General features: G+C 41.9%; 2 protein-coding genes across 3 annotated transcripts; one reads left to right on the forward strand and one right to left on the reverse strand.

Annotated features, from left to right (window-relative positions):
- Positions 1-5456: 5456 nt before the first annotated feature.
- SRSF5 (serine and arginine rich splicing factor 5) lies at positions 5457-9404 on the forward strand. Of its 2 annotated transcripts, XM_020788501.3 has the most exons (8): positions 5457-5715; positions 6390-6537; positions 6824-6894; positions 7008-7106; positions 7195-7264; positions 8382-8455; positions 8583-8693; positions 8788-9404. In XM_020788501.3, the coding sequence occupies exons 2-8, from the start codon at positions 6412-6414 to the stop codon at positions 9029-9031; spliced, it is 795 nt and encodes a 264-aa protein (XP_020644160.1). In that variant the 5' UTR covers positions 5457-5715; positions 6390-6411; the 3' UTR covers positions 9032-9404. The 2 variants fall into 2 exon arrangements, with proteins under 2 accessions (XP_020644160.1, XP_072842264.1); XM_072986163.2 differs by lacking the exons at positions 8382-8455; positions 8583-8693; positions 8788-9404 and adding an exon at positions 7491-8199.
- A 1677-nt stretch (positions 9405-11081) lies between these two features.
- On the reverse strand, positions 11082-21892 carry SLC10A1 (solute carrier family 10 member 1). Its single transcript, XM_020788517.3, has 4 exons — positions 19480-21892; positions 17757-17967; positions 14970-15151; positions 11082-11281 (listed from the first exon to the last, which is right to left on the reverse strand). Exons 1-4 carry the CDS (start codon positions 19899-19901, stop codon positions 11098-11100), a joined length of 999 nt encoding a protein of 332 aa, XP_020644176.3. The 5' UTR covers positions 19902-21892; the 3' UTR covers positions 11082-11097.
- Between the last annotated feature and the right edge of the window lie 50197 nt (positions 21893-72089).

A 72089-nucleotide genomic window follows, 5' to 3' on the forward strand; every position in this document is an offset into this window, starting at 1 on the left:
CTGAGTACAAAGGACATACAATTGGGAACAGTTATGGATGATGTAAGTACGTATTTAATTTTCGTGTGTGTGTGCAATATGCAGAGAAGCCAGGCTCCAATCCACAAGGTAGAGGGAATTTTATACAGGTATCTGTAAGTAAGTATAAACCTTTTTCTTACTTACCTGGGAGTATGTCCCATAGAGATCAATGGAACTTACTTCTGAATAAATATATACAGGAACATTTTACACACCAGCAACCTTTTAAAACTCCATACAAGCCGCAAAGCTGCATTTGATGCAACTAAATTACAATGCCACTAGATTGTTCAAAATGCTCTGTTTGTATTACAAATCTCTCTCTCTCACACACACAAACATTTGGATGTGCAGGCACTTATAATGATGATCCTACTTATGCAAGGAAAATTCCAAAAAAGGTAGTTGCATGGAGCTATATCTACATAAGTGTGTATGTTATAGGTACACAGAGACCTTCCTCCGAAGAGCAGCAATACCCAAAAAGAACAAAAACAAAAAACAACAAACAATTTTCTCATATCAACTTTGATGACAGCAATAAAACATTAAACTGGCAAAGTTTAGTGTAGTGATTAGTATCTTGAATTTTGGCTGGAGAGACCTGAGGCTGGATGAAAAAGTTAAGCCAGCGGTCCACAACCGTTTTGGGGCCATGGAGTGGCTGGGGGCGTGTTGCACCCACGGTGGGCATGTCATGCTCACGCGGGGGGGTGTCACACACACATACTGTGAGTGCGACACGCCTGCCATGTGTGCATACGGGGGGGGTGTGGAGATCCATATCTGCGGCCCCATTCCAGCAAACCCACGGACTGGGAGTTGACAACCCCTGAGTTAAGCAGAGGAATACATCACATTCCCAACAGCATAACAACTGCTGCTGAAGATTTTCCAAGAATTTTTCCAACATGAGGAGGAAACACTGTGTATATTCAAGGCAATAAACCAGTTCATTGTGGAGTAAGCTCCCACCTGACATCCACTGTGCTTAAATTCTGTCTCACAAATGCTCCCTCCCTATTTCCCTCCTAGCTCAGAGTGAGATCAGAGACTAAAAAGAAATGAGCAGGGGGTGGGTTTAAGAATAATCATTAAAGATTCAGGAGTGGGATAAGTGTTTAGCTCTCTCCCTCCTATTTTTGCCCCGCATGATTGATCCACTGTTGTAATCTAGCAGAAAAACATTCAAGAAATATTGGCGTTAAAGTGTATATAACCTAAACACATGTGAAATGCCCAAGTCATAAAACAACATGAAGACAGCAAAACAGGTAACACAATAGGAATGAAAAGTAAAGCTACACAGGTGCCGAGGGCTTATCTAGATAGGAAATGCAGAAATACAGCAACTGACAGTATCAACTCTGTCATAAAAACTGCATTAAACACCTAGACTTTGGAACTGATTTAAATCCTTCCAATACACACAGTATTTGTGCCACTCTGCATGGATCTGATCTTTTTCTTCGAAGATTACACTATCAATATTTCAGTATCCTTCATCTAATAAGATCAAAATATTTCATACAAATTAATACATTAAGAGCTACTTGTGGCACATTGCTAAAAAAACAATCACATATAGGGAAAGAAGCTCAGCATGCTTTCCCCCCAGCAATGAGATATTCTGTATAGCACGTAGATGTGACTATATACAGTAATCCACAGACTGCCATCAATCATTTAGAGAGTATTTTAGGATAGACCTTACTAGTTACGCCTGGAACACTACTGTGACTGCTCCTCAAGCTATACATTTATAGCTGGTTAAGGTTTATAATATTTTTTAAAGTTGCATACTCCATTCCATTTGGCATAAATACATATTAAAAATAAACTACACATTTTGTATTTCTTCTCTCTTTTTCATTTCTCTGAGACTGTTCCCTTCTGGCTTTTCTAATGCTGTGTTTGTATTGCTATGGACAGGTACCTTGTTTCCCTGAAAATAAGACCTACCCTAAAAATAAGCCCTAGTAGGATTTTTCAGGATACTCCTAATATAAGCCTTACCCCCCAAATAAGTGAAACCCCGCCCTCCACAATTGTGCAGCAAGAAGAAGATGACACAACTGTATTTTAATAAATATAGATTGTTGTACATGGAAAAAAAATATAAAACATCCCCTGAAAATAAACCCTAATGCGTTTTTGGAGTAAAAATTAATATAAGACCCTGTCTTGTTTTCGGGGAAACAGGGTATGTTGACTACAAAATGGAAAATGATTTTGGGGAAGAAAAGCAATAAATAGTAACTTCAGATGCGGATCAGAACTTGATTTTTCTTTTCTTCTTATACTTGCACAATGTAGGTTATACATTTACTGAGAAGGTCCACTGAAATCAATGAGATGTGCTTCTTAATAGACATGCATAGAACTGCACAATTCTTGCTGTTTTGTAACCAAGTTCAACAAGGTACAGTATCAAGTTGCTTATTTATTAGTTACATTTGTATCCTACCTTTCCTGCCAGAGCTTAAGTTCTGTTCATCCCATTCTGTCCATGTACATCAGCCATGTGAGAGAGGTCAGGCTAAAATGATGATACTCAGCTCTACATCTCCTTTTCACCTACCTCAGTGGATGCTGTTCTGTCCCTTCAGCACTGTCTGGAGGCTGTACTGCAATGGATGCAGGAGAATGGGTTGAGACTGAACCTGGACAAGATAGAGGTCCCGAGGGTCGGCAGTCCCTCCATCTGTGGTTTCGGAAACTCCCTCTCTTTTGGAGGGGGTGATTCTCACCGCGAAGAGTGAGGTCTGCAGCTTGGGAGTTCATCTGGATCCGGCGCTCACCATGGAAACCAAGGTGGTCCGTTCCACCTATTTCCATCTGTGGCGGATTGCCCAGCTGCATCCCTATCTTGCTGGCAGGGCTCTGACCACTCTTGTCCATGTGCTTGTAATCTCGAGATTAGATCACTGTAATGCACTCTACGTGGGGCTGCCTTTGAGACTGATGCAGAAGCTTCAGATGGTGCAGAATGCGGCGGACAGACTTCTTAATGGAATGAGAAGATATTAGCATATTTCTGCCACTCTGGCTGCCTTGCATTGGCCGCCCATTTGTTTCTGCATTGATTTCAAAGTGTTGACATATAAAGCCCTAAACGGTTTAGGACCTCGATACCTAGCGGAACGCCTTCTCCCACCTAGATCTACTCGAATCACTTGATACAGCCAGGAAAGGCAGCCGAGGGGCCTAACACCGAGGGAGGCCTGGAAAGAAAGAACAAGAAACCGGGCTTTCTCAGCAGTGGCCCCTTGACTTTGGAATATTCACCTGGCACCCTTGCTGGGTGTTTTTAAGAGCCAATTTAAGACCTGGCTCTTTAGGCAGGCCTTCCCTCCGGTCACTACTTGATTTTCTTTTCTATTTTAACTTCCATTTTGTTTTCTCATCTTTAATGCCACTAATATTATTGATTTGAATTGTCGTTTAATTGTTTACATGTTGTTTTCATGTTTTTACTGTAAGCCGCCCAGAGTAGAATTAGTCTAGATTGGCGGGATACAAATCTAATAAATAAATAAAAATAAATAAACTGACTGGTCCAAGGTGACTGTGTTTCATGATTCTGCAGGGAACAGAGCCTTCATCTCCCAAATGTCATTCAAATATTCATACCCAAGGGCCAGCAAAGTATAGCTCTCCAAATATGGTTCGACTGCAATCTCCAGTACTTCTCGCTATTGGCTGTTCTAATAAGGCCTCATACTAGTTGCAATCCAGCAACATCTGGCATGGTGCAATATGCCTGGTCTTGCTCTGACCATAACACCAAAATAGCATTCTATGTTTATATAAGGCAGCCAAACATCCAGGAGGCTGCTTCCTTGCTAACATGGAGTAGTGATTTAGAGCAAAGATGGGCACACAGCACCACTCCAAATGTTACTGATCTGCAGCTCTCATGAGCCATTACAGCATAACCAATAGTGAGAAATCCTGAGAGTTGCGATTCAGAACTATATCTGCCTTGCCCACCTTTGGGTTTGAATATTAATTACTGTATAAGATGCTGGCTGGTGTGAAACCTTATCTGCCTAGCAAAAAAATGTTCTTTACTGTAATTAGACATCAGATTTCAAGGTTCCCCACAGAAAGGGGACCTTGAAGACATCTATTCCTACTTCAAATTGCCTGGAGAATTTGTTGTTTTGTGAAGCATGTATGGTGAACCAAAGAGAGCTTCCTCAGCCAATCTGATTAAAAAGCTTCACAGAGCATTTCTGACATCGAGATTTGTGGTTGAAGAGATACAGAATCTAAAACGAAAGTGATGGATAATATCAAAATGTCACAAAATGTCGAAGCTTTCAAGTTCCTCAGAACTCCTCAAGCTTTGTGGAGTGGGGGGGAGAGGAGATGATGAGAAAAAAAAGACCAAAAACATTAGACTCAATGTTGTTGCCATGAAGTTTGCACAGTAAAACTCACATCTAAGATGGAGGCTGAAGAGCAGCCTGCATGAGTCACTGGTAGGCGTGTATACTGGGGTTAAAAAAAAACCCTGATTGCCCAGTTTCCCATTTTTAAAAATATAAACACTGCCAGCTCAAGAGATCTTGGAATATTCTAACAATACTTAAGAAAATATAAAAAACTATTTTTCATTTCACTGTGAAGAAGGAACTCACTACAAAATCTTCATTAAATTGAATTGTATAACCCTTACTTGTGTAATTCGTAATTGCATAACATCTCTAACTTTTCATTTATCCTTTTACTAGGTGGAAGTTGTTAGCCAGAAACACATGAAAATTCGGAAGAGGCTTGTAATGATTTGAATTATTAAATGTATACAATATATAATGTAATTTCGATGTTTTAATTTACTGTTTTTAATTTGGGATTCATAAATTTACTTAGCATCCTTTCGATTGTTAGAGACACTGTATAAAGGGAATTGTGTTGTGGAGTTTTTTCCAAAACAAGAAAAGCAGTGTTATTAGAGCAGAGCTACAGGCTCTTAAAGGAAGCAAGGTTTTCGGGATGAAGGCAGCTCCTCTACTGTGCAAATTTCTCAGGAACAACTCCCTCTGAACCGACATAGGTAAATTTTACTTCTGCATAAAACTGTGCCCGACGAATTTATCGACAGGGGCATCGAGTTTCTGTGACACGCGGCGAGGTGCTTCAAACCTGGGAGACGGTGTTGAGCCCTACCCCCATTATTTGCCACTTTTGCAACCTCACTCTCCCTTTACTGTGAATTCTCCAGTCTCTTATCAGGCCAGGGCTCTGCCAATGTCTCTCAAGGCAACTTAAAACACGTACGACGTCAGATTTTCGTACAGCCCACTTTAGATTTACAGGAAAATAATAAAAATAGCAAACCCGCTAAGGGGTAGAGGCGGACAGTTTGAACTGCGCACGCGCACAGGCTGGTTCGACCACTTTATTTCCCTCCCCACCCATGACTCAGCGAGCCGAGCGCCCTTCCCCCACGCCTGACCTATTTTTTCTATCTCCTTTCAACCAATCGTTGAGCTGAAATGGCATCACGTGCCTTCTCAGTCACATGGTGATAGTTTCCATTTTGTGGTGCTGTTAGCGAGGGACCTAGCCAGTCGCGAGTTGGACGTCGGCTGAGGCGGTTGGAGGTCTGTTGACCGGTCCTTTTTTTCCCTCTCTGTTGGTTTGCGTGCCACCGGCTTCGTTCAAAACGGACGATCGCAAGAGCAGGTTTGTGAAAATTTAAGATTTATTAGCCATGTGTGAGATCTCTCCATGTATGAGATCGCTTAGATGACCGAGAGCGGGAGGGGAGACGGCAGGGCAGTGAGAAATTAAAATCCGGAAGGGGGAACGCGTCAGAGTTTTGGATTTTTTTCGGGAGGGTACAAGGTTACTGTCTGCTTCGCAGTGAAGAATGGAAAGGCAGTTTATTAATCTCTTAAATGCAAGAGGGCGACTGGCAGCAATGCTGGCGAAACGGTGGGTACGGCCCTGCCGCCATTTTGTAGGAACGATGGCGTCGGTTTAATTTCACCATGGTCGATGTTTTCTAATGCGCATGCGCAACCCTACGGCGCTCTACCCCACCCTAACCCCCCCCCCGGCTCAAAAGGAGGCATAGAGGTGGCGTACTCTGATTGGGCGACCGTAAGCTGGCACTCGACGGCTGCGCGAATGAACAGGACATTTTAGGGCGGGGTTTACTTGGCGCTCTGCCGTGCTTGACGTCAGACTGCGGCAAGAGAAGGGCGGAGTTGGGACTGCGGCAGGGAGTTGAGCAGGGAGGGGGCGGGGGCTGGTGGCCGCTGACCTATTTTCGCGGCAGCCATCTTAGATTCCCAAGGACTTGGACAGAGCAGTTGAAGGGCGTCCTCTGTAAATACCCTTCTCTATCCTCACAGCTGGTCTATCTTGAGAGGCATCATGAGCGGTTGTCGCGTCTTCATAGGAAGGCTGAATCCAGCTGCCCGAGAGAAAGATGTGGAGAGATTTTTCAAGGGATATGGACGCATCAGAGATATTGATCTGAAAAGGGGTTTTGGATTTGTGGTAAGTGAGAGCGAACTGCTAACACTCAAGCAGCAGAGATGAAGGTTATTTTTAACTGCTCTGTGGTATTTTACTGGTATCAGTTCTCCAGAAAACACAGGAAAAAAGTTTTCCTAGAAATAAACAACTGAGCAGCGGTGGACACCTCTAAATTCTGTCATGCTGTTACGTTTGATCAGAAGTTCTGTTTGGGTATTTATATCATGGATTTGCAACCTAGATGCAATACTATGTTATGGATATAAGTTTGGTTTTCTCCTAATGTAGCAGTTCCTTGTTTTCACAGGAGTTTGAGGATCCAAGGGATGCTGATGATGCAGTCTATGAGTTGGATGGAAAAGAGCTTTGCAGTGAGAGGTAAATCTTTCTGAGCTTTTGATATTTTCTAAGAATTGTTAATGTGTTTGTGCAGAGTATTCTCTATCTTTAACGTTGAAGTAAACAGTGGTTTTATTTATTTTACTCTATAGAGTTACAATTGAACATGCAAGGGCTCGTTCAAGAGGTGGAAGAGGCAGAGGACGTTACTCTGACCGTTTTAGCAGCCGTCGCCCACGAAATGACAGAAGGTATGCATCTGGCTGAAATATTGCAAATGTGTTGGGTGATACTTGGTTGAGATGTAATTGCTTAATTAAATATTTTGTCTCCTATTAGAAATGCTCCACCTGTCAGAACAGAAAATCGTCTAATTGTAGAAAATCTATCATCCCGAGTCAGCTGGCAGGTTTGTTAAAACATGATTATCTGTTAGACTTCATTTAATGGGTATGTAATGTTAAATGCTTTATTACTAAATCTAATTTTTGTCTTAATTTTAAAACATTTTTGAAATTATTAATATTTAATATTTAAATATATTTTTCAAAAGTTGATTAATAGTATTTCAATGTAATTTTATCTTGTTTTCAAACTCCATTTTAACCACTTTAAAAATCCATTTTATTTGCCAGCCTATCTGTGTCGTTGGCCTTATGACGAGGAGTGCCTGTGGGTTATCCTAATCGTTCTGTCTTGGTCACTCTTGGTTGGGCCTGGTTGACTTATCCAGTCAGCTCCTCCAGTGTATCAGTTGGCCACCTCTAGATCTGTGTTTGCTGGTCTAGACGTAATCGGTGCACTTCCTTAGAGTGCCGGGTCGCAGCGATTCCCGACAGTTAACGAGATCTGATTCCTAAGTTGAGAACTGTACCTCCTCCTGTAAAGCTTCGAAATAAGAGATCGTGATCGAGAGAGTTGAAAGATACGCATTAGGTGGTCGTTGGAATCCTGATCGCAGTAACATGGTCCTTGGTGTAACTTCACAAGAGTAGAGAATGTCTGGATCCACCAGTAGTCTGCTAATAGGGAGGGCTGTGCGATTAAAGGCTTCCACCGACTGGGTAGTGTTCTTCAAATGGTTGGCGAAGAGCCAGTCGGGCATGTACCATGACGGTATCTTCGATCGCTTAATGCAGGTTGCTGCTTGGCTAGCCTAGGGAAATTTTAATGAAGGTAAAGTAAACTATATTTTTAATGACCTATGGGGCACAAAATAACTGGTGTTTTAAAGTAAATGTTATGTTTTTAATCATAAAACATTTTAGAATGTTTTTATACAAATAAGCTGAATGCAAGAAAGTTTAATAAAGTATATAGACAAATAAAGTAATTTTAAATTTAGCATTTTGCTTTTAAAGCAGTATGCTGTTTTCATTTATTTCGTGCCCTGGTGTATACTGTCAAACAGAATTTCATGTGTGGCATCTGCCACATTTTTCTTAACATCTTTCTTTGCAGTAGTAATTTTTTATATTCATAAATATTGTCTGCTGCTTTCTGTAACGTATTCAATCTTATGTTAGGATCTCAAAGACTTCATGAGACAAGCTGGAGAAGTGACTTTTGCAGATGCACACAGGCCCAAACTAAATGAAGGGTAAATATATTGAAATAATTACTGTATTAAGGGTGGGGTATAATGTGTCATAGAAGAAATAGAAATGTTTTGAATTGCTTAGAGTTACTAAGTTTGACTCCAGTTGTACACTTTATTTTATTATTAGGGTGGTTGAGTTTGCCTCTTACAGTGATCTAAAGAATGCTATTGAAAAGCTTTCTGGCAAAGAAATAAATGGACGGAAAATCAAACTAATTGAGGGCAGCAAAAGACATAGGTAAGGATTCCAATTAAAAAATCTGGGTATTCATATATAGTTTAATGCAAGTTATGCATTATTACAATCTAAACTGGGCATTTAACTTTATTAGTAGGTCCAGGAGCAGGTCTCGCTCCCGTAGCAGGAGCTCCTCAAGATCCCGCAGCCGTTCTCGCTCCAGGAGTCGCAAATCTTACACCAGGAGCAGGAGCCGTAGCAAGTCACGTTCAGTTAGTAGATCTCCTGCCCCTGAAAAGAGTCAGAAACGTGCTTCCTCAAGTAGATCCAAGTCTCCAGCTTCCGTTGATCGCCAGAGGTCGCGTTCAAGATCACGATCTGTTGACAGCGGCAACTGAATTGTAAATAGTTTGCCTTGGGGACTTTTAAAATCATACTTGCTAGTTGTGGTAAGTATGTGACTTCTGGGGGAAGGGACTGAATGGGGAGGGAGGGGGTTGAACAGCTTTGTACATGTGGACCACCAAGGAGTTATTGAACTAATTGTATTTGTCTTTTTGATAATCCTTTTCCTGCTCACTTCATTAAGACAGAAGTGCATAGCTTTATGTAAATTGCTAGAGCTCTTTGAAGAAATTTTTTTGTATTTAAAATATCTCTACTTTTGAGCACCTGTTCTCAGTATATTCTCATAATTGGCGTTTCAGGGTATTAAACATTTAAATTGGCTATGGAGCTCTGTACCAGCTGTGAATAAAGCTTTATTTCAGATTTTTAGTGTTTCTAAGTACTTATTTGTTTGGCTGCAATGTCTTAATCCTATAGGTCAAAATGGGTAATAAAACTATTCAGAAAATGATGTGTCTCTCAAGTTCTTAAATATGTGTCAGTAGCATTATTGCTTTTGAAAACTCATTCTTCTTCATTGTGGAAGGAGATTAAATTACTAAAATGTGTTTCTGGTTAACAATCCCCCTAATGTTTGTTGTATAATAATAATTGCATGCCAGCAAGTCAGTTCTGACATAGAACTGTTTCCAGGGTTTTTTAGGTAGAGAACACACAAGTGGTTTGCCAGTCCCTTGGGGAGTATCCTTGGACTGCAGTTTGCCAATGGCTACACAAGCTTGCTCTTCCCCTGGAAGACAGTAGGGACTCAAATTGACTGTAGCTACATATTATCCAGCCAGCTACAAGGATTTTTATCCAGTGGTTAATTCCTTGCTGGGTGAGCAAAGAATTTTATAAGGACAGTTGGACAGACTTTCCTGCCTGGTGTAGGTATCTTAAGACTGAAAAGTGCTCATATATTTGGCTTTCTTTAGCTTTTATTATATACTATTTGGTGCAGCAACTGGAAGACCAGCTAAGGCTAAGACACCCAGCCTCAAAACCTTTGCAAAGTGAACTCAAGCAGTTCAAGTGTTCTTTTGTTTCAGCTGCCATGATTTTCTGTTGTATCCACTAACGGACAGTCTCGGGAAGTGTGTGGGATAAAATCGGATACAAGGAAGAGGTTATGTAAACTAAATCTGCAGATGCAAGATCAGGAAACCACTTTCTGGAGGAAGGCAGACAGTTGTACAGAAAAAAACATTTTAGTTACTAAAAATGCATTGTGTATTATGCAAACCTAGTTAATTTCCTAAAGCAACTTCCATAAACCCAGTGTGTATTTTGGGCTATGGTTCCCATATTTCCTGGCTACCAGAAGGTGATTTAATACAATCAATATGGTCGCTGTAACAAGCTGGGCAGAGAATTTCATTCTAAACATGCTGGCCCTGTTTAGGCATTCAGCCTGAAACCATTGCATCCCCCTCTTGCCTGGAAGTTCTGTGGAAACATTTTCATGTTCTCAGAAAGTCCACATATACACTGCAAGTTACTCAACTGAAGTCCTTCCACTGTTGTGATTGCCAGCCCTGGTTTTAAAAGGGATGCCTATCATAGGACTGGTAAGAGTGTTCAGTTTGAATGCATTTACAGTGCTTACACAGCTCTAAAAGCATGAAGGTCTGCTTGACTCTGAGGAAGGGACGAGATGGAAGGGGAGATGTATATAACAGCCGTGCTTTGATCCCTCATAATTCTGCTCTTGATATTTCTAAAAATGGCGGCTGGAAGCATGCTTACTATAAGAAGAAAATAGATATTCAGCTGTCTAAATTGGATTGCTGACCTTTCTATTTAGCCACTATTTTGCTGTTAATCTATATACGCAGATGTAAGAATAACATTTGTTTATGAAAGTTTCCCCTTAATGGTTAATTACGATGTGGGAGCAGCCAGTCCTCTGGGTGTATGTTGTTCCTCTTCAGCTGGCAATTTTAATTTCAGTTGTTGCTCAGCTGTAACCATTTTCTAATTGAAGTTCACACAAATTAAGTTAGAAATCGCATGGGAATCTATAGAATACAAGGAAGAAAGGTGATTTTTTGAAGACACTTGCCTTTGGATTCTTTTATCTTTCACATATCCTGAAGAGCAGAACCAGGAGAAGGCCCTCACCCAACTGGAAGATCAGATACAGAAGTGGGAAGAGAAAAAGAGCCCCAACAACTTCAGGGGCAAAGGCCATCTGGAGGATGGTGGTACATAGCTGCACGTTCTGGCAACCTGTCTCAAAGCAAATAGTCCGCCTGCACCTATGAATGCAGAAAACGAGTTGCACAGAACTGTAATTAAATCCACACCATATCTCCTTAAGCCCACTTGAAGCAGAATTAAACTAAACAGGAGACCATATAGTCCCTGCCCCTCCCCTTTTCTTGAGCTTTTGTTACCTTTTACTCATCAAGAGAGCTTTCTGAGAAATAAATAGGCTCTGGTGGAGGCTGTCCACACAAATGGAAACCCACAAACCATCCTTTGCTAAGTTTATTTAACACAAGAATGTGAAGGGGAGAACTGTTCCCTATTGAAAACCTGGAGGGTCTGAAAAATGCTGAAGTACATTTTATCAGTGCTTGCATCAGAAGGAAATACTGGCCCAGGGAGTGCCACCCAGCAAATGATGTACTTCAGATAGCTTTTTGCAATAATTTTGGGTGTGTGTGTGTGTGTGTGTGTAAAAAACAGTTTGTTGCAACAACTCACATATTGTATTATCTTAAAGAATAGCCAGCATTATCCCTAGTACACACTGAGTGGGTTATCCATCTGGCTTGCAGTCTGCAAAGACTAATTGCAAATAAGCTCTCTTTGCCACCTTTCCAGAATTTAGAAAAATTACTGTTTTATAGTACAACTCCCAGAGTCTCCAAGTTAGCATGGCCACTACCAGAACTTAGAAAAGTTGTCCCCCAAAAGGAAATTTCCTAAGCTCATAGTTTCCCATCCCCCTCTAAACAAACAAGGCAGACCTTAGATTACCCCAGGCTCCAGCTATTTGACTTTAACTTAGACCCAGGGCAAAAGAACTAGGATCCCCCTAAATCAATTAAATTGCAGACTATATCTGTGACAAAATAGCCTTTCCACACTACTTACAGCAGGGGTCTCAAACTCAATTTACCTGGGGGCCGTTGGAGACAGAATTTGGGTAAGGCTGGGCCCCATCAGATTTTCCGCCAAGCGGAGCAAGAGCCCGAGGAAGTGGCCCAGGGGTTTCCTTAGCCCAGCTGGGGCTCCGAGGAGGAGGAGGAGGGGCGCGTGAGCCCTTTCGCCAGCCACAACCCCCTCCGGCTCCTTCCTCACTACCACCACCAGCAGCAACAGGATGGAGAAGCCGAGAAAAGAGGGAGTGCCGGCGACCGCCTAGTGGGGGAGAGGGCACAGCATAAAATAAAAAAAAAACCCTCAGAATCGCCTTGCCGAAGGAGAAAAGCCCCCATTGGTACCTGCAAAATTAAACAATGGGGTGGGCCCTCATAGGTGCACGCATGCATGTGCACACGCACGCACGCACACATGGAGGTCCGGCAACCTTCCTCTGAGGGCCCCCCTCAAAAAAAGGTGCACTCAGCAGCAGCAGCTACCCCCACCACGACAGAGGAGCAAACTTTGTGAGGCGAGCCCAGACAGCCTCCAGAGCCGAGACAGTTGAAACAGGACGAAGATGAGAAGGTGGAAGCACCGTCGGGTGCTGAGGCAGCTTCCTCAAGTATGTAGCACAGTTTCATGAAAAAAAAATCCCCTGAAAGCAGGGCTTTTTGCACAAGCACTGTGAATAGCAAGGAAGACGCTTTGTCACCATTTTACTTCTTTCACTCCCCCTCCCCCCACTCCATCTTTTGTTTTTCTAGAGCAGGGGTCTCCAAACATGGGCCACATCCACGCCATGACAAAAGCAACCCCCACCCCTGCTGTCCCACTTGGGTCCCCCTTTCCTGCTTCAGCCCTCAAAAATGTTTAAATATATGATACTGAAAAATTCAGAGCCTCTATGTTCTAGATCAGGGGTCTCAAACATGCAGCCCGGGGGCCATTTGCGGCCTGCCGGATGATAGTTTGTGGCCCCCGCCTTGCCTGCTCCCCCAGAGCACCCACATGTCCTCTGCTGTCAAGAGTAAAAAAAAAAAGCCTCGCCTCGCTCGCCGGCTCTCTCCCAAGACAGCACCTCTTGCACCCTCCACCCAGAACTGCAGCCTGCCACCCAGTCTGCCTGTCTGCCAGCTGGTAGGCTGCAGTTCCAGATGGAGGGTGCAAGGGGTGATGTCTTGGGAGAGAGTCGGCGAGCGAGGCGCGCTGCCGGTCCTTTTCCCCGAGCCGCCACCGAGTCATTCCTGAGAGCAGAGCTCGCTCCCGGCCCGTCTCAAAGAGCACCTCCAAGCCGCCAACAGCCACCACTGCCTCTTTCAGGGAAGCAGCTCTCTGGCTCTCTTTCTCTCTTGGCAACCCCAGCATCAGCCCGGCCAGAGGTTGGCTCAGCACCCGGCAGTGCGTCATCCTCCTCTTCATCCTGCTTTAGCCGCCTCGGCTCTGGAGGCTGCCTAGGCTCGCCTTGCAAAGTTTGCTCCTCTGTCGTGGTGGGGGTAGCTGCTGCTGCTGAGTGCGCCTTTTTTGAGGGGGCCCTCAGAGGAAGGTTGCCGGACCTCCGTGTGTTTGTGTTTGTGTGCGTGCATGCACGTGCACTTGTGGGGGGGCCACCTCGTTCTGTTTAATTTTGCGGGTACCGGTGGGGGCTTTTCTCCTTTGGCAAGGAGAATTCTGTGAGGGTTTTTAAAAAACTTTATGTCATGCCCTCCCCCCCCCCCGGCTAGGCAATTGCCAGCGCGTCCTCCCTTCTCCGCTTCTTTGTCCTGCTGCTGCTGCTGCTGGTGGTGGTAGTGAAGAAGGAGCTGGAGGGGTACATGACCGGCGATGAGGCCTCGTGCGCCCCTCTTCCTCCTCCTCTTCCTCCTCGGAGCCCCAGCCGAGCTAAGGAAATTCCTGGACGGCTTCCTCGGGCTCTTGTTCCGCTTGGCGGAAAATCTGATGCGGCCCAGCCTTATCCAGACTCTGCCTCCAGCGGCCCCCAGGTAAATTGAGTTTGAGACCCCTGTTCTAGATCATTGTGGTGGTTTGAGCCAGCCACAAAAACAGATGTAGAGAGTTATATTCTGGGGGTTTGTTAAATGGCTTTCTATCTCTTGCAGATTAGGAAAAAAAAAGTCTCAAAGAGCAAAATATCTGAAAAATTTTAGCTTGCGACTAGTTTTTGGTTAATCAGTTCAGCACCTCTGTCTAGGGCTAGGCCTTCTGAAAGCTACAGTTCAATGGGCTTAATATAGACGTTGTTTCTCCTGCAGAAGTTGCTTATAATAAACTCCTTCCAGCATTACAAGCCTTTTGGTAGCTACAAAGGAATGTCATGTCCTGCTACAGGAAAAAGGTGACAATGTTGCTCTGCCACATCTAATGTCCAATTTCCTAAAAGAAAACTGCTCCAGTTTTTCTGCCTCATTCTCAGGGCCTTTCCAATTTCTTCTGGTGATATTATTGAGTATACCATAACTTTGCAAGATGGCTAAGGGTCCTGTATTTATTTCTTCTTCTTTGTGTTACCCATCTCTTAATCACACTGCAGCTTTGCTAGCTACACACCCTTTTGGATCTGATAATCCTGTGGAAAGTTCTCTTGTGACATCTTTCCTGTGGGAAGCTGGGAAGGCTTCCACAGAGGTGGGTATACAATAAAACGTACATTCATCCTTTACATAAGTAAAGTAAGGACAAAAATCCTGAAACTTGTCTATTAGAATTTCTCCAGAATCTCTTCTCCTTTCAAATTCTTTTAGAACAAAATTGCATTTTAAAAATTGGAAGAAAATGGTTGATATTCTCACAAAAGCACAATTACAGATGTTGCTTTTCAGGGCTACCTGCAAGATTGTTACCAGTAGGGAGACTTACTGACTGCTGAAGTGAAAGGATGCTGAAAGGATGTAGCCCATGGAGAAGCCAACGAAAGGCATGAGAGTGCATGCCCCCAGCAGGCGTGGAGAGAAGATGATCAATAAGATACTGCTTCCAAAATGGATCACAGTCAGAGCAATGGTCAGGATAGATGACAGAAGCAATACAATCATACCTGCCTGGAAAAAAGAATAATAAAAGAAGTTAACAAATCATTGCCTGATAAGACATTTGGGAGCAGCTGCTAAATAGTGCTATATTGTGTGCTTCTGGCTGATATCATTTCCTTAGCTACCGAAGGGTGTGGCTTGGCTCCCTTCATTTTATAAGATAATGAGGCATTTCTTCCAGATCTTTCATTATATAAACATTGGTAACACAGGTAGGCTACTTGGGAAAATTGTTATTAGTAGTTGTATAGTAATAGTATACATTTCCAAAAAGTTGGCATGCCTTTGGCCTGATTATTCATGACTGACACAAGGGAGGATGCATTGCCCTGCAATGGCAGCAGAATCATGAACAAGGCCATTTTGGCATCCAAAGTGAGTAGCACAGGTAAGGTAAGGTTCCCCTTGACATTTAGTCCAATCATGTCTGACTCTAGGGGGCGGTGCTCATCCCCATTTCCAAGCCCTAGAGCCAGCGTTTGTCTGTAGACCGTTTATGTGGTCACGTAGCCAGTGCAACTAGACATGGAACACTGTTACCTTCCCACTGTGGTGGTACCTATTTATCTACTTGCATTTTTATATGCTTTCGAACTGCTAGGTTGGCAGGAGCTGGGACGAATGACAGGAGCTCACTCTGTCATGTGGATTTGATCTTACGACTGCTGGTCTTCCGACCTTGCAGCACAGAGGCTTCTGAGGTTTAACCCACAGTACCACCACGTCCCATTGAGTAACACAAAGTGTGCCACAAATCAACATTGTAATTCTTTATATGAAAATAATATAAGAAGTAGTTACAGCACTGAACATTTTGCCAACATCTCCTTTCCTCCACAGGACTGTCAAAGCTACAAAAGGAAATTAATTTTTTTAACATACCATGTATATTCATAAGCTGTCTTTGGACCAACCCTGTCTGAATGCTGCTTCCTTTTATCCTTTTCCCAGGCAGCACAGCGAGAACTCTAATCCGTGGTGGGGCAGCTAGGTGCTCCAACTGACTGAGCTATACCAGCTCATTTCACTGGGACTTTTCCTTTAGGTTGCAGTATTTCAGGAGTAGAAGTTATACTCTTAACTGCACTTTAAATCTTTGAACCGTAATTGTCTTGAAATATTCAACTGAGGTTTTAAAGGCATTGTTTGGGAATCTAAGGTTTTAAAGACATCTCTGGAAATTCTGTTCAGTTTTGCTAACAGAAACAGTGAAACTCATTCATTTTGGGGGGTAACTTTCTCTCCATTTTATAGAATTTATGTCAGAATATTTATTTTTCTGAATGATGAATAGACTTACACTGAAAGGCAACCACTGGTCTTCTGGGCCTGTATACAGTTAGTAGTTCCAGCTAAACTCTGTTTACTGAATCATCTTCAGAAATCTTGCTGAATTGATGGGTCTACTTTAGTTGGACCACCAGAAGGAATTAGGCCTAAAAACATCAAATGAGCAAACTGCTCTTTTCCCTAATGTACCATTTTCCTTGAATGATTCCTGCCTTGTAGTGAAATTGCTAGGAGCAACTTGAAATGTGGAAATACAGGCATCACACATGCATTTCTGACCAGAGGTTGGAAAATGTAGGTTTTTGAACTATAACTTCCAGACCACTTCAGATGGTTGGGATATCCTTGGAACTCTAGTCCGAAAAACAAAACAAAACCCATTTTTTCTATCTCTGCCTTTGCTCATTGAACTGCTGGATAGCTCAGTGGTTAGCTAGAGGTTGGGAGTTCAGTTTCCCCCCATGCCTCCTTGACAGGGGCTGGAATCTATGATCCATAGGGTCCCTTCCAGCTCTGCAGTTCTAAGGTTATTTCATATTTAGTATCAGGAAGCACCCCTAATGTGATTTCTCAAACCCAAAAATGAAGCCTGTCCTGTTTTGAAGCATACATAGTGAGGAATGGAAATCTAACCACAGATAATTTGTGTTGGTCTTTGTGGCCCTTTCTTATTAACTCTAAAGCAGTAAAGGAAGTCTGTATTGGACATGTCTATACGGCCACTCCCCAAACATACTCACTAAATACTCTGACTCCTGTCCTCTGAAGATGCCAGCCACAGAGACTGGCAAAATGTTAGGAAGAAAAACCTTAAGAACATGCTGCCAAACAGCTCGGAAAACCCACAACAACCACACTCACTACATAAATACCTTCCCATTGTTCAATAGTATCTCATATAACTGTTTCAAACCAGTTGGCTGCTAAGCTCCGAATTAAACACAAAGGTTTGGACAACTTAAGTACCATAAAGCAAATAAAGCGGAAGATGGGGAATGTTTTGCTTACCAGGTGCTATTGGACTACAAATCCAATCATCCCTTACTGTAGATTATATTTGCTAAGGAACTGGAATGCAGCAACATTTGGGGAATCGCATGCACTGATACATGAAGTTTATTTATTTATTTATTTGATTTGTATCCCGTCTATCTGGTCTAGTTTGTAGGAGGAACTAAGAATTGCACCGCACAGGTAGTAGTGGGTCTGATGTAGAACGTGAATTCTTGTTGTGCAGGGTAGAAAATAACAATGAGAATGCCAAAATTTCCTTACAGAGTTTAAAATAGTGAAAACAGATCTAAATAGTATACATTTCACTTACTTTCACAACGATGCGAGAATACTGTGGCTTCTTTTCATTCAAATAGATCCCAATGGCACAGGGGACAAGGATCATGAAGAGGGAGAAAACAATTGTTTTGTAAGGCACTTTGTGCTCTAAATTGCCTTGATATATACTCTCAGTGTAGAGAAACAGGAGAAGGGGCATCAAGCCAAGTGCCAAGACCGTTGAGCATGCAGTCATCACAATGCTGACATAAAGGAAGAGAAACAGTAGGAATTCATGGAAGGGCTGTCCTGTGGATGTGGTGACCCTAACATAGCCTCACTTGACAAATTTCACACACTTTAAAAATACTAAATTCACTGAGTGTGGACAAAAAGTTGGTAAAACACCCAAGATTCAGCTATTCAACTGCTAGATAGCTCAGTGGTTTAAGTAATGTGGCTGTGCAGCCGGAGGTTGGGATTCAGTTCCCCACTGTGCCTCCTTGACAGGGGCTGGACCTGATGATCCATAGGGTCCCTTCTAGCTTTGTGTCTGGAAGTTGAGTCATGGCATCTTGTTAGGTTGAAACATTTCACTCCTTATCCAAGCAGCTTCTGCTATCTGAGGAGAGTTGGTAGGAAATCCCTGATATATACTCCTTGTTGGTTTCACTTCCCCTGATCTGAATAGCTCTGTAGTTCTAGGATAGTGATGATGTTCAGACTCAGCATGCACTAGTCTACCCCCTCCCCCATTTCAAAAGAATGGTTGAACTGGGTTCATATTAGAACTTGGAAATGTATTTTCGACTGCAGTTCCCAGGACACTCCAACCAAATGACAGCCTGAATTGGAGTTGTGGGAGCTATAGTCCCAAACAAAGATATTCAAGCAGACATTCCAGTGAATGAACTCAAATTATATGAAGTTGAGTGCCCCCTGGTGGCATCCTGCTCACCTCCCTGCCGCTGTCCACCTACATGCCCAATTATGAGCTATGGATCCGACATTTGTGATTATTTTAGATATCTGATCACTGATTTTAGAAGATATTATTTTGTGGTATTATCTGTATGCATTTATATAGGCTGTTCAGCACTGGAGTTCCTCCAAGGAAGGCCAGAATATAAATCAAATCAAACTCAGGGTTTTCTAAAATCATGGAATGCACAAACGGCTTGACTTATAGAAGGCCCGCTTCCACCCTCACTTAAGTCTATATTCACAGTCCAGACCTCATTTCTGCCCTTCCCAATCTTGCACTCTCCAGCTGTGCAGCCTTGCAGTCCCCTGCTAGAATGGCCCTGCTAGATGGGGATGATGAAAGCTACATAGATCAGTGGTCCGCAACCTTGGGCCTCCAGATGTTCTTGGACTACACCTCCCAGAAGCCTTCACCGCCACCCTCTGCTGGCCAGGATTTCTGGGAGTTGAAGTCCAAGAATATCTGGAGGCCCAAGGCTGGGGACCACTGACGTAGATCATAGCAGATCTCCAGATTCCTGGTTGGAAAAGGTTGCCTTGCTTAAGTCTTTCTTAGAAGAATGGGGAGAGTCTACACTTCCAGTCAGCCTAGGAAGGAAAACCAAGAACTTTTGGAAATTACTTTTTTTGGACTACAATGACACCCCCCCTTGGATGGTCACTGTTGTGTTTGCTAGTTGATCATGAGAACTGTAATCCAGGAAATCAACCATTCCTAGCACTCGCAGAAGCAGTCTTGCTACTGACCAGCAGCTGCTGGCTTTAATATCACTGTCACACAACCTCCTTACCTGAGGTTCATGTCTCCTTTAGATGCCAGGCTCAAAATGTTGGAGAGATTTCCACCTGGGCAGCAGCCACAGATGAGAATGGTCATTGCCTGAATGGACTCCAGCCGAAAGAACTTGCCCAGGGCATATGCTGTCAGAGGCATGATTCCATACTGGGCTATCACAGCGATAGCAACCTCTTTGGGTTTGTAGCAATAAGCCTTGATCTTGGAGAGTTCCAAGGTGCAGCCTAGTGACATCATGACAACAAAGAGGATCACAACAGTAATACCCTGTAGGACATAGTCAATGGCCCTGTCATCAAATGCAACAGGAATGGTAGAATTAGACAGACTGACGTCCAACTGGCTTGGACTCCAGTGCTCAAGGCTGTCTTGAGTATGGTTCCCATAGCCTGCTGGTGAGATCGGGATCGTGGCCATAATCTTTTCTGCTGCAACAGAGAAAGGAGGAATCCAGGGTTACAACTATGCACAATCACAGGGCCTAGTGGTCTATAAGGGCCACACAAATGGCCATTAACTAAGGGTGTTAAGCCTGCTGGCCACAGAACAGGGGGTGAGGAAGGTGTGGTCTTCTCCATGTTGTTAATTGGCTAGGCTGGCTTCACTTGATGAAAACTGGAATCCGGCACCATCTGGAGAGCCACACATTCTCCTCTTCTGAACTGGAAACACACTAGTCTTCTTTTTTAAGCCTTCCACTCAAATGAAGGTACACAGGAAATATTTTCAAAAACTCAAATGGATTTTTATACAGAAATTATTATGGCCAAACTATACAGTATTTCCATTTCTTTAAATAGCACAGATCTATCTCTGATTCTGTAGTTCTGGCCCAGCATACCTGGAGGATAGCAGTTTAGGGGAAACTGTCTCAAATCCTGTTTCATTTTAACAGACCATAACCTCTGTAATTAAAAAAAACATACGGGAATTAAATGAAACCACAATTTAGCTGTACGCAAGAGGGCTACATAGAGCAATTTTGGGTTGTTGGATCACTTCAGTGGGTGAAACCCCATATTGTTCGTGTGTAAAACACATTGGTTTTCCCTTGATGCTGAACTCTAATTTATGCAGCCTGATAACAGGTTTACACTTTGAAGATCAACACTCACATCTTACTTGATCCGATTGCAATTCTGCAAAGTGGTAAAGTTTAGTAGCATTTCCTCAACCTCGGATTTGGACAATTCTTCTTCCAGCCAGTTATGCCTCTTTAAATCATTCAGCTTGCTCCGTATAGGGGAAGAAAGTAAAGGAAAAGCTGCTGAATGCCAGTCCCAATTGCTTTCCTTGGAGTGTCCCCCCCTCCCTCTATCACATCCTAGACACTGGAAAACAAATCCAGATTTTTCATTTTATTGCTCTGCTGTGCTCCACTTTCTGGAAGGGATGAATGCACTTTTTCAACCTCTTGGAGTTCTCTGCCTCTTGTCCTCAGCCATCCAGATATGTTTATCATTTCTATTCAAACTTGATCAAACCAGTGAGCCAATTGTTCGGCTAAATTGCTCTGGGAGATTGACTGGTTAGAGGCAGGAATATGACCCACTTCTCTTCCTTCTGTGCTTGGTGCCCTCTTTCCAAGACAGTCTTGTTGATTTCAAACAATTCTGAGTGCTTATATATGGGGAGGAGGGATAACTTTTGCCCAAATATGGAGAGAAGAGAGACCTCTTAAAATCAGTGTGAACCATGGCCTTCTTGTTTTGGCTTCCCAGGCTTTTTCTGAGAACTGCCAACTGACCACAAGAATTCTCCCAACACTTTAGTATCTTATTAATCTCTACAGCACCATAAAACAAAACAAATACATACTTATCTGATACTGCACAATAAAATATGGGGCTTATTGCAGCCCAAATGGTCTGGGTATTTACTGAAAAGTCTCACGTAGGGAAGCACAATAACAATGCTGAATAATAGCATTATATTACATGTTTGGGGGTGTGATCAGACCATTGCAACGGTGTACCCTTAAAGCAACTCTTCTCTCTGCCGTGGAATCACTCCAGTGTGGGCCCCAAAAGTAGAAACCCTACAGTTGGATCAAAAAGGTCAAGCATGGGCACAGATTAGGGTTGGGATGGAACATATTATACTGTGCACCATGTGATCACTGAGAAATGGATCATACCAGGCCATTCCACAAGCTATCCAAGTTGTAATCTATTTCCCTTGGTTTGTGACCCAAATGATCTATACTGCCAGTTGGTATAAGATCGCTGTGAGCTCTCATGGTCAAGATGTCATTTTCATGCCGGAATTAAAGAATAAAGAAAGCTAAATCACATAGTGTACCACTTCAAAAATCCATGCTTGGCTTGCATATCACCCTATGCTCCTCCCTTTGTTGAAGGGTAAGGCAGCCATGATGCGGTCATCAGTAACAATTAAATAATGAGTGTTCCCATTGATTCTTCAGCCATTTATTTCCACTGCTATCATTGTTGTCATTCATACCTCCAATTGGCATGGATACCTCATCTCCTGCCTCTTGTTGGTTTGCCAGGACCTTCATGTGCATCATAGAAAGATGTTTGTATAATTCCAATGGGAGAACCATAGAACAATTGAGTTGGAAGGGGCCTATAAGGCCATCAAGTCCAATCTTCTGCTCAATGCAGGAATCCAGATCAAAGAGGATTTGATAAATGGTTGTCCTACTGTATTTTCTCTTCAATGTTTCCACTTTTGGAATGTTCACCACCTCCTAAGGTAACTGGTTCAATTTTCGTATTGCTCTAACAGTTAAGGTGTAGCCCAAATCTGGCTTTTTGTAACTTGAATTCATTATTATGTGTCCTGCACTCTGCATGATTGAGAACAGATCCTGTCGTTCCTTGTTGGCATCCATTTTAAAATGTGGTGTCCAGAATTGGGCACAGTACTCTATAGATGGGGCCTAACCAGTGCTGAATAGAGTGGGACTAGTACTATATGGGATTTGGACACACGACTTCTGTTAATGCAGCCTAAAGTAGCATTTGCCTTTTTTGCAGCCACATCGCACTGTTGGCTTATATTCATCTTGTGATATACAACAATTCCAAGATTCTTCTTACTTGTAGTATTACTGAGCCAAGTATGGCTCATCTTGTAACCATGTGTTTGGTTTTTTCTCCCTTAGGTGTAGAACTTTGCACTTATCCCTTTAAATTTCATTCTCTTGTTTTCAGCCCAGTGTAGTTTCCTGTTTCCCTCTTTCTGCCCTTTTTGAAGACAGGGGCAACATTAGTCCTCCTCCAATCACACTTCACCCATCCTCCATAATTTCAAGAAAATTATAGACAGTGGTTCTGAGATCTCATCAGCCAGTTCCTTCAATATCTTTGGATGTAGTTCATTTGGTGCTGAGAATTTGAACTCATTCAAAGTAATAAAGTATTCCTTAACTATTTGTTCATCACTCTCAAGCTGCAATCCTATTTCCTCCCTTTGTACTTCCCATTTGAACAAAGAATGGGAAAACACTGTCACATTCAAGTGTGTTTTTTTTTCCTGTGCATGATGTGTCAACAAAATAAAAATTTAAGCAAAGGAAGGCAGGACTGTCATGGAAGAGATTAAAATTTGGTCTTAGTCGGAATCCACCATGTATCATGGAAATGGAAACAATAAATAAACTAGCCCCCAATAGGCCATTAGGTGATGCAGAAACAGTGCACAAAAACAGGACAAATGCACCAGGGGTTGCTTGCTTGCTTGCTTGCTTGCATGTGTATGTGTATGTTGTGAAGAAGTATGTGGGAAGATTGTAGTGTGAAGGAACCTCCCCCCATGAGTTAAACTTGAAGCCCAAACTGCAGTCAGTAAACTGGTGGGAAGCCCTGTTACTGCTATCAATCAATCACAATTGTTATTATGGTTAGACTTCCACTCAAACAAAAGGCAGAAGTGGCTGATCACAAGCCATGTTGCGTACAGAAAAAGTTATGCTTGGGGGCGAGGAAGAGGGGCCTAGTTGGTGAGCTTTACTGTGAAGAGCACTCTGAGGAGAAACACAAAAACACATCGAGTAGTGTGCAAGGCGGGAGGAAGGACTAGTGGACTAGGATGGAGGGCAACACATTGAGGGGAGGCACCCTGGCAGTGTAGTCATGAGCTATCTATCGTAGTTTGGATTCTAATTAGTTGACACACAACATAAAACAAAAATAGGAAGTATGCCATTTGGATGGATACTACACTTTGAATCTCATTGCTAGGTGGCCAGGCATGACAACAGATAGTGAGTAAGAGTCTGTTACCTCACTTTGGAGCTTAATCCTAATAAGGTCCCATCATGTTCTCAGGTTCTGCTGGCAGAGGATCTAACAGTTGTGGGAGGTGTGGAAGGTACAATATGTATCTGCTACTTCTCAGACAGATTTAGTGGCAAATCATTTTACTATTGGTGGAACAGTGGAAACAGGGGAGAGTAGGGATGCTCCAGGGAAGAGAATGCTAATATTTTTAATTCTGCTATTCTTATACAGATAGCAACATTTTATGCTAGGGAGGAGCTTGCAGACATTGGAGAGGACCACATTGAGCAAAGTTAGGGTTGACTTTCATAATGGAATCAGGTGTTTATAAATTCTTCCCCATGTTAATTAATTGTGTTTAAAAGAAATGTAACCAGGTGATCTACAAACAATTTTTTTTAAAATAAAAGCAGCATTGGAGTACTTCTTTATTAAACTACTAAAATATCATTCAAAAGTGAACATTCAAGAATTCCTCATCAGGACAGGTGATACAAAACTTTGATGGAGGAAAAGCAGAAAAGTTCAAAGATCATACTGTTTGCATGCTATGTTCATAGGATCTGTAGTTACTAACCTTCCAAAATGGAGGCTGTAAGTATGTGGAATTAGCTTCTTCAGAAGGTGGTGATATCAGTTTAGGCCTAAAGACATGTAGATTCTCATTTCTATCTCATCTCCGGAGATAACTAATCCTTTTGTGGAGAGGCAGGTAGAGAACTGGTTCTCTACCAAAACTCCCATCCTAATTAAGAGTTCAGAAGGTGCTGAAAACTCATCCCTTTAAAGATATATCCATGGTCCAATGAAAAGTATTCTTCAACTTCATTAATTTCATTTTTTTTTTTTAAAAAGAAAGTAGTTGTGTTATTCAGGAATAAATTAAAAAGCAGAGTTGAGGAATACTTTTTATGGACAACATAACAAATATTACAAATAACATTTGTAAATACATTTGTAACAAATGTTGTTACAAATAACATTTGTAAATACATTTGTAACAAATGTTGTTACAAATAACAAATATTATTATTTAAGTCTAAATAATAATAACTGCATGCTATCAAGTCAATTCTGACTGATGGTGACCCTTCTCAGAGTTTTCTAAAGGTAAAGGTAAAGGTTCCCCTTGACAATTTTTGTCCAGTTGTGTCCGACTCTAGGGGGCGGCGCTCATCCCGCTCTTCAAGCCATAGAGCCAGCGTTTTGTCCGAAGACAATCTTTCCGTGGTCACATGGCCAGTGTGATTTAGACACGGAACGCTGTTTACCTTCCCACCGAGGTGGTCCCTATTTATCTACTCGCATTTGCATGCTTTCGAACCGCTAGGTTGGCGGGAGCTGGGACAAGCGACGGGTGCTCATTCCGTTGCGTGGATTCGATCTTACGACTGCCGGATCTTCTGACCCTGCAGCACATGCTTCTTTGTTTTGTTTTGTTTTGTTTTGTTTTGGTGTTTTTTTTTTTTGCGAGTTGCTCTGGGATTCTGCTCGAGGCTACACCACCTGGCCCGTGGCACAGTGGGCAATGGAACTCCCAAACACTGAGCTATCCAGCTGGCTATTACCCAACTCTACCTTTTGTTTAATCTCATTGTTCTTCTATGTAGTACATTTTCTGTCCAGTTCTTCTAAAAAGGCTTTGTATCAACTTCTTTAACTGCACATTTAAGGGGGGAAATGCAGACCTGCACTCCTCTAATGCTTACCTGTACATAACCCCACATATGCAAACAAACATATGTGGTCTGTTTACTTAAACCAGAGTGTGCTCATCTTGGCACAGAAGAATTATAATGAGGTTGGTAATCTCCAGAGGCCTGGAGGTCAGCTCCCCCCGCCTGCCCATACCTGGACCTTGATGAGCTGCACCCACTCACTCCCATGCTCCTATGTTGTAAAGGAAAAAAACACACATTTGTTGAAAAACTAGAAAAGCCCCCTTATGCCTTCTAGTAGCAAAATAACAACAAAACAAGTAAGTTTAAATATACATCTAATTATTAGAGAATCAGGATCATTAACATCCTTCCCCAAACAGGTATACACCAGATATGCTCGACATTGTAGTCTGTCACATGTAGAGGGCATCAGACTGGGACAACTGACTCAACTGAGCAGGATTTCCCTGTATTTAAATGGAAATGGGCATTTCCAGAATTGAGTACATATCTAAAGCAGTAAAGGCAGTGTCCCAAACAAATTGATTTTTTAAAGAAAAAGCTTAGAAAATACATGAATGAACTCCCCCCTGCAATTCGCTTGGTCCTTCACTGGTGATCTAGAAAAAGTCACTAAAAACCTGGTAATTTAGGCATACATTGCAAAACATGATATCTGCGGAGTCATCTGAGCTTAGTTAGCCCACTTCATCAAGACCTCCGATTTAAATATTTAAAATGTTCTGAATGCTTTATGCAAATGTATTTTTATGTTTTAATGGTACTGTTTATTTTTATGTTATTATTTCTATTTTCTATTCCATTAAATTGTATTTTAAGCTTATTGTTTATATATCTTTTAAACCGCTCAGAGTGGCCTTTGGCCAGATGGGTGGTATAAAAATTAAATGAATGAATGAATGATGGCAAAGTTGGTAAAATACAAAATCAAAATGAAACCCAAGAAAGATAACAAGAGAATAACAATTTTAGCCAGCTAACAGACTATCTGGGAAAAAGAAGAGAAGTTAGTTTAAGCATTTACCTTTCTTTGACTGTATTGCTGTTGTATCCTGGAAAGATGGCAGCTTCAAGCAAGAACAAAAGGCACAGCATTGTTTGCTCATAGGATGAGCAAGTCTCTTTAGAGCCACAGGTCTGGAGATCCAAAGGCTTCAGGTGTTCCTTTTCATACTTTATCTGGGTTTAACAAAAGAAGACAAAATAGCGTCTTCTTAATTTCTGATTACTCACTTAGTTTGGGTTTCAGGATACACAAAGATTGAAAAGGTGCTCCATTACAGGAAAAACTGGTTCTGGGTGGTTTCTTTGCTTCTGACCTCTTTCTTGAGAGAGAAGAGACCTTCCAAAGTATGTAGGCTGGATACATGCCTGCCTAGAAACTTCCTTGATGGCTTCCTTCAGGGCTTTTGTTAATCATTTTGCCTCCAAAACAGCAAAGAATCTTGAGATCTCTTGTCACATCTTTTGCTGGACACAAACATTCGTAGAGAAGACCGCAGGCCAGCAAAAGCTGGAACACAATAAAAACCTATCTGATTTCAAGGTGCCACAAGACTCTTTCTACTTTTTGCTGGGAAAAAAAAAAAAAAGAAACAGTCTAGTCAGTAATCATATGGGGGGGGGATGAAAGGAAATAAACGATGCAGCCAGATGCTGCAGCCTCTGTCAGATGTTGAGTTTTTGAAACTCAGGTGGTACTTTAATTAGAATAGAATCCTTCCCTCTGTAGCCATGCCACTGCTTGGAAATAGCAGCAAGGTGTCTGCATTTGGCAACAATATTCCGGAATGGTTTTAGCTCTAGGGCAGTGGTTCTTAACCTCTGTTACTTGGATGTTTTTGAACTGCAACTCCCAGAAACCCCAGTTAGGACAGCTGGTGGTGAAGGCTTCTAGGAGTTGCAGTCCAAAACCCCTGAGTAACCCAAGGTTAAGAACCAGTGCTCTAGGGCAGCGGTCCTCAACCTTGGGCCTCCAGAGGTTATTGGACTTCAACTCCCAGAAATTCTGGCCAGCAGAGGTGGTGGTGAAGGCTTCTGGGAGTTGTAGTCCAAGAACATCTGGAGGCCCAAGGTTGGGGACCACTGCTCTAGGGTGTCTGTGAAAACAAGAGCTATCAGTAAAAACCCTTTGGCCTACTTCAGATGTTACAGGTGTTAGCCTTGTAGGAGCTGGTGTTTCTCCTCCTCACACCTAGTGTCCAGTTTCTCTCTTCCCTTCCCTTTGTGTTCTGTTCCACTTATTTCTTCCTTTGTTGGGGGAAGGACAAGGAGGGAAGCTGGCAACATTTGCGCTCCCAGCTGTTCATGGTCTTCTATATATATTTTAAAAACAACCTTTCCAAATAATCCCCTCTCTTTTTAGCTTTTTATGATATTCTTCCCAGTCTCTGTCAACTCTGGAGGGAAAGCTGTTAATTTAGTCTTTGTCTGCTTGTGGAGGGATGTGTTTTGATGGGGAAGAGAAGGTGCATCACGGCCTCTCCCATTTTGAAGAGACCCTTGTCCAGCCAGCCGAGGCAAAAAGGCAGTCCCGAAACCAGCAAAATCAGGGAGCTGGACAGGGGATAGATTGTATTTGCCTTCAGTGTGGAAGGGATTGTCACTCCTGAATTGGCCTTCTCAGCCACACTAGACGCTATTCCAAGACCTCTATTCAGAGCATGTTACCATAGTCTCTCGAGATTGAAGGATGGCTCCTATGAGTGTTGACCTGTTGGTAGCTTGCTGTGAAAAAATTGTTTAGTACTTTGCAGGCAAAATTGCTTGGATCTGCTCTGATTTGGATGCTGTAATTAATACAAGTCCTGTAGATGTTACCATGGCTCTTACTTGTCCTGTGTTGATGGATACGTTTCATTTTTTTGCAGCCTGATTATGTGGACAGGACCTTTGGAGAGGTGAAGGCTACCACTTGTCTCCTGGACCTTTGCCCTTCCTGGCTTATAATAGCTGCTAGAGAGGGACTGGCCAAGGGTGTCCAAGGGTTAGTGAATGCCTCCTTGCAGCAGGGTAGCATCCCAGTGTGTTTAAAGGAGGCAATAATAAAACCATTATTGATAAAGCCCTCCTTGGACTCTATAGTACTGTACTGCATAACTACTGGCCAGTTGTTAATATCCTATTCTTGGGCAAAGTGCTGGAGTGGGTTCTGGCTTCTCAGCTCCAGGGGTTCCTGGGTGAGATGAGACAGATTGTCTGCATCCATTTCAATCTGGCTTCTGGCCTGGTTATGGGACAGAGACTGCTTTGGTTGCCTTGGTGGATGACCTACGCTGGGAACTGGAAAGGTGGAGTGTGTCCCCATTGGCTCTGCTGGTCCTCTTAGAGGCTTTAGATACCAACGACTATGGTATCCTTCCAGGCATCTCTCTGGAGTGGGACTTGGAGGCATTGTTTAACAGTGGCTTCAGTCCTTCTACATGAAACCTCTGGGAGAGGCTGTCCAGAGTTGTGGAGTTCACTGTCACCAGCATGTTGATGACACCCAACTCTCAATAAATGGGCATAGCTGGTGTGCTAATTTTAACTCTGCAAAGGCAGTCCTTCTAAATCTAAATCCAAGGAAGCTGTTTCAGTTCTAAATCAGTGATTGGTGTCAGTAACGGGCTGGATGAGGCCAAATAAACTGAAACTTAATCCAGACAAGACAGAGGTGCTCCTGGTCAGTCAAAAAGCAGATCAAGGAATAGTGTTGCAGCTTCTGCTGGATGAGGTTACACTTCCTCGGAAAACACAGGTGCACAGCATTGGGGTGTTCCTGGATTCATTTTTGAGCCTCAATGTCAAGGTTTAAATGGTGTCCAGGAGTGCCTTTGCACAGTTAAAATTAGTGCGCCAGCCATGCCTATTTCTTGAGGGGGCTGATCTGGCCGCAGTGACACATGCCCTAGTTACAGCTCGACTGAATTACTGACGCGCTCTATGTGAAGTCTGCCTTTAGAAAGTGTTTGGAAACTCCAGAAGGTCCAAAATGAAGCAGCCAGATTGCTGACTGGGGCTGGATACAGAAATCATCTCTCTCTCTCTCTCTCTCTCTCTCTCTCTCTCTCTCTCTCTCTCTCACACACACACACACACACACACACACACACACACACACACACACGTACGTACGTACGTACGTACGTTACAGCAGCACAATTCAAAATGCTGGTCTTAATTTATAAAACCCTAAACAACTTGGGTCCAAGCTATTTAAAAGACTGCATCTCTCTGTGAGCTTGCATGGGCTTTAAAGTCATCATGGGAAGCCTTACTCTCAGTCCTGTCACCCTCACAGGTGCGCTTGGTGGATACACACAAAAGGGCCTTCTCTGTTACTGCTCCCAGACTCTGGAATTCTCTCCCATTCTCTCCCCCTTCTATATAGCTGGTGCCGCCTCCCAACAACTCCCATTGGTGCAGGCTAATACCATTACATACATGGGAAGGCAGGGTGTCCGCTACATACCTCCCCCATTAATAGGTTTGTTTTATGAGGGGAAACCTAACAGTTTGCCCTCATAAACAAACAGCTAAGTACTGTATATGCAAATATAACAATAACTCACCAATACTTATACATACCTTATAATACCACTTTCTCTCTATTACTGTTTACCAGATTGGAATTATCACTTTATAAACATTTAAGACAATCAATATAGTTATAAACATTTGCACTACTCACATTAATACCAATTATATTGCATCACCTTTGAATTAATAAAGACATACCAACCTCTTGCATTACTTGCATCAATACAAATCACATTGCATTACCTCCACATCAATAAGGCTACTCACCATTATTTTTACCATAATTCTACACCTGGAGTTTGTTTGGAATTTGTTTGGAGGTTCATAAACCTCCAAACAAACTTTGCACTTTAATCATATTTCATAACTAGTACACAAAAAGGAATCTTTAATATAACGTTGCAAACTCTTTTTCCATCTATTAGTCATTTGGGTTTCGTGACAAGGCATCAGCATCCACACTCTGAGTCCCTCTTACGCAGCAGATCACAAAGTCAAAGTCTTGCAGGTTCAGTGTCCATCTTGCAAGCTTACTGTTAGTGGATTTCAGAGTTTGTAGCCACTCCAGAGGGAAAGGGTCAGTGCAAAGGACGAATTTCCTTCCCCAAATGTAGGGCTTCAGTCTTTGCAGCGTCCAAATAATCGATAGGCACGCCCTCTTGATGGCAGACCAATGTTGGAATTTCCTGCTGATCAGAGTCACTGGGTGCAGATTCCCGCTCTCATCCGCTTGCCACAGCACGGCTCCCAGTCCTACGTTCGACACATCTATGCAGAGGATGAATTCCTGGTTGGAGTCCGGTGTAACAAGGACAGGTCTTGAAGTCTGCACTCTCTTCAGACGATCAACACTCTGACGTCCACTGGATGTCGTCAGCTCGCCTTTTCCGGGTTAAGCCTGTTCTCTTTCTGAATAGTGGCTTCAATTTTCTCAGCTGAGGGAAGGTCAGGCAGTTTCTTCCACTCCTCCAGCACAGCTATGACTGTGTTCTTCCTTGACATTTTATTGCTTTTGCCTTCACCCTCACCAATAAATTCACCCACAGGTACTTTGGTTGCAAAGCTCTCCATATGTGGGGGACCACTATCACGGGCCACCTCCAAATTCACTGGCATGTTTCTTTTAAGCGCAATCTCAAACACTTGATTTATTTTAGAGGCATTGAGATTTTCATCACATGGTTCTATCCCTCTAATCTTTGGTTTATCAGGTAGAGGTTTGCCTTGTATGGTTTTAAGTGCTTTTGCAGCTGAAGGTGGAGGCTTCCCACAACTAGACTCCTCAGCCCTCCAGCGCTGCTGCAACAAATCCACAGGTTCTGACCGTGGCAACAGCAATTCACTTCCCTCTGAGTCAGCCTCACTACTTTGTCCTCGGTACAGAATGCTCTTTCCTGGGCCTTTTCATCACACAAGCCTTTCTCCTTTCCATGAGTACCCCTCAAGCTTGGCTCTGCTACTTCTAAGGACTTCTCCCTATATTTTACAGGGACAATTAGCTGTTTGAGATGTCCATCTGCATACCTATGACGCGTTAATAAAACTTCCCTATATAGTGGGTGTTTATCAACTATGAACCTCTCTGGGTGTTCAGGAGATAATGGGAAGGCAGGTTCTTTGGCTTTCTCTAAACACAGAATCAGGGCGGTATCTTCCTTCTGTTCTAAAATAAAGGAAGGATTCTCAAAGGCTTTCGCGGCTGGGATCCAATGGTTGTTATGGGTCTTCCAGGCTATTTGGCCGTGTTCTTAAGGTTTTTCTTCCTAACATTTCACCAGTCTCTTTGGCCGGCATCTTCAGAGGACAGGAGTCCTCTGACTCCGAGCCTCGTGGCGCAGTGGTTAAACCGCTGTACTGCAGCCAAAACTGTGCTCACGACCTGGGGTTCAAATCCCAGGTAGCCGGCTCAAGCTTGACTCAGCCTTCTATCCTTCCAAGGTCAGTAAAATGAGTACCCAGCTTGCTGGGGAGGGGGGGAGCAATGTGTAGCCTGCGTAATTAACTTGTAAACCGCCCAGAGAGTGCTTGAAGCGCTATGGGGTGATAGATAAGCAGCACGCTTTGCTTTTTCTTATTAACTGGTGGGCTGAGAGGGGTTTTTTTGAAAGAATGGTTGTGCTCTGTTGTTTTAGATGTGCTTTAGTATTGATTTTGTTACTGTTTTTAATGTAATACTTGTTTTATTCTTTTTAAATATTTGTATACCTACTGTTTTCAGCTTCTACATACTGTCTTTTTAATTATGTAAGCTGCCTGGAGTTCTTTTTAAGAAGAAAGGTGGGATAAAAACATCTTAATTAAATAAATAATGAGAGAGAGAGAGAGAGAGAGAGAGAGTGAGTGCACGCAAGGAATAGTCAGAAAGACAGGAAGAAGTTAAAGTTCAGCCTTGTTTCCAGCTTGTTAAGGTAACTCTGCTCTGGCTGCCCAAATTAGCAGGAAGCACAGTTAGAGCAGAACTATTTTAAAACTTCTTTCTCTCTGGACTTCATTCCACTGCCAAAACACACAAACACAAACACACACACACACACACACACACACACACACACACACACACACAAACAAAAAAAACAAACTCTTGAATCATGTTGAGCTTAAAACAACTCAGTTTTGATTCTAGTGTATACACAGGGTATGTGCGCACATGGACTACTGTGCCAGGGAAGCAAATTTTTCTGCTCCTCTGGCAGAGGTCCATTTAATTTGAGGTGCATGTATGCCCCTGCCACTTAAAAAAAATCTTATTACCTGATACAGCACTATATCGGCTAGCAAGAATAAAATAAATAAATAAAGCACCACTCTTGCCCTCCCCCCCCCGCATTGCCCATCTGCCAGCGGAATCCCTCACCTTCCCTGACAGATGCCCCCCCCAGCTGGATGTGTCCCCTAGTGGCCAGTTCTGATTAGGCTCACATGTACCTCATCTCCTTCTCTTTTATGCTTGTCAAAAGATTTCACTCCCAGTTTTAAGCAAATCACATTTACCTGTAACATTCGAACTCAGGGAGCTGTGGTTTGTCTGAACTTTGTTTAGAGAAAAACAAGCCATGAGCATATAATAGTCTAAGCAAAGGACATCTTCTCAAGTTCAGGCTACAAGAGGTTTAGTCTGAAATGTCAAAGCCACACTTCTGAATCCCTCTTCTGTCATATCCTTCGATTTTTGCTCTTGATGGTTGCCCCCTTCGCCATTTCCTTCTCCTGAGAAGACTTAAAGAGACTTAAAGTTTCCTCCCCGTCCTTCAAAAGCCTTGTATTCTTCCCCCCAAGTAAACCCATCCCACACCAACTTTCCTTCCTTCCTTCCTTCCTTCCTTCCTTCCTTCCTTCCTTCCTTCCTTCCTTCCTTCCTTCCTTCCTTCCTTCCTTCCTTCCTTCCTTCCTTCCTTCCTTCCTTCCTTACTTACTTACTTACTTACTTACTTACTTACTTACTTACTTACTTACTTAACTTTTTCTTAGTGGGAATAAGCTTTGCAAAATTAAAGCCCCAAGCTCACATTTGCAGTTGTTTTCTCTGATTTATTTATGGGATAGCAAAAATATGCTGAATGACACACGAGAGCCACTAGATGGCAACATGGGATTTCTTTCCCCTGCATTTGTCAGTGTTTCCTTCCAATGTACCTTTTTAGCTTTTCCTGCTAGATAGCCCTTGCATCAGGGATAGAGAAGGGCTACTGAGACTATTCCTACTATACAGGGAGGTGGCTGTCTTTCCCTGGAGTACTGAGACTGCTCTTTTGGAGTGACCACAAGGCCAGTGGAGGTGATGGCATCCCAGTGGAACTATTTAAAATCTTAAAAGATGATGCTGTTAAGGTGCTACATTCAATATGCCAGCAAGTTTGGAAAACTCAGCAGTGGCCAGAGGACTGGGAAAGATCAGTCTACATCCCAATCCCAAAGAAGGGCAGTGCCAAAGAATGCTCCAACTACTGGACAATTGCACTCATTTCACATGCTAGCAAGGTTATGCTCAAAATCCTACAAGGTAGGCTTCAGCAGTATGTGGACCGAGAACTCCCAGAAGTACAAGTTGGATTTCAAAGGGGCAAAGGATGAGACCAAATTGCTAACATGCGCTGGATTGTGGAGAAAGCCAGAGAGTTCCAGAAAAAATATCTACTTCTGCTTCATTGACTATGCAAAAGCCTTTGACTGTGTGGACCACAACAAACTATGGCAAGTCCTTAAAGAAATGGGAGTGCGTGGGACAGGAAGCAACAGTTAGAACTGGATATGGAACAACTGATTGGTTCAAAATTGGGAAAGGAGTACAACAAGGCTGTATATTGTCCCCCGGCTTATTTAACTTATATGCAGAATACATCATGCGAAAGGCCAGACTGGAGGAATCCCAAGCCGGAATCAAGATTGCTGGAAGAAACATCAACAACCTCCGATATGCAGATGACACCACTCTGATGGCAGAAAGTGAGGAGGACTTTAAGAACCTCTTAATGAGGGTGAAAGAGGAGAGTGCAAAAAACAGTCTGAAGCTCAACATCAAAAAACTAAGATCATGGCCACTGGTCCCATCATATCCTGACAAATAGAAGTGGAAAATATGGAGGCAGTGACAGATTTTACTTTCTTTGGCTCCATGATCACTGCAGATGGTGACAGCAGCCACAAAATTAAAAGATGCCTGCTTCTGGGGAGGAAAGCGATGACAAACCTTGACAGCATCTTAAAAAGCAGAGACATTATCTTGCCAACAAAAGTACGCATAGTCAAAGCTATGTTTTTTCCTGTAGTGATGTATAGAAGTGAGAGCCTGACCATAAAGATGGCTGACCGCCGAAGAATTGATGCCTTTGAATTGTGGTGCTGGAGGAGGCTCTTGAGAGTCCCCTGGACAGCAAGGAGAACAAACCTATCCATTCTAAAGGAAATTTACCCTGAGTGCTCCTTGGAAGGACAGATCCTGAAGCTGAGGCTCTAATACTATGGCCATTTCATGAGAACAGAAGACTTCCTGTAGAAGACCCTGGTGTTGGGAAAGTGTGAAGGCAGGAGGAGAAGGGGATGACAGAGGATGAGATGGTTGGACAGTGTCATCAAAGCTACCAACATGAATTTGACCCAACTCTGGGAGGCAGTGGAAGACAGGAGGTCCTGGTGTGCTCTGGTCCATGCGGTCACAAATGGTCGGAGATGACTAAATGACTAAATAGCAACAACAAATAGCTGATTTGCTGTGCCAGGCAATGTGGCAGAGATGGACAAAAGTTAATTTTTTATTTTTAATTCATTTCCCACAATCCCAGAGGCCATACTAGCTGGGGTATATTAGGAGTCATAGTCCACAAAAGGAAACTTTTCAGTGTCTAGGAGGGAACTTGCCCAGCATCCTAAAAACAAATGTTATTATCACTATCCAAAAATGGATTATAAATTCTGGTGTTCAGCAGTTTCTCCTTTGTGCAACTGATTGCACAATAGTTGTTGCATTAGCTACACAATCAATTGTGCGACTGTGTGAAGGACAGTCCATTAGAGGAGAAAAATGCAGTGTGGTTGCTCTTATATGTGCAGCTTTTCTCACTTTGGGCTTCATATTGAAGATTAATCAGTATTACGACATGCTGAAGTCATCCATAATTCAGCAGTGTCACAACAATCTTCTGGGATCCATGTCATTATTCTACCTCTGCGTAGTTATTATGGCTTCAGCTGGTCATTTCCATTCAGGGGTTGCTGGCTTCTTCCAGTTTTGTAGGCATTCCACTCCAGAGTCAAAAGTTGCTCCCATTTATCCATTTGCTTTGAAAGTAATTTTACATGCTCTGAACTTGGATCACATTAAGATTGCCAGAAATGGGAAAAGTTACTTTGGAAGACTACAACTCCCACAATACCCCAGCCAGCATTCTGGGAGTCATATTCCAAGAAAAGTTACCTTTCCTATCCTCAGTGGAATCTGTGCAATCTGCAAGTGCAATCTGTCTTGTCAGAGACAAAACTAGCCACAGTTTTCAGGGAAGAAAGGAAAGTATGTTGCTTATATATAGCTCCATGGTGCTTAAAGGACTCTCCAGTGCTTTACAATTTAATTTTTCAGGTTACACATTTTGCCCCTCCCCCACATGCTGAGTACTCAATTTGTTTACCTCAGAAGGATGGAAGGCTGAGTCAACCGTGAGTCAGCTGCTTCAATCCATTGGGATTGAACTCAGGTTATGAGCAGAGTCTTGGCTACAGTACTGCAGTTTAATCACTGTGCCACAAGGCTCTTATGAGGAGGCTGGTTTAGTCAGTGTCACTGTGCATGAGGAAAAAGTGAAAAGCAAAACAAAAAGAGAAGTATTACAGCAGTTTGGAGCTAGCCTTTTGTGGATTACAATCCACTTCCTTGTACAGTATGAGTATACACATAGATACTAGCTCCAGATTAACAGCCAACATGGCTAAGAAGTAAACTAATACATGAACGTGGCCTATGACTGTGTCAGCCCCACTCACTGGTAATCTGGTTTAAGTTTCTCTTGCCTAATTTTATCCCAGCTCTGGTTGCCTACAAGTATAATGATGGGGATTGATAATCCTGAATTGTGAGAGCAAGATCTAAGAATGGAACATGAGGAGGAATTCTGGTTTAATATCAGCAAAGTGCTCAGCAAAACCAGGACCATTAAAGAGGTGTGCCTTGAAATGGGAATCATGGAGGCTCTCAGGAAAATCCTACAAATTTCACCCATACCTCACATAAAGGAAAGTGGCTGGATTTTATTTATTTATTTATTTTTGTAAGTCTTGTTTTAATTACACCGGAAGATCATTGTTGTTTGGAACATGTTTTAATTCCCATCTGCTCATTCTGACAGCAAACAAGGGACAGCCTGGAACAAAGGAAGTCATTATCTGTTCAAGGGGGTACTTTGGAACTTTTACTGTAAACAGAACTAACAAGACTAGTGCACATGGGGGAGTGGCATATTTTGTCAGCTGCACGGATCAATAAGAAGTCTGTAAATCAATTAAGGCCGTCAGAGTGCAATTATAGCAAGATTACATTTATAAAGAGCTTTTATCCTATGATCATTTTTTTTAAAAAAATGCATACAAAAACATTGGCAAGTTGTATGCATATGGAGTACAAGCTAGCACTTGACCCATGTGGTATTCCTTTTTCTCCATTCAGAGAGGCTATAGTTGGTAACTATAAAAACAACTAAAAGGCTAAGGTTACACTGCAAAAGGAGTGAAGTTGTCCCTCATGAAGTCACAGTCATAATGTAATGTGACTGCAATGTAGTTATCAGAATGCAGTTAAAACTTAATTACAAGAGAAAGGAATTAATGATATGTAACCAGCAATTTGAAATTAACTGCTTCCAGGTTCTGAACCATACACATATACTATTATGTAGTAACAGTCAATGAAATGCTATGAGGCTATGGTGATGGTTTGCTAATGGAATGTCATAACCTCAGAGGCCTTTGCAATTACATATGATAAGAGAGATGCAGTGAAAGGCATAAGTTGGCAATTCCATAACTGTGAGGTTTGGTTCTTAAAAGTAGGCTGACATATTCACAGGTAGCAATGGCTGTTTCTTCAAACATTCCAGTATGAATTTTATTTATCTAAAATATTTTTACCCCAACATTCACTTTAACACAGACCTAAGGTGACTTATTTAATTCAAAACACAATATTAAAATCTAGAAGCAGTAAATTATTCAAATAAAGAATGAATGACATTTTATTTAAAATGTTAGGCAAAAGCATTATTAAAAACAGTGTTTACTTTTCCCTATTATGAGAAGAGTTGCCTACAAATTTCTAAAGAGCAAGTTACTTCCTCTCAGATTTACCTCTCAATTTACCTCATGGGATTGCTGATTTTCCAACCAACAATAAAGAACATGGAGTCTTCTCCCTACCGTAGATTAAAGCAGCACAAAGTATAACTCAGTTTTCTAATGAAAACTGGCTCGTTCTGGCTCGTTCTCGTTCTCGTAATGGCTCGTTCTAAGACTACTCTATTTGGAACTTTGTCCTGCCAGGTGATACCAAAAATCCATCAGAAGCAACGCATATCGAAGGTGTTCAGCTTCCTCTCCTGCCATGCACAAAAGGTCCAGGACTCGCTGCAATACAGGAGTGTGCTCAGGACACAGGCTCTATAGACCTGCATCTTGGTATATGCCGTCAGCTTCTTATTGAGTCATACTCAACAGTTAAGTCGAAATTGAAATGTAGGAAACATTTTGTAGTCAGAGGTTCCACATAATCTGAAGCTCTAAGCCAATGGTTCCCAACCTTGATCCCCAGATGTTCTTGGACTTAAACTCCCAGAAGCCCTTCCCCACTAATGGTGCTGGCCAGGGCTTGTGGGAGTTGCAGTCCAAGAACATCTTGGAACCCAAGGGTGGGAAGCAGTTGTCTAAGCTTTGGCTTATTGAGCTTGCACATAAATCCAGCACTGCCTGTACATCCTTCCTGGCAGGCACATCAGCATAGTTTCTGCAGCTGACCTCAAAGTGTCATCAAGCCTGGTACAGGTGAAGGCATTCCTAGTCATACCTAAATCCATAATTAAACTGTTAGGACTATTGGATTACAGGTGTACCTCTGTTTACGAATTTAATGCATTTTCCGGGACGTTTCGTAATGTAAAAAATTTGCGAACTGAAATGCGCTTTTTCCATAGGAATGAATGCATGGGGGCAGCATCTCCCAGGCGCAATGCAAACTTGCTTCGTATTGTGGAAAAAAATTCGTAAACCGAGGCATTATTTTCAATGGACCTTCGTTCGTAAACCAAAAATTACATTAACCGAGGCATTCGTATACTGAGGTACCAGTGTAGTTCAAAACCTATCCATTTGCTAGTTTGTCAAGTACAGGCAGATTTATGGCTTCTTTGTATCCAAACATTTATTGTTCTTGTTCTCCTGAAGGATTTGAGTTTTTACTTTTCTAAACTGTTCTGAGATCATTTGCCAGCAGGGGGGTTTACATAGACAGACAGACAGACAGACAGACAGACAATGCCTCCTGTTTTGTAAAATGACAGGTGCTGGGTAATCTTTCTAGAACAAAGAACAGGCCTTTCCATCTAAACTCTTTTCCTAGGCTTTTCCTTCAGGAAGCTCCTACATGAGTTTTTTTTATTTCTTTCCCTTACTTTTCCTGCTATGGGCATCCTCTACAAATATATAAGGCAGTGACTGAATTTATGTTACAATATTATAGAATGTATTTCTTTTAGCGGTAACTAAATGGGATTCCATCGTGTCCCCAAAGGCTGCCTAAGAGTTTTCCAACCTGAGGTAAGGACAGAGATGGGCTTGGACATAAGGCGGGAAATGTCCCAAGATAGCTGTAGGATTCTGGGAATTGTTGCCCAAAAAAGAACATCCCCAAACTCTAGGAAACCAACATCCATATTGAGGCTGCCTTGCTTAATACAACTCAGGGTTTTACTGTTGACAGCAGAGCCATGTGTCTATACAGCTCTCTTCTGTGTGGCATCCTCCAGATGTTTTGGATTATAATGTTCTTTTACAGCCAGTCAAAATAGCAGCTAGTGAGGTATGATGGAAACTGTATACAAAACATCTGGAAGGCACTACCATCAGTAAATTTTGTTTAGATTGGGAGATCAGTTCCCTACTGTGCCTCAAAGAAAAAGAACCAACATGTGTAGCCTTGGGCAAGCTGCACAGTCTCAGGGTGCACCCAAAATAAGGGAATGGTAGACACAGCAAACTATGGCAAGTCCTTGAAGATATGGGAGTGCCTGGCCACCTTATCCATCTCCTGAGAAATCTATATGTGGGACAGGAAGCAACAGTTAGAACTGGATATGGAACAACTGATTGGTTCAAAAATGGGAAAGGAGTACGACAAGGCTGTATATTGTCTCCCTGCTTATTTAACTTATATGCAGAACATATCATGTGAAAGGCAGGACTGGATGAATCCCAAGCCAGAATTAAGATTGCCGGAAGAAATATCAACAACCTCCGATATGCGGATGATACCACTCTGATAGCAGAAAGTGAGGAGGAATTAAAGAACCTTGTAATGAGGGTGAAAGAGGAGAGTGCAAAAAATGGCCTAAAACTCAACATCAAAAAAACTAAGATCATGGCCACTGGTCCCATCACCTCCTGGGAAATAGAAGGGGAGGATATGGAGGTAGTGACAGGTTTTGCTTTCTTGGGCTCTATGATCACTGCAGATGGAGACAGCAGCCACGAAATTAAACGTAGCCTGCTTCTTAGGAGGAAAGTAATGACAAACCTTGACAGCATCTTAAAAAGCAGGGACATCACCTTGCCAACAAATAGTCAAAGCTATGGTTTTTCCAGTAGTGATGTATGGAAGTGAGAGCCTGACCATAAAGAAAGCTGACCGCCGAAGAATTGATGCCTTTGAATTGTGCTGCTGGAGGAGGCTCTTGAGAGTCCACTGGATTACAAAGAGAATAAACCTATCCATTCTGAAGGAAATCAAACCGGAGTGCTCACTGGAAGGACACATCCTGAAGCTGAGGCTCCAGTACTTTGGTCATCTAATGAGAAGAGAAGACTCTCTGGAAAAGACCTTGATGTTGGGAAAGTGTGAAGGCAAGAGGAGAAGGGGACGACAGAGGACGAGATGGTTGGACAGTGCCATCGAAGCAACCAAGATGAATTTGACACAACTACGGGAGGCAGTGGAAGATAGGAGGGCCTGGCGTGCTCTGGTCCATGGGGTCACGAAGAGTCGGACACGACTAAACGACTAGACGATGATGAGACTAGTTCTGCACATTCTGTACCTAGAAAGTGCTGGGTCACCATTTGTTGGAATTGACTTATGACATGCAATTATTAATTATTATTATTATTGTAGTTAATCTCAACTTGTCACTAGCACAAGACATGTGGCAAATTACATTACCTGCTTGTTTGTTTTGTTTTTGATTAGGGCAGAATGATAGGAATCTGAAGTGGAAGATTTTTGCTGACTTCCTTCTTTGTGATCAGAACACTTCCTGGCAGCATAGTGTCATCCCTCTGGATGACAGAAACGGCCCCCACCCCAAAAGACTAATGGACCTTCTAAACTCTCCACAGTCTTGCCCCAATAGATATCCTAATTATATGGAGGCCATCTTTTTAAATGAATATCGTAAACACAGTTACTTGGCCAGAGTAAACAGGTAACAACAAGCAGCAATAATATAAGCATACCAAAACAGGCTATTACATGCAGGTCAGAATCCTATTGGTGTTCACATAAATTCTACAAATACATAAAGAGGTGCCATCTCATCACATAGCTAGAATGCATCTCATCACATGGCTAGTCACATACCCAACTACCCAACTGAGATGTACCCAAACAACCTAGCAATTAGCTGTGATAAGCCACAGCAAGTTCCATTGATCTTATGCAGGCATCAATAGGGTTCCAGCTGTGAATAAATTTCCCTATGATAATGCATCAAAGAGGCACCAATTCTTGGAACACATATGGTACAAAATGTCTTTACTTGCCATGTCCATGAATCAGCTCCAGGGCCTTCTTTGATAGACTTCAAACTACAAGCTGTGATGTAAGGAAAATCTTCAGCCTGGAATGAAATACAGAAATGATACACACTGCACACTACAGTTTTTGCTTCTACTGTCACTGCCTTCACTTCCTTTTCGATAGATTGCACTCTTTCCTAAGAATAAGTGTCATTGTTGTAAATGTTGTTACAGCATTCTCTTATATTGGATTCCTAACTGGTTGCTACTGGTAGAATGAAACATTTTCCACTATCTTAGTCTAGCATATCAGTTTTGGTCCCTTATGATTATGAAAGCCTGGTCAGATGCATTTATATATTCATCAAGAGGAATTTTTGCATCCAGATTTAAGTACTTATTCAGCCAGACTTTACAACTGAAATACATTCTACACAGGGCTGTGTTGTGTGCATTTTGGAAACTTCACTTGGCAAACACAAGTTTGGGATATACAAATGACACCTTATCAGTGTTGAAACAGCTTCCTGTGTTCTGTCCTCCAATGACAATAAGGTAAAGGTAAAGGTAAAGGTTCCCCTTGACATTTTTAGTCCAGTCGTGTCCAACTCTAGGGGGCGGTGCTCATCCAGTTTTTCAAGCTGTAGAGCCAGTGCTTGTCCGAAGACAGTTTCCATTATCATGTGGCCAGCATGACTAGGGAATACCATTTTTCCTTCCCACCCAGGTGGTACCTATTTATCTACTTGCATTTACATGCTTTCGAACTGCTAGGTTGGCGAGGAGCTGGGACAAAGCTACGGGAGCTCACTCCGTCACGTGGATTCGATCTTACGACTGCTGGTCTTCTGACCCTGCAGCACAGGCTTCTGCGGTTTAGCTCTCAGCGCCACCACGTCCCCTGGTGACAATAGACAGCACTTAACTGTAAACAAAGCTAGAGATTACATACAGTAGATACCCAGTGTGGCATAATGGATAAGAACTATGAACTAGGACTCAGAAGACCTGGGTTTGAATCCCTGGTCAGCCATGCAAACTCACTGGGGGAGTGGACCTGGTAAAGCCACTCCTTAAATAAGTCATGTGTTGCTTTTGACCTGATGGCATGTATCACAGGGACTTCACAATCCTGTAGTAACTTAGCTGTGCTCTAAGATCACGTGCTGAATCATTCCTCTCTCTCTGTTTGCTGGGGTAAAGTGGTAGTTATGTTTTAGTGGTGGCCTGTAGTTTATAGAATATTATTCTATATTCCATCTGGCTGAGGCTCAGACCCTTTCTGAAACAAAGCAAACATGTCTTATTTTAACAAGGTATTTTAATTCAATACAGTGGGGTCTTGACTTAAGAACGGCTTGAGTTAAGAACATTTTGACTTAAGAACCGCTCTCATAGGAAAATATTGACTTGACTTAAGTACTTAGATTTGAGTTAAGAACTGAAAAAAAACCACGTGGGAGGCAGGGAAAGTGCAAAATGTGAACTTTCAGTTAACTGTTGGCCAGTGAAAAGGGTGCCTGTCTGCTTCCTCACTCCTCCCAGCGTTTAGAGAGTGGATTGGGAGTCTTCAGACTGCCTGGTACTGCCTGGACTGTATTTTCCCTGCCTTCCCTGAACCTTTCTTGACCTAAGAAAAAAAGAAACAAAATATCCCCCTCTAGTGGTCGAAGGCAGAATAGCAGCTTCCCATTAGTTTCTATGGACGGAAAAGAGCAGATACGGATCAAATGGTTTTCAATGCATTCCTATGGGAAATGCAGATTTGACTTGAGAACTTTTTGACTTGAGAACCGCCTTCCAATACGGATTAAGTTCTCAAGTCAAGACCCCACTGTATTTGAATTCAGATATTATATTTTCTTGCTGGTTTTTAAAAAGCCATTTTCATGAGAGTGAATAATTATGTAGTAAATTCAGTTTATTAGACTGTCAGCCACGCTAGACACTGTTCCAACTATGTTACCATAGTCTCTCGAGACTGAAGGATCCCCAGTCTAAGATGGTCTGTGCCAAATGTCCGGGGACACTCTGAGGGCTGTTTCACATGATACCTTGATATAGGTAAATGACTCTATTGGTTTGCCCCACCCCTCACCTCCCACCCTTTTTTTCTTATAGCATCATCACAGAAACAGAGCAGCTCTATGAGATGCATTGCTTTGTGGCATCAAACCTGTGTGGGCCTCTCAATCCCATAACAGAAGAAAAGACCTCAGCTATTGCCAAGTTCAAAACCAAAGAGCTTCTGTTTATACTTACGGTAAATGCAGGCAAGCAAGTTCTTTCCCAGTGGATCTGTTCTGCAGCAGTCTCCTGCTGAGGGAATTCCATGCCAAAGTGATCATCAAAAGACCAGGTGGAAATGCAGGTGGCAATGTTTATTTGATAGTCAGTCCTCCATGTGCCAAGAGAATTGAGAGTAGCCAGACCTTTTTCAGAAACATCGTAAGGATCCAGGAGGCTTTCTGAGTTCCAGAGGTAGCCATCAATCTTCATGGAAAGCCTCCATTTTCAAAAGTCTCAGGTGCATTCCAAGACAAAGGAGCATGGGGAGATAACTGAGATTCTGAGCAGAAATCTTAGTAATTATTGCACAGGTGGACTGCAACTGGTAACCTCAATGTAATTTCAAAATCTCTTCAGGCAATCAGTTCGGACCTCTGCAATGTGTATATATTCTAGTATTTGATGAGCAAAACAGAGAGCACGCATCAACATCTACTCCAACACCTCAGGTTCTCATGCCTGTGATTTCTTCAGTCTTGCAATAAAGTGAATCCATGATGCTCCAAAGGTGATGTGGGTTTAATTAGGTATGTACAGTATTTGTTTGTTACATAAAGTTATGCCTTGCAGGTAATACGCCACTCAGGGCCACTTTCTAAGAACACAATGGAAATTAAGCTCTGATTAGAATACAGTTAAGAACACATTGATTAAAAAAAACCACACACAATTGTCTCTTTTGGTTGAAACTCAGATAGATGCCAGTGTCCTTAGCTGTTGTGTGTTTGCCATTAAATACAGGGAGTGGGGTGATGGTGAAGGAAGCAATGTATAAGAAGGCATCTGGTTCGCAGTGTTTGGCTTCAGGTCCATCAGACTTGTGCCTTGAAACCTCCAGTAACCTTTTCTTAGTCAAGGATGTCACTGACCTGGCATTCTGTGGCAACTATGCTTTTTAAGGGTGGCAAAGATATTCAAAACCATATTTACACTGCTACTCAAACTGAGGACTGGAAATTTCCCCAATATTCTTAATGCAGTCAAAATACTATGGAAGCTCACCACAACAAGCTGCCATGCCCTTTCTAAGGAGCAGTACGGTAATTTGCTTCCATTAAAACATTGAATTCTCTCCGCTTTTGTTTTGATCATGACAGATGACATTACCCTCTTCCTTAAAAACAGCTGAAGTAAGTTATCTGTCTAATAGGAGAGTTCTACTTTTCTCCCTAGAACTTCAAAAACATTCTTTCTCCTCTCTCTCACTCTCTCTCATCTGGCACCTTCCAGTTTTAGATGGACCTCCTGGATTTTTCAGCCTCCATCCTAAACAAAGAAACAACTTATTGGTTTCTGACATCTGCTTCCTACTTTCCCACTGCCCTTCCATCCTTCTCTTTCATTATTTTCCTCTTCTTCCATGTTCATCTTTCCTGTTTTCACCCATGACAATAATATGAGATCTGAGAGCTTCGTTTCCCTCTCCCTTTTGTCTTGATTATTATTCGGAATGCTGTAGGGAGGCCAAGGCTAACTGAAGATGCTTTGCTGCCTGAGGCAAAGAACAGAATAGTGACATCTCACTTTCTGTGCAGAGCAGCAGACTGGACTGGAGACTAAATGTTACCACTAAAGGTTCCCCTTGACATTTAGTCCAGTCATGTCCAACTCTAGGGCACAGTGCTCATCCTGTCTCTAAGCTGTAGAGCCAGCGTTTGTCTGTATACAGTTTCCATGGTCACGTGGCCAGCGTGACTGGACACGGAATGCCGTTACCTTCCCATTGTGGTGGTACCAAATTATCTACTCGCATTTTTACATGCTTTCGAATTGCCAGGTTGGCAGGCGACGGGAGCTCACTCTGTCGCGTGGATTCGATCTTATGACTGCTTGGTCTTCTGTCTTTGCAGCACAGAGGCTTTTGTGGTTTAACCCACAGCACCACCACTATACTGGTGATGGGTCAATTGTCCTCCATTGCACTTGAGGGCAAAAAGCCAATTTAGGGGGTGTGGGACACACACACACACACACACACACACACACACACACACAGAGAGAGAGAGAGAGAGAGAGAGAGAGAGAGAGAGAGAGAGAGAGAGAGATCCTCCACTAGAGAACAATGACATGTCCTTACAAGGAATGATGGCCCCCTGGGAAAAGTATCATGACCAGTAACCAGAATTTCTCAAAGATTCGTGACAAAAAATTAGTACAATCAGAATGCTCTGCAAAGTGATAATTTAAGAAGGACTTTTCAAAGTGGTAACCATATCAGTCTGTTTCAGCATGCATAACAAAAGCAACAATGACAGCAACAACAAAGTATGGTTGCACTTTAAAGATTGACATATTTATTTCAGTGCGAGCTTCCATAGATTGCAGTCAATTTCCTTATGGTCTGGAATGCAGGAGTAAATTACACCATGGGAAGCTCATTCAGTCAGAAGAACTTACAGAGGAGTTAATTCACCAAATCCCCATAGATTCAATGGGCCTACTCTGGTTGCAATGTACTACTGGATTTTAGCCATGGTTTGAAAGATTCAGTCACAAATTTATATACAAATGTACATCATGGGAATGGAGGTACAATTAAGATAGGTATAGGCACTGAAAATAAAGTTTCTGAGTGACACAGACAGGAATCCTATTGGTGTTCCTGTGAGCTTTGTGTAACATGCTACAACTAAGTATAGCTAATTGACAGGCTGCCAGAGCACATTTGGGTTGTGCTTTTGGGTGCATAACCAGACACTTGACCAGGATGCACCCTGATATATCGTCGATTAAGCATTGGCAAATTATGCTAACATTTTGCAAACATTAAAAGGTTTCTGGACAGTAGAATTATTAACAAAAATAAGTTCTGAGAGTGCAGATTACATAAACCTCCTGATTTGAGTAGTTAACCATGGTAGTTTACAGGATGGTAATACATGAAGATTCACATTGGAAATTAATCCACTAGTCGTTGGTTTTTTAATGCTTTTAATTAAGAGGTAGGGCATCCTAGTGATGGTTTGGAATCACACCCAAAGGTGGCAGAGCCATTTTTCTCTGTGTATGTCTTCTGCTGTCCCTTACTATCTTGCAGGGTATCAAGGTAAGAAAACTCTTTATCACCAAACATCTGAACTGATATTTTGTGGAAAGCTTTGGAAATGGAAATGAATTGAATGAAGACCATCTGTTTTGAATTGCACCAAACACCACACTTTATGCTACAGAGAGATGAAGATACAAGCCATGTATAGGGTGTCCAGACATAGCACTACTATCAAGTACAAATCACAACAGATTCTTGGTGGTGTCTATATTATTACTGCCAAACAGGGCTGGCCCAAGACATTTTGCTACCTGAGGCAAATAATAAAGCAGTGTCCTTCTCATTCCATCCACAAACACCAAAATGAGCAGTCATTTGAATCCTTGTTCAGTAAGGGTGACAGGAGAATAAAAGTGTGCTGCTTATATACTGACCCACAGCACTTAAAATACTCTCTGGGTGGTTTACAATTTAATTATGTGGGCTACACATAGCAGACAAATAGGAAGCTTTATATGCCTTATAAGTCTTCTTGTCTAGCAACACTCTTTGGCCTTTCTTGTTGGGGTGACCGTGGCCAGTCCCAAAGCTTGAACATTATAGACCATAAGAGGATACTTCAGCCCACATATCTGTTCTCTTACTATGACAAAGCTGAGAATACCCAGTTCTGACACTAGTAGCTCAGTAAATACTTTCCTTTGTTCCCCAGATATTGTAGGACTGCAAAGGGGGCTGGCCTTAGTGCTGGGCGACCTGGGTGGTTATGGTGCTGAGATGAAGAGGGTGTCAGACTGAGCTGAAGGGAATGGCAAGCTGAGCTCAAAAATGTTTTTTTTTTTTTAAAAAAAAAACTCTCTGAAGTGCGGAAAAGCAGGAAAAAACAAGTGTCTGCAACTTTTTTCAAGGTTCTACTGCTTGTTTTGGTACTATCTGCAAGAATAATCCTTCTTCAATTACAGTTGTTCTCTTTCAATTTATAATGTGAAGTCATTTATGTCAGATAAAAATCAGTGGAACAGATTTGTCCCTATAGGGGGCAGTAGTAGGGTCCCCAATATCATAGCTGCTCCAGGCCCAATAAAACTGGATGGCTTTGAAAAGTGTACATGTATGCATGTGCTTTTTGTCCGGGATGCTGTTTTTTGTAGGGACAGCCTCGACTAGTTCATGCTGGCTGGAATTTCTGGGAGTTGTAATCCAGCATCTGAGGAACCAAAGTTAGGAACCACTTGTTGACTTTGTTCTTCTCCTGCTGGAGGCTGGACATCATGATGCTGATTTGCACCCAAACATCTTCCCCAGATTCTTCAACCGCTGATCCTTCCTGCACTTCTTTTCCCATTATTTTTTATCTTGTTCAGCTGAAATAACCTGTCCTTTTGGTTTCTTGCTATGTAACCAAAGTTGTCTAGCTTTCTGCATTTTATGAGTTTTACAATTTATTGGTTTTTAGTCATTCACTTTAAGTACTACTTTATGACTCATCTTTCAGTCCAATGTGATAAACTTCCATTTCAAATGTTTCAGTCTTAGTGAACTGTGTCAGATTACACAACACCGTTCCATACAACAGAACTGTGAATGCATAGCAATATATTCTTCCTTTTCTCTGTCCATCCATCCATCTATCTGATGAAGAATACAACAAAACGTTAAAAACAATAGAGAGAACAGTATATGTTGATGTAAAAAATGTGACATTAAATATGCTATTGTACCAGTTATGCCATGTGAAAGTTAAAGCATACAAACACAGAAGCATTAATTCTGACCCCATTCCATTCTAAAATACAATAATCAACAAAGGGGTTGTGCAGATGTTGCTCCCTGGTGTTGCAGGTGCCATGCCAGCTGTTGAGGATGGAATCTGATAGGTGTCTTCTAACATCTAGGCACAATGAGGTACAATTTAATTACTGGACTGCTATTCCAAGCAAAATTGATTGGCCTGTTCTTGCACTTCCAGAATATTTTAATGGGTGTGCTGAACATGCCATAGATGGGAGGCAGAATTAATAGTTAAAAAATCTATCCTCCCTTGTTAGCCAAAGTCATGTGGTGGTCTTCAGGCTACACACACACCTTTACTCATTGAAGCACCCCACTGAGTTAACCTCTCATCCTCTCTAGCTGGAGTGCAAGAGCTGAAATGTACTAGGACATCTATATAGAAGCATTTGTGTAAGAAGGAAAGGACAGGGAACGGATCCAACAGGATCTCTTTTACTTCTTTCAAACATGTATGCATGATAATAAATGCATGGTGCGAACTCCTAGATGGAGTTTAAAAAACAAGTTCTCCATGCAATGCAATGTTATACATATTAGCTTTGGACTAACTAAATGCAAATGCTCATTTTTTCATGAACAAGAGATCAAGAGATACAATCATGGGTCAACACAGATCTGTCACCACAGATGAGCCTTTGTACTTTTCACATTGCCCCAAATACAAAGCTTTTGGGTGGAGTTCATGAACATACTTGACTGCCAGTCAACTATTGTACTGGAGGTCTTGTGTATACCTGTGTCACTGTTAATTAATCCCTTGAAAAGTACTGTGTGGTGGAATGCAGTTAATGTTTGGTGGCCTGCAGAATGATCCACACACTTGAGGCTTACTTCTGTAGTACATCTGTAGTAATTTATTGTTTATACCCCAGATTGAGTGTGTCAGTATTAAAAAAGATATGAAACAACCTGGTCAACCACGTTTTGGATGGAACTCCCAGAAGTGATCTTGGGAGTGGTGAACCCACTATGCGTGCGAAATGTCTGATTCAATGTATCTTGCATTGAATTATTACATTTCCAGGCCATTAGAAACACACATGCACACTCAGACACAGAAACAAAGTGCTGTATAGCTCAAGGGCTTAAGTCTCTGGCTGGGGAGCTAGAGGTTGGGAGTACAGTTCCGCACTGTGCCTGCTTGAGAGGGGCTGGACTCGATGATCCATAGAGTCCCTTCCAGCTCTCCAGTTCAAAGATTATTATTACATACATGTTTTTGGTAACTCATGCAGAATGCAGTACTTCTCATATGATCCTAAAGCTGCTTACTTTCATCCTGCTGTTGAAACAGGTTATCTATCTGTTGTCTATCTGGGACAGTTTTCTTAAACTGGTCCAGGAAGTTTAGGTCCTTCTGAGGCTCAGATTCTCCTTTTCCACTTGCATCCTGTTCTTCTATGAAAGCAGAAGAAGCAACAACTGTGAGAATTTCTACAGGTCAGGAACATAAACTTAACTGTGTTCACCATCATTTCTTATTTTAAGGCCTCCAAGGCTGGATCAACAGCACTGGGAGTTGCAGGGGAGAGAGAAAAGAAGGAAAGGTTTAGATTGAGTTGACAAACATGTGCCCCCCTCCATTTCCCAAATTGGCCCTCAGTAAAATATATCCCTGCATATACTATAACACTAATTAATTAAAATTATAATTAAAATCATAGCCAGAATGCATTTTGACAAGTCTTCCCAACACTTGCTAGAGATAAAGAGTCCAAGTATTCAGGAACTAAGGATGGCTATCCCACCAGTTTGATTGCTGGCCCCAAATCATGGCAACCTAGGTTTAGTTTCCTGTTATTAAAGCTGGTGCAAATCATTATTCTTCACATTACTCAGCAAAAACAGTGCCTTCCTGAGTTTTCCTCTCCTCCCTCACCAGGCCTTTTGACCTGTGGTACCTGGGACATGTGGAAGCACTCTGAGGTGTCTAACATCACCCTGGCCCTTGGCGATAAGACGAGGCTGCTATTTGCCCCTCCTGCCCTTTCTGAAAGAGAGGCAAAGACACCACATGTCTCTTTTTTTAATTGTGTGTCATGCAAGCCTGAGTTTATGTGTTACTGTTTTAAAATTTTGAAATATAGTGTATGCCAGTGTCTGTGTTTTACTTTAGTACAATGGTCTTCAGAATTTGGAAAATTCTGTTTGGTCTCATAATTAATAGCTACATACCATCAATTCTAGTTGAGCTTTTCCATTATTCAGTGGGATGATGCTATATTGCCTGGAAATGTTCTAACCACAAGAAAATAGCAAAAAATTTTCACGTTCTGACTGCTATCCTCCTGCTCGGGAAAATAAATCCAGGTTCAGAATGTAATTCACCACATGTCTTTGGTTGGTTATAGCCAACTATAATAGTAATTATTAATAATTATGTGACATTAATTCAATTCTGACTTATGACAATACTTTCTATGACAACACATTTCCTGCTTATGTAACCACCCCATAGCACTTAAAACTCTCTCTGGGCAGTTTACAATGTAATTATGTATGCTACACATTGCCGCCCCCACCTCAGCAAGCTGGGTACTCAATTTCCTTAACTCAGAAGGATGGAACACTGAATGAACCTCGAGTCAGCTACCTGGGATTGAACCATGGATGTGGTGGCGCTGCGGGTTAAACCACAGAAGCCTCCGTGCTGCAAGGTCGGAAGACCAAGCAGTCGTAAGATCGAATACACATGACAGAGTGAGCTCCCATTGCTTGTCCCAGCTCCTGGCAACCTAGCAGTTCAAAACCATGTAAATGCTAGTAGATAAATAGGTACCACCATGGTGGGAAGGTAACAGCGTTCAATGTCTAGTCGCGCTGGCCACGTGACCACAGAAACTGTCTACAGACAAACGCTGGCTCTATGGCTTTGAAACAGGGATGAGCACCGTGCCCTAGAGTCAGTCATGACTGGACATTTGTCAAGGGGAACCTTTACTGCAGTTTAACCACTGTGCCACAAGGTATATTCAGAAGTGGGTTACAGACTCTTCTTCTGGGGACCCTGTGGGACCATGTAGCTTGTCCAAGGCTACACAAGCAGGCTGTCCTACAATGCATAGGAAGACTGGATCTCTTGGCCCCTGGTATTCCAACTTACTGAGCTACCCAGACAGCTTTTATTTTTACTATAGCTACTGAAATCTTCTTGGGGTATTCTGAGAAACCTAGTCCAAGAAGTCTTCCAGGATGCTCTTACATTCATGTGATATCATACCACTGCAGAGAAGGTGTTATTTTATTTGTAGGTATCACAGCTGGTAAGTATCACCTGTGAGTGACTGACATGGTGAACCAACATGTGAGCCAATGTGTGGCAACTGAAATTCAACTACAGCATCATTGTGGTACTCTGTGTACTACATTACTGCAACCCTCCTTGAAACTCTGGGACTGAATATGTGAGAAATCATGTAAGAGGAAAAAAAGACAATTGTTGGCTTCTATCCCTCAGTCACAGTGGGCTTCTGGTGCCATGTGACCTATTAGGTGTTCCACTGCATGTCAGAAGCCCTGACATGTGTAATCATGATCCTCCCTGCACAGAAAGCAGTATCTTATTATCTTATCTAATCTACTGTTTCCTAAGTTGCGTTGGAAGGAAAAGGTCTGCCATAAGTACTGATCTGCTAGGGAAAGAAATAAGACATATTCCTTACACACATATATAGATGTAAAAAATCCTTAGGGACTGTTATTTGGCTAAGCTAAATAACTGTTTGATCTGCTGCAGGAACAGGCTAGTTTACTCCTAAACATGGTGATCACATGATGTCTTTGCCATGGTGGTTCTACTTGCACCTTGCTTCCCCTGTCGGAGGCTTCTACTTTTTTGGTGTGAGTAGGATTACTCTGGTTTGGTTGTTTCCAGCTTGTGTGATCACTGGAAACAAACCAAAAGCAAGCTATCTGGCATTCAATACTGCTTCCAGGAACAATTTCTCATATGGTGAAATGGCTTATTGACAGGATATTGGCAAATTAAACACTTCCTCTGCTCTTCAACAGAGGGGCAGAGAAAGAAAATTTTTAAAAGACTCTGTAGGGCAACAAAAGTGCAATGCATCATTTATAAATATTTTAAAAATCCTTTTTTTGGCCTTGCTTTAAGGGCCTGTCAAGAAACTGCCTATAGCTGAATCTATGAAGGCAGAAAAGATGTTTGAATTTTAAAAATAGATTCTACTAGGGTAGCAAAAATGCACTGCACCACTAACTTTTTTTTCATTTTTTCCACCTCTCCTGAGGAGCAGAGGAAGTGTTTAATTTGCCAAAATCTTGAAGTGGTTCTCCTATTAAGCCACTTCACAATATTGGAAATTCCCAGCGGAAAAAGCCGGACCAAATAAGATCACCTGAGCTCAGATATGCCATTTGGATGTGAGGATTGCACCAACTGGCATATTGCCCTTCTATTGGACCCCAATTGATTCTATTTAGCCCATAGCAGCCTTCTCCAAAAGAGTCTGTGTAGCCAAGCTGTTTCTCTCCTTTTGCTCTATGGACCAAATGTCTCAAACCTCATGCAAGGAGAATAGGAGAAGCAATGCACATACATCCTCTCTTCTTCTCTTTCATATCTACTGGAGTATGTTGGAAACTGAACTTGGGGAAGGAAGGTGCCTTTTCAATGAAGGCTGTCATCTGGTGAGAAGTACTGTGATTGATTCTAGGATTGCTAGGTCTGCAGCAGCCCATTTCCTGATAATTCAGGTTCAGAAACAGGCTGGGGGATATCCTTATGATGCCATAGAGGTGGGGCGAGCAATAGTCCCATACTTGTCCAATGCCAGCATGCCAAAAAGTCAGGAGCAAGAAGATGGGAGTAGGAAGAGAGCCGAGAAATACATCAACTTGCACCTACTATGCCCAATATACATGTCATGCTAAGTCAGTGAACCAGCTTGGATGCCTAGATTTTAAAGCCAAATCATAGTGCTGATTACCTTGAAATTTGTCTCTGTGCCTGGAGATCCAGAGCAACATAGCAATTTTGTGAAACATCACTGGAACCTTCAGACCTAGGAATCCTAACTGACTCTGCCTCTCATAAGCCTTAGTTGACAGGCAGCCCAGGAGCAGAGGAAGCAGCAGGTCCATGAACAGTGTTCTCTGAACATTCCTTCAATACAAGGCACTAGAGACATCCCCACCTGGTATGAATAGGCTTGAGCCCAAGACCCTTGAGCCCAGGATGTTGGAGACCTTGAAGAATGAGATGCCAGGATCCTGAGCATTGACTTGAGAAATAAACCCTCCGAGGCTGGCATATTTACCTTCAAGCGCCTGTACAATGGGGAGCCATTAGCCAAAACAGTCATTGAACTTTGTACAAGCTCATAAAGAGATGAAGAGTGCTCTGCTCCAAGCCAGGAGCCTGGCATTTCAAAGTCGTCTAACCCTAAAGGCAAAGGGATAGACCTGCACATCAAGGCATGAGCAGTTACAGTCTAGTCCCAGGCATTCCTAAAATGAGGTAGGTTGACTTCATCTCTGAGGCAATTTAGTGGGTAGCAAAGACTATATAGCATTATATGACCATCATGTTTTAAGCTTATTTTCAAGCTGTTAGTGTTGGCTTTTAGTGTTGTTCCTGATCTATTTTTAATTTAAATATTTGTTTTTAGTATGAGTTTTCTATAAATCATCTTTTATTCCATTTTTAAATAATGCTTTTAAAAATCTTTTTGTTGTTGTCCATTGCTTTGGAGACCTTGGGCAGAAAAGCAATAAACATATCCTTTTAGCAAATAAGTAAATGTGATGTTGGACCGAATTGTTCTCTTGGAACTATCCTTGGTTCTGTAACTTCCGGCTTTCGTTTACCGAGCCTTGCGTGGATGACACGGGATAGCAGAGTGCCAGTTATCACACATGGCAAGCTAATGGTGATGTTGGGTTTTGTATCTGTAGCCTTTGGAATCAATCATAGTTCAACTATTACTTTGCCTGTGCTGTAGAGTAAGAGTGTTGCTTTTCAACTCCTACAGCTGTGCAAAGTGGATCCTGTCTTCCAACAGCATAGAAGACATCCATAGCATTTATGGTCTTCTGCTTAGCATGTTAGATGTAAATCAGAGCATCGCAATTAACATTCTCCAGAAAAATGTTCAGTATGCCATATATCTCCTTATAGATCAAGCCTGAAATTTTCTTTACCCCTCCTTGGTGAGCCAAAAGATGGGGAGCAGGTTTAGAACACATCCGCATTAACAGAACAGCTTGCTGGTTGTTGTGGGTTTTTCGGGCTTCTTGGCCGTGTTCTGAAAGTGGTTCTTCCTAACGTTTCGCCAGTCTCTGTGGCTGGCATCTTCAGAGGACAGCAAACTGTGCTATTTGGATTGTTTTTGATGCTATTTGGTTTACAGTAGCCACATGTGTTTTGACTTAGAGCTATCCATCGCTGTCCCACTCGTTTTTGGCACAGTGGTAGGGCTACAATTTTTTTTGGCATGATTCAGAGTGCTCCTGTTCTGTAGCCCATGTGGATGGTTAGTCTGCACCAAAATAGAGCTGTGGGTAGAGTTACCTGAGGTGGCATGCATGCAATGTATTTGGTAGGTTGCGGCATTGAAAGGGATGACAGAGAAACCCCCTTCCTTAATTTTCATCTATTCTACTGTTTTAGATATATACTGTATATATACACACATATATTTAAATGATATAATTAATATTTTTATGAAACACTATTCTAGGTAAATGAGATACGTTCGTGGTATTGTGTGTACCATGCTAGATGCATTGCTCTTTCATTGTGTTGCATACTTTATTTAATAAGGACAACAAAAGTAACTGAATGACAACGGTGGGAAAAGGCAGGAAAGGGAGCAGGAAGGGGAGTGTCATTAACTGAAAGGGGGACAAATTGGAGCAATCTAACACCTGTCTGGATCATCTTATGGGAGAAGAAATGTTGATCAGTATGAATAGAAGGATCACTCAAGTGAGAGATATAATAGGTCACACTGAAGATACGAGCTTTGTAAGTGTGGACCAAACCACTCTAACTTCCCCATCTGGATGTGTCCTTGGTTCCTTGGATTTTACCACACAGTCTCTTTTCCACCCCTTCTGCAACTAGACAGAGGTTGGAAACAACACAGATGAGAGTCAATGTGAGTTTTCTTATTATTATAGGTCCCAGACCCATGATGCTTGTGTGAGGCAGATATGAATAGAGGCCTGACCTACAGTTTATGCAGAAATAGCAACAGACCCTCAGGGTCTATTGCTGAACACACTTCGATGGTTTGACCTTAAAAATCCTAAAGGACTTAGGTACCTCAATGATTATTTGCTCCCATGTGGCCTTTAGGTAATCTTTGAAGACCCCGTTTTGGGCATCTCTGCCCTCCGAGGTATGGTAGGTAGCGATCCAAGATAGGTGGTTCTTCTTTGGAAATTTATCCCCCGAGAGACTGAGCTGACACTGACTCTGTTGTCTTTTGTAACTCAGGTGTCCAGAGCTTTTAGCTGCTGCAGCATGTTTTTTTCACTTAACGAACCCTGATCTTCCCTGATTTTAACACCTGCCTTCTTCATTATGTTCTTCTCTTTCTATATTTTATTACTAAGAATTGGATGCCTTCCTTGTTAACAACTAGCTGCTTTGAGGGCCCCTTTGGATTAAAGAAAAGGACAGGACCCCAAGGCATGCTGTTGTTGTCTGGTTTTGTCAAGTCAGTTCCAAATTATGATGACCCTAATAAGTTTTTATTTGAATCGTGTACCACACTGGTGATACTGTGAAAAAGTAGGGTATAAATAATTACTGAGAAATAAAATAAAATTCTTCTCTCATTCATGGAACAGCGGCCAAGCCCTACAGCATGAAGAGATAAGACTGTGCGAATGCAAGCTCAAGGGCTTCATTTAGGGATAGGACAGAATGTTGTGCCGCTCAAGGCTTTTGGTGACGACAGAATGTCTTACACTTGTAGAATTGGCAGCTGAAACCACCTGATGACTGAGAATTCTGGCATGACAAGGTCCAGACGTTGACAAAGCTACCTGCTGAAGGAATGGCTCTGAGAGCAAATGGTATTGAACTGAGCCATACTCCAGCTGCCTGCCTAGCTGCAGGGGTTCTCAATTTTTAACAGAGCTCAATTAAGACATACTGAAATGCTCAAATCCCTAAAATTTATCTAGTTGCCGTCTTTAACTACCAGGAAGGCAGGGGTGGAGGCAGGGAAGAATCCACTTACCACACAAACCCATGGAAGTGTGGGATTATCTTCTGTGGAGCTGCTCTTCTTCCTCTTCTGTTCTGACTCTTCTTCTGCTCTTCCCATTTGTTCTGTCACTGAATTCAGTTTTTGTCCTTGAATTCAAAGCAGCAGTCCAGGGAAGCTATCTTTGTCCCCGTCCCCCCTTCTCCCTCCCTGCCGCCACACCAGTTGCTGTTGTGGTTCACACTTCAAAACACAGACCTTCCTTCTCCACACATGGAGTGACTGTAATTACCTTTGTCCTCCAGTGCCAGTCAACTTCAAACCAGCATCATTACTGAACAGAAGGGGGAAAAGGGGGAGAGGAAGGAGAAAAGAAGAGAGGGAGAGAGAGCACCACAAAACTTAATTTAATCACAGTACCCCATGCTCAATTTAACAGCCACAACGGCTCAGAATGGGGTCCCTGTGCAACGGGAGGGCAATCAGTGGAGCGTCTGGGGAAAGAATTAATTGTGGATGACAATATGTAAACAGTGGAGATGAATAGGACACGCAGGTGTGAGCCACTGGGGTGGTCCCAGAGAGTTTTTCACACGAATTTCAGTTCCTTCACTGCTGACCTGCTCCCTAAAATGTGATGAGTGTCAGCACTGTGGAGCTATCAAGGGTGTCAGGAGTTTGCACATATTAATAGCAAGGCAGGGGCAGGGGGTGGGTGGGAGAGGGTGATGGAAAGAGAAAGTCTGGTGAATATAAGCAAAATATGTCAGAAGCATCTGGTGGAGAGCAGCCTTGCTGCAAAGGATCTGGCATATCTTAAACATTGAAGAAATTGCATGTCTTGAATATGCCATTGGGTTGAGCCCAGAAGAGGCTCCAGAAAAGGGTTATGGCTACAAGTCCTAAGCACAATTATTGGGCAGTCAGAGTCCCTTGAATACATGAGACCGGTTTCCTGCTGGACAAAGGACCGAGCTTACTTGCATTCACATGACCAGTACAAAATTCCTCTCTCAGACTCTACAAGGTGGAACTGGGTTGTGGGAAAGAGTCCAAATAGTTTTATCCTTAAAGCAACCAATCCAAATTTGAGGGTCATGAATTTTGGTTTGATCTTCCCTTCAGACTCTTGTTGCTTCCATAGCACTTACTGGTTCTTAATTTTTGGTCTGCACGTGGCACTGGATTATATTGGCCACTCTGCAGTGAAGGATGGGGATTTTTAGCCCAACTAAATCCGAGGATATAAGGTTGGGAATAACTGGCTTATGCTATGCCATTACCATATCAGAGCCCTCTCTTTTTTTGGTATTAGATCATTTTAAAAGGCAGTCTTCCTGGAAAATACACTCTGAATTTTCTTCTCACGACACCAAAATAGTTTTGGAGGATGGGTTTAGTTTAGAAAACTGGGAAATACAAATGCCAATTACTTATTAAGACTGACACATCAGTCTTGGAGCACTTCAAAGGTAAAGCTGTTTTTTTAATGACATATGCCTGTATATAGGCCTTGGTCTGAGCAAGGAAGAATTTCACCTCCAGATTCTGGTTGAGCCACACACACACACCATGCCTGGACCATGACCATGAACCCATATGCACACACATATCCACCATGCTGGGAATTTCATTCCGTACTGTACTTCCTGGAAGAAGAGGCAACTTGTAGGGCCTTAGGTAAGCTGAATAGCCCAGGGTCATCCCCAGAAAGAGAGACTGGTAAACCACTTATGAATACTTCATAACTAGATAAGTAGGCAAAGAGTTATCATAAGTCACAATCGACTTGGTGACACATAATTATAATAAGTGGGGGGGAATGATAAAAGTTGAGTTAAATGGCAATGGAATTGCTAAGTAAATTTACTTACTACCATAGTTTTGAAACTGATATATATATATATCTCCCTCCCTCCTCTCTCTCTCTCTCACACACACACACAAGTGAGAGAATGGATGTGAATCTGAGAGGCATTCATTAGCACAAAAGAAACTGAGAGGAATAAAAAGAATCAGAAGGCTGTTTAAAAATGGAAAACAGATGAGTAGTTCAAAAGGCAGTGAATTCTTCATGGTTCCTCTTTTGTTATTTCTTCGGGAGCTGCCATTGGACCGCCTTTTTTTCCACCTTTGTGAACACTTTGACCCTGAACACAGCTGCATCCGAGTGTTCACTCAACTTTCTTGGGTTTAGGTCTCGGGGGGAGGGAATTCTATAGGATTTCCTGTGGGGAAAATGTACATTTATTGTGCTGGACTTTGATACACCTACAGTGCTCAATCAGTTACAGTGGCTTGCTTCACCCAAAGAACCAGCTGAGGGAAGATTGTTCATATTTAAAGAATCATTACTGTCTCTCAGTAGTTTCTAAACTTGGTCTTTATATGTTGTTGGATTTCAACTCTTAGAAATTCCAGCCAGTATGGCCAGTGATAAATGATTCTGGGAACTGCAGTTTAACAACTTCTTACTGGGATCGGGAATACCTGTGATTAAATAACAGGAGCAAATGGGGCTTATCAAAGGTGCAATACCATTTTGGTTGTGGGGGCTAAAACCCGCAAGCCAAAACCATCCAGCAGATAGCTTTCCCAGCCGCTGGGGCTGGCCGTGCAAGAGCTCCACATAAACTGTATTTCGCCACAGAGATCAGGTGATTTCAAGATGCAATGCTACACGAGGAAGTAGTTCTGTTGCTGCCAGGAGCCTGGACTGGCACAAAATTCTCTCCTGAAGCTTTTGAGCCACATTGTGTTTGTATCTACATTGTCCCCTCTCTTAATTCTGTAGGGTGAGACCGGTGTCTCAAGAATGAGAGAAGAATTTTATTTTAATTTTTAGCTATATTTGCACCCTACCTTTCCACAATATCATCAATGTGTGTTCTCTGCTGTTGAGTCAGAAACACCTGATAGTGACCCTATTAGGGCAGTCAAAGTAAATGAGAGTGGTTTTACCAGTTCTATACGCCTAGTGAATTTCCATGGCTAAGTAGGGATTTGATCCCTGTTCTCCAAAGTCCTAGTCCATCACTCTGTTCACTATACCACACTGGGAATGTACCAATGAACTACACAAAAAAAGATTGATTGGTTGGTTGGTTGGTTGGTTGCAACTTTAATGGAAACACTGCCCTGCACAGTTTACAAATTGAAACTCACAGTCCCATACCACCCCATGTTACAATACAATCAATATGGTGGTCATTGATCTATATCTAAAACCAATACAAAAGAAAAAGAAAGCACAAGAAAAGAGAAAAAATACATAAGAACAATAAAACAATATTAAAAATAAAAAATTTAAAACAACAGTAAATCCACTACTCAAGATCCATTGTGATATAGTGGATAGAGAGTCAGACTAGAATTCAGGAAACCTGGGTTCAAACCCATACTCATCCCTGGAACTCACTGTGGAGTGGGAATGGTAAGGTATTTGAACATCTCCCGTGTCTCAAAAGCCCTATTAGGGTCACAATAATTTGCAAGTGACTTAGCAGCACATAACAACAGAAAACCAATATTCACTATTTAAAAGGCCAAATGAAAGAGATGTACCTTCGCTTTAAATTTTTTTTTAAAAAAAGACATTTGAGAAAATAGGGACCAGTGTTCAAAAGTGCATTCCACAATCTAGGAAGGCTTGCTTGGGTTTAGGTTTGGGGGGAGGGAATTCTATAGGATTCACTTAGCTCAGTGATTTAGGTATCCAGCTACGGAGTCATAGGTTCATAGTTCAATTCCCCACTGGGCCTCCTGGAGGAAGAGCCAGACTGTGTGACCTTGGGCAAGCTGTACAGTCTCAGGGCACCTCCAGAAGAAAGGAATGGTAAACCACTTCTGAGTATTCTCTATCTGGAAGACCCTGGTAGAAAGAATTGATGGTATATGATGATGATGATTAGGCGAGCCTTCAGAAAAATCAGCCATTTCAAGAATTAATGGCTAAGACCAATATCTTGAACTGAGCCCAGAAAAACCCAACTAATGTAGATATTTCAACTTTTAGACATGCTCACAAGCTTTCTTGTTTTTGTTTTCATTATCTTGCATGCTATGAAATGACTGCTGTAGGAATTCATGCAATGGCATTTAAATTCATAACACTCTCTACATTTTCCTGTCACACATAAACTAATTTGATTTGTTGTCTAAGTGAGTCTTCACTACAACCAATACCTCGAACTGAGCACCAAAAACATGATATGCCATCACAAGTGATTAAACTGCAGTACTGCAGTAAAAACTGTGCTTACAACTTCTGTTCGATCCCAACAGATTCAGGTAGCTGGCTCGAGGTTGACTGAGACTTCCGTTTTCTGAGGTTGGTAAATTGAGTGCTCCCCCCCCCCCCACTGAGGGGAGCAATGTGTAGCTGGCATCATTTATTACTTATTTATTCATTTTTATACTGCCCATCTGGCTAAAGGCCACTCTCGGTGGTTTACAACATATAGAACTACATTACTAAAAGACAACCAACAGAATAAAGAATAAAAATAATAAAATGTGAATAAATAACACTGTCAAAGGATAAGAATACATTTGCATGAAACATTCAAAACATTTAAAACACTTAAGAGGACAGATATTGATCAGGTAGGCTAGCTGAGTTTGCGGGTAAAACATTTTCAAATGCATGCCTAAATAACCAGGTTTTTAGTAATTTTTTAAAACTTACCAGTGAAGGGGCCAAATGAATTGAAGGGGGGAGTTCATTCCACAGACAAGAAGCAACCGCTGAGAAGGCCCAGTTTCTCGTCTTCTTCCTCTTGGCCTCTCTCAGGGTTAGCATCCTCAGCCAGCATGCTTGGGATGTTCTTGTAGGATGGCCAGATCCTGTTGGAAGTAGGCCTTCTGCCAGGTAGTGACGTCTCAAACCATTTAGGGCTTTATCGATTAGAACCATCATCTTGAAGCTGGCATGGGAACGGACAGGTAATTAAATTGTAAAAAACCCAGAGAATGTTAAGTGCTCTGAGGCAGTATATAATTTATTTATTTATTTTATTTATTTAATTTATACCCTGCCTATCTGGTCGGTGAGGACCACTTTTTGCTTTGCTTTTAGTTCTTTGGCTTTCAAATCTTAGGAAATGGGATCTTGTTGATATGGTAGCCCTGACTGTAGTCTTGCTTTGATATAACCAAGACATGGCTAACTATTACTGGATCAAATTGACTCAGAAATGATCACAGTGGAACACCACATACAGCTGTGAAAAAACGCTCCTTGACATTGGTGTCGTCTGAAAACCCAGCGACAGAATAAAACCAACAAGGATGGCTAAGCTGTTAGTCTGACCTTTCAGGAGGCAAAGTTTCATCCCAGTCATTGAGCCAGGACCAGCGTTTCCTCTAATTTTCAGCCTCGCTCCATCCCCTCACATGACTCAGCCCCCCCCCCCATGCATGTGACTCCACCCTCCCTACGGGGTTCAGTTGAGACCTGAACTAAAGGGGCCGGAAACTATTCACTGTGGGTCCTTGGAGGAGGAGGAAAGCTGCATGGAGGGTTGGAGGCGCTCATGCTCACACAATCATGAACCTTAGAGGGAACCTTGGCCCATATCTCCCATTATGAGGCAGATCGGGGGTTAAGACAATCAGGAAAGGCCTTTATACTCATCGTTCTTCGCTTTAAATATTGTCTTTTAATGATGTTAACCAATGTTGTATACTCATTATTTTCAACTTTGAATATTGTCTCTCAGTGTTGTAAGCCATGTTGGGTCCTTTTCAAAAAGAAAGACAGGGTAAAAATATTTTAAATGAAATAAACAAATACATAATTTTTCCATAAGTTCCATTGGTTCAAATGGACTTACTCACCAGGTCCCCATTGAGTCAATGGGCCTACTTTAATTTACTATGTTAAGCAACTAAAATCATATTGCCAATTATTGCAACCTTCTCTTTCCCATTTATTGCCAATATTGTGCAATGTTTCTTTGGTTTCCAGGCATCCTTTGGTATGTGTGCATTTCTCTCTTTAAAAATTTTTTGTTAAGTGACACAGTAATTAGATATGGGCACTTTGGCTATTTATGCCGGTTCATCCTTCAGACAAACAAGTGTTCAGCAGTTCCCTGTCTCACCTTTTCCAGTGGACGCCCACTCCATGCCTCTGCCAGACTGCCTCTGAGTGGATGCCCGTCAGAGGAGGCAGGGCTTGGAAGCACCAAATACCTGTTTGTCCAAAAAATGAACCGACATGAACTGCCAAACTGTGTCCATCTCTAATAGTGACATTACTTTGGAAACCCACAACTGTCCACAAAGGAAGTATTTAATACAACAGGGGCATTCACATTGCCCAAAGCAGTTCATAAAGAATGGATTTTAAAAATCTCCTGCTGGACTTTCAAAAAAATCTTCCTTTGTGGGCAAAAAAAAAAAAAAAAAGCAGGCTTCCCATGTGTTGCGCAGTTGAGATTTTTCAAATAGATTTTAATTACACAAAACTTGAATCAAAAGTAGTTCTATTATCAGTGTAATCATGCCGTCAATGTGTGCTACACTTGTCCTTGCGTATCAGAGATAATTTGCCCTTTCCTGCTTTGTTAGCTGGCACCCCCTTTCTGACCCTCTCCTCTCCTACAACAATGACAATAATAAGCAAAAATACCTCACTGTTCAAAAAAAGCACATGTAGGAAGAGCTGAGGCAGATCTGAATTGTACCAACTGAGACCATTCAATAGTTCTAATTAAAGCCTCACCCAGGAAAGGCACTGAGAAGCAGACAAATAGATTGCTATTCCAATTAAATTATGGTGTTAAGATTGGGCTGTATTTTGTTACCTCCTTCTGCTCGAATGTTGTTGCTTATGCCTAAAAAGGGCAATCAAGGGAGTGTTAAGCAGGGATACTCTGAGCTGTGGAGGGGGAAATATCTGCAAAATAAACCATTTTGTTTAGCCACTGTCTAAAGCTGGGAGACCTTTTTGCTCCTGCCTCGCCTCCACCCTGCTGTTCTTGCCTTGCCTGACCTTCAGACAAAGAGTAACACCTGCAAACAAAAGAGCACATACTTCTCTGGTTATATGACACATGGACACCACCAGCCAACATCTGCAAAAAGAGGAGAGGAAATTTTCCACATCTTTCCAATATCATTTCTTAGAGTCCTTGGCTAAACTTTTCTGTATACCATAAATAACACTGCAATTACATTAATTGGTTGCATATTTGTTGACACTGGAGTAAGTGGGGAAAGGGTTATGGGTTCTCTCCCCCTCCCTGCTTCTCCTTCACTGCAATTTTTTATACTGCTTTCCTCAGATGTTCCCTAATCCCCAAGCTCCCCTTCCCACAGCTTTTAGATTCACACATCTTATAGAAATAGCTTTGTAAGTAAAGGGTTGGAGGGAGGGAGGACAACATTAAAATTCCTTTGACAGCACCCATACACACACATCTGTTCTGTTAAGTTTCCTTGGCAGTCTCTATCAATCATATGATAAAGGTTAATATGTACCACAGTAGGATATTCCAGAAAGCTGGCTATAAACAATTTCTGCTTAGTGAATGGTTTTTCTCTGAATATTGTTAGTGGCAGGGGTCAAAGGGGGAGGAGATTTTTTTCAAAAAAATATTTTCAAAATGACTGCAAAGCTAAAGGTGTGACTCGATTTGTTCACATTCTTTTTTTAGAAAAAGTCCCAGTTCATTTATTTTAGAGATTGGTGTGTGCAGAAAAAAAAGTGAAAAGTTCAAAACCTCCAGCATGGTTCATTTGTAGTTTTATTTCATCCCTTGTACACACAAGTCCCAAACACAATGTTTGGTTCAAAGACTTGTGTGCCCTGTATGCAAACACCTGGTGAAAATTTCATTTTGTATTTAATTTGTTTTGAGGTAGGTCTTGCTAAGGTTAGTCCATGAGATACGATATGTTTCAGGGACCAGCCCCTTGTCTGGAGAAGAGAACACTTCTAAACATACAAAAATGGTCTGCTCTTGCCATGTAGATAACCAAAGTAAGCACTAACCTATGAATTTGAAGATGGAGGAAAAAATGTTCAGTCTCGGAAAGAACTAGGGAACCATGATCTTTCTTCTTTCTTCTTCGACATGGGCTTCACTGTTTATATAGCATCTGACTGGGGAAGCTGTCATGGGTGGTATAAAGATACTGTATATCAGCTTCAGATGCACGAAGGAGAAAGAGAAGAAAATATATTGTGAACAACACCTTAGGCACATTACAGGGCTCATGCTGCATCTCACTAGACACACCTGAACAGGAATTTCCACTGCTGCCAAACATCCCACACCAAATCGGTTGCCAGCTACATGATGGAATGCCAAATTTCCAAGCTTTTAACCAGTTACGTCAGCTTACTTACAGTATCAAAAATACAGTTGTTGTCTCTTCATTCCACTCTGTTTCACCTCCTAAACCATGACCACTTGTGTGTGAAATCTGGCTTGGATATTGTACATCATGTATCTCAAGTTGCAGATTATTATCCATGGAAATTCTTGCTACAATAAACCTATTAGTGTTAAAGTTGCTAGAAGAGCTCATTATATATGCTGAAACAGACTACCATGGAGGCCCTCTTTGGAAATTTCTTTTCTCTTGGTATTGGTTATCTTATTAACCAGTGGGTAGAATAACGAATACCTTGGAAGACAAGATCAATATTCAAAAAGATCTTGATAGGCTTGAGCATTGGGGCAGCGAATGACAGAATGAAATTTAACAGGGATCAGTGCAAAGTTCTACAATGGATAGTTCTACAGGTCCTCTAGTCTACACCACACAAAGAAGGACTACAGGCCACCAGGAATGTCATTTTGAATGATGCCACAGCTGACCTAGCCACCATTCTCTGTCACTTTGTGATCAAACACAACCACTTCATCTTTGACTGCAACATCTATCTCCAACTTAACAGAACAGCCATGGATACTTGTATGGCACCACCTACAAATATATTCATGGCTGTGGCGGAATGCCCACGTCACTCCTGCCTATCATAGCTGAAGCTCAAGTGCAGGAGCCTATGAGAAGACAGGAGGGGCGGAGTCAAAGGGACAGTTGGAGGGAGGGAGGCAGTTAGAGAGTAGAATTGGAGAGTTAAGGAGAGAGAATTGGGAAGTTGGAGAGTTAGAGAGAATGAGAATGAGATAAAAGGAATAGTAAATAGATCGTCAGAGAATATTAATGAGTTGGTTAATGTGAATAAGTAAATGCAACACCTGAATAAGCAAACGTGTAATCAAATGTAATAAGTTTAATGAGTGATCCTAAAGAATAATAAAAGAACTTCTGTGATTTGAAAACCAAAAGATAAATAAAGAAGTTATATTGGCAGCATGTATCTGATGCATATATGGTGCAGTGTGGATGAGAGATCCACTGGTGGTAACGGAAGAAAGAATAAATGTATCCAGAGAGTGAATTTGTGTTTGGAGGAAACAAACAGGGAACAGTAGGTGGAACGTCACAATGACCATCCTGGAATGCTTTCGTAGTGGCTGTGCCCCAAAACCACTCTATCCAAGCTAAAACTGATGACATTTTAAAATAATCTTGATCTGTGGAAAAGAAGCAATGGAGAAATTTTGCCAGAACTTTAACTTTCATCCTAACACTCATCTTTGTTAATCTTTGTCTGCACAGCAGGTACACTTTCTAGAAACCATTGTGTGAAGCTACAAGATGGATATATTAGCACCACACTGTATTGAAAATCCACTGGCAATTACACATACATGCATGCCTCCAGATTTCACCATGAACACACCACTAAATCTATTGTCTACAGTCAAACCATGGATATAATATTATCCGCTCATATCCACAAAATAGAGACAGCAAACACAAGGATCTACAAAAAGTGTTTCTCAGACTATAAGACCTACCCAACATGGCTAAAGAAGAGGGCAAGGCAGATATCTCACCTACTACAAGACAGACCCAGAAGAGAAAATGATCAAACATGTCACCTTCAGCTCACAACTGAAAACACTCACATCCATCATCAATTACCTTTAAGTAGAGATGGGCATGAACTGAACCATAAACCAGAAAAATCAATAAATCAGGCTGGTTCATGGTTCCGTTTATGACCCAGTTTGGGGATCCTACTTTGCCAAAGCAAAATGCTGAACTTTTTCCCCCTTGGGGCTTGCTTTTGCTTTGGCAAAATGAATACCCACCTGCCCCCTTCCCACTGCTGCCATTGTCTTATCAGAGATAGTGGGTTGTCTTTCCTTTCAGAGGTGATGGCAGCATCAGTGGCATGATAGGGGTAGGTAGGCCCACTTACGGGACACGAACTGAAAACTGAACCGGTTCATTTTTCTGGTTGGTTTGTGGTGGGTTGTGGTTCATGGCTAACAATGAACTACAAACCATCATTTTTCAGGTTCATGCCCATCTCTACCATCAACCCATTCTGCACAGCAATACTGCATTCTCCCAAGCCCTCAGTTGCTAGCCTACTTTATTGTTGTTTAGTCGTTAAGTTGTGTCCGACTCTTCGTGACCCCATGGACCAGAGCACGCCAGGCTGTCCTGTCTTCCACTGCCTCCTGGAGTTTGGTCAAATTCATGTTGGTTGCTTCGATGACACTGTCCAGCCATCTGGTCCTCTGTTGTCCCCTTCTCCTCTTGCCTTCACGAGCTTGTACTTACTTAATTCCCCCAATCTGAACCAGCTGTTGACTCATAAAACATGGATATAGAGATGGGAACGAGACCCTCCTACAAATCTAGATGCCAACTCTGTCCCCACATCTACTCTGGCAGGACAGTTATAGGCCCTGACAACATCAGGAGCTCATTTACTTGTTTATCTGCTAATATGATCTATGCCATCCTTTGCCAATAATGGCACACTGTACATGGGAGAAACAAGACAAAGTCTACACAAGAAAATGAATGGACATAAATCTGGCATGAGAAATGGCAACATGTAAAAACCTTATTTCAGAACATTTCCGCCTCCCTAGATAGTCTAAAAGTGACCTGTAAGTGACTCTGGTAGAGATTACAGAATGAGACTGGAAAGAGAGACAGCCGAGATAAGATACACGTGCAAGTTCCACAACACATCAAAAGGATTAAATATTGAACTGGGTTTCTTAGATCTCTATGGCCAAAATCCTGTTATTTAGTGCTGTAAAGTAAACCACGCTAGTCTAGGCCAGGGATGGGGACTCTTGTTGCGGGCAAGTCGGATTAAGTTGCACCAGTGACTTGACTCAGACTTGACTTGGGGTATTTTTTCAATGACTTGGACTCAACTTGTGACTTTGAACCTACCCACTCCCTCCATTGTTTATGGGTGGGAAAACTTGTTTTTAATTGAGATTTGGACTTGGGTCAGGGTCTTGGGACTTGGTACCAAAGACTTGTACTTAGACTTGGAATTTGGTACCAAAGATTTGGACTTGGGACTTGGACACCAAAACTTGCCAATTTCCCTGGCCTAGGCCCATTGAATCAATGGGGATTTAATGAGTCATTTCCTCTGCAGCTTCCATTGGTTCCATCAGTCTCAGTCAGAGTAGGCCCATTTCAATCAATGGGACTTACAGAGGAGTTGACTTACCAAGTCCCTATTGGTTCGATGGGCTCACTCTAGTGTGATTTACAACACTAAACACCAGGACTTTGGCATACATATATTAATTTGGTTTTCCCTACAGTCTTGTGTATGGAAACCGATAAATCGCTGCTTGATTGTACAGGGCAATGTACAGTACTCTCTCAGAGTTGACTTTTGATTTTACTTTGCACCTCATAGGAAGTATGGGACTACAAGAATTTGATACCAACACTGCTACTGTTGATTCTTTGTAATAACAGTGTTACTGCCATCTGGTTAATCTTGTGCCTCCCCTCTATATATATAACCTGTGGTTCTGCTTCACTCTAGTATGTCCGAAGCTGAATGTGTCCATGAAAGTTCACACTGAAATATAAGAGTCTTTAAGGTGCCACAACACATTGTTTTTTAAATGTTTTGTTTCTGTTTGAATCCAGTATAAGAAGATAACAAGATACATCCTGAACAGTGCATAAATGGCCTTGGCCACATTCTAGAGAGAGCATGGTTGTACAGTTAAAATTAGGAAGTTTATTTTGAGGCGGAGAAGAAGGAAGGGAGAGGAACAAACCATTATAATACTTCAGTCTGTTGATCCTAGGAATAGGGGGAGCCAGTACTGCTGTTATGATTTATAGACTCAAGACATAAATGTCTGTTTCAGACCCACACCTACACAGCCCATACTGTGATGTCTGGTTATAAGTATGAGGTACAGTTATAAGTAGGGAGTGTGATTGTGTTATGTGTATGGAAAGCAGCTCACATTCTGCATTTGATTTGGACCCAAAAATGATGTTTAGGCCCTAAGCTATTTAAATACAGTGACTAGAATCCTGTTGCTTTGGATAATAATCATACTAGAGTTGGTCCATTTTATCAGTGGAGATTTTGAGAGTCAACTGCCATTCCACTGATTTAAACGGACCTATTTTAACCACAACTTACCTTAGCATAGTAAGTTACAGCTACAGTAGGCTTATTTCAATCAATGGAACTTATGGAGGAATTGATTGACTAAATCCCCACTGACTCAATGGGCCTACTGTAGAGAAATTTACTATGTTAAGTAACAAGATTCTGGCCAATGTTTTCAAGAGAGATTTGGAGACAACAATAGCATGCTGATAACGGAAGTTCAGGAACTGGGCAATCTCTGTAGGAAAAATATGCAGGAACTCTATACATCTGCACTGGTACTCACACGCACCTCCTGGATAAAAGTGCAACATCATACTTGGGAAATACTTCAGTAACACAACAAGTTATACTTATGCTTTAAGGAAGGATAGGAATAGGGAGAAACAACCCATGTCACCCTCCACCTGTTATGAGCAGTTATGGACATGTTATACACTGCACACGCCTTAAAAACCTTGCTTGATATGGCAAAACAGAATGAAATACCAAGAGCATAGTGCTATATTAATTGCTGTATGGAAACAGCAGTTTGGAAGTAGGCAAATGTGCAGTTGGATAAATGAGTAAACTTTGAGAAAGATATATTATGCATAGGAGATAGGGTATGAAGATGGAAGTTTATGACAGCATGAGTAGCAGAAGATATAACAGTGTTTAAGGGTTTCTGTGAACCTGGCAAGGCAGAAGAGGAAGGAGTGTTTAAGAAGCACCAGTTTTGTCAACACAAGTTTGATGAAGCAGCAGGAATAGATAGGTCATATTATTACTGAATAAAGATCGATTCATAAATGAATACATATTTACTTGGAAACGTTGCTGAGTTTAATAGGATTTAAATCCTGAAGCAGTGTATTTTGGACTACAACCTTAGGTTATATTATCCTTAAGAAATTAGTTGTTTTGGACTGGATGCTTCTCATCACCTGTTGACATTTGGTAGGTGTCAGCTAACTTAAAAGCAAAAAATGAATAATAGGGTGTTGTAGCTGAGAATAGACACAAGTCCTATGCTCACTCCTCCTAGGAATTCATTTCAAGAATTTGCTGGTAAATTGTGAGTATGGAACCTTGAATGCACTTTGTCAGAATCATTTGCTTTGATCACAACTGTACAGTTTAGTAACTGAATTATTTGATTGCCTGTGATGTTTCATACAGATTAAACACTGTCTTTGCTTTGTGCCATCGATGTTAGTTCTGATGGGTAATTACTTTTGCAGGCAGGTTCAATCCACCTTTACCTTCATGAAATGCCTTGACTAGGGGAAATCAAAGACCAGTCAAAATCTTGATAGGAGCTTTTCAATTCCCCCCCACGAAATAATTTAGTTATAAATCTGGAGCAGAGATGGGGGTATTTGTATACAAATGTTAAAATCCCCATGCAGTTGGACTTAATGAGGGTCTGACCTCTGGGGCCAGACCATCCACTCATGTGTCCGCCAGCAGTGGCCCCACTCACCCTTCCAGTTGTGCCCGGGGGGGGAGGATGCGTCTTGTTAAGTCCAGCTGTGAATTGATATTCATTTTCATATATGAATGTCCCCATCTCTAATCGAGAGCCATTTGCCTTGACCTGCGTGCTTCACGTGTGTTTGATTGCAACTCCATATGGCTCAGCCCTGTTGGCTAAGAATGAAGGGATTTGCAATTCACTCCAGCTAGAAGTTGTTGGTTTGGGTAAGGTTGGGCTAGGGCACTGGTTCCTAAACCTAGTTCCCAAAACATTGTTGGATTATAACTCCCAGACATCCGATAAAATCTAATGAGTAGCTCTCCCCTATCCCTGTCAGTTACCAATCAATCAATTAAATAACCCTGTGGCAGTATTTTATGATATCCAACATCAGTTACTGGAGACAGTGACCTAATTTTGCCAAATTGCAAATAAAATTGTTGTACAATAATAAATACAATAATAGTCCTTAGAAAATACAATGGTTAAGTTAATTGTGAGTGGGCAGAATTATCTGAGGACTCCATCATTTCATTTAAACTGTATATTTTTCTTTGTTTTCTATTCTGTTGTGGCTTTTCTAGCTACATATTAGATGAAACTCTACACAGGAAGCTTTTCTTAACATGCCGATTGAATGCTGGAGCAGCCTTGGCCTATTAAATATCTATCCCACGGTAGTTGAATGAACAGGAGCCTTTCTAGAACAAAATATTGTAATCTTAATTCCAAATATGGGATGAAGCCACCGGTTGGTAAGTCACTGCCTGTCAAAAATCTATCACAAAGCTGTTAAAGTACCAGGAGATAAATGCACTCCTAATCTTATTATATTGTATTGAATGCATGATGAAACCACTGACTGGTATCTGGCAAATAGGGAGTTAAGTCCCCAACCACCAGAGTTGGAGATTGCACAACCAATCAGGATCTTAATTAAAGGGGTGGTAAGCAGAAATACTATAATAGCCATAAGGAACAGAGAAACTAAAGCCTTAGTTTCTTAATGTTGGGGTCTGTTGTGGTATTGTAGATGTTGTTTTTAAAATGCTTTTTATGATTAGTCTATAAAAAGCCTCAAGAATGTGAATGTTGGTGAAGAAACTAGTGGCTTAAGGCCTTTTAAACAACTTAGAGCTTTTATTAGTTTCTGTGTGGATTTAAAAGAAAAATGAGTAAATTAAAACCAAGTCTAGGCAAGAAGGCCTTTACCTTGTTGCATTTCACTGCTGCTAATGCAGCATCTGGGATATCATGTGACAAATGGATAGATAATAAATGATGTTTATGGTCAGATGTCCTGCCTATTGAAGTATTCTTTAGTAGATTTCGGCCACAAAAAGGCAAGTGAAAATTAGCAGTAGTGTAAATGCTTGAGGGAGAAGTATATTTATAGTGTATGACACTAACTCCACTATTAGGCCACTGGTACCTTTTTCCTTTCTTTGTGTATTCTCTTAAATTCCAGGA

Source organism: Pogona vitticeps, chromosome 1, assembly GCF_051106095.1.
Source record: "Pogona vitticeps strain Pit_001003342236 chromosome 1, PviZW2.1, whole genome shotgun sequence".
Taxonomy (NCBI): Eukaryota; Metazoa; Chordata; class Lepidosauria; order Squamata; family Agamidae; genus Pogona; species Pogona vitticeps.

Bases quoted from the DNA above. Each gene is read 5' to 3' on its own strand.
- SRSF5 (XM_020788501.3), top strand. From the start codon at position 6,412: ATGAGCGGTTGTCGCGTCTTCATAGGAAGGCTGAATCCAGCTGCCCGA. The intron at 6,895-7,007 runs GTAAATCTTTCT...TTTACTCTATAG, and splicing joins AAAGAGCTTTGCAGTGAGAG to AGTTACAATTGAACATGCAA. The intron at 7,107-7,194 runs GTATGCATCTGG...GTCTCCTATTAG, and splicing joins CGCCCACGAAATGACAGAAG to AAATGCTCCACCTGTCAGAA.
- SLC10A1 (XM_020788517.3), bottom strand. From the start codon at position 19,901: ATGGCCACGATCCCGATCTCACCAGCAGGCTATGGGAACCATACTCAA. The intron at 17,968-19,479 runs GTAAGGAGGTTG...CCTTTATGTCAG, and splicing joins AAAGGAGACATGAACCTCAG to CATTGTGATGACTGCATGCT. The intron at 11,282-14,969 runs GTAAGTCTCCCT...CTGCATTCATAG, and splicing joins TCCTTTCACTTCAGCAGTCA to GTGCAGGCGGACTATTTGCT.